We start from the raw sequence: 60,948 nt of genomic DNA, 5'->3' as shown, positions 1-60,948 counted from the left end.
ATTTCCCACTTTGCGTTTATTTTGTGCTGACATGTTGCCCACATTGCGTTTATTTTGTGCTGACATGTTGCCCACATTGCGTTTATTTTGTGCTGACATTATTATTATTTATTATATTTATAAAGCGCCAACATATTACGCAGCGCTGGACAATAAATAGACAAGACAAATAACATTTATATTGCGCTTTTCTCCTTGCGGACTCAAAGCGCCAATATATACAATGATACAAGGATGACAGACATAACAAGGTTATACAACATAGAACAAAGTTATACATGCATGTTGTTCACATTCAGTTTATTTTGTGCTGACATGTTGCTCACATTGTGTTTATTTTGTGCTGACATGTTGCTCACATTGTGTTTATTTTGTGCTGACATGTTGCCCATATTGCGTTTATTTTGTGCTGACATGTTGCCCACATTGCATTTATTTTGTGCTGAAATTATTATTATTATTATTATTTATTGTATTTATAAAGCGCCAACATATTACGCAGCGCTGACATGTTGCACATTGCGTTTATTTTCTGCAGACATGTTGCCCACATTGCTTTATTTTGTGCTGACATGTTGCCCATATTGCGTTTATTTTGTGCTGACATGTTGCCCACATTGCATTTATTTTGTGCTGAAATTATTATTATTATTATTATTTATTGTATTTATAAAGCGCCAACATATTACGCAGCGCTGACATGTTGCACATTGCGTTTATTTTCTGCAGACATGTTGCCCACATTGCTTTATTTTGTGCTGACATGTTGCCCATTGCGTTTACTTTCTGCTGACATGTTGCCCATTGCGGTTACTTTCTGCTGACATGTTGCCCACTGCGTTTACTTTCTGCTGACATGTTGCCCATTGCGTTTACTTTCTGCTGACATGTTGCCCACTGCGTTTACTTTCTGCTGACATGTTGCCCATTGCGTTTATTTCCTGCTGACATGTTGCCCTCATTTCGTTTATTTTGTGGTGTCCGGGGTAACTGTTGCTGCATTTATTATTTAATGGTCATAGTTGGCTAAGTTTGCTGCTTTGGGGTTACAGTATACTATTAAATAGCATCACACAGTTTCTGCACACCCATGATGCGAATCCTCGTTTGACCACATCATGGCGTAAACACTGCTTTCTTATGCCTCGCTGTCACATCATTATGCTACCTGCGCCCATACAATGTCATGGCCACGCCCATTTTTCGGTGCGGCAGCCCCCCACTTTTCAGCGCGCCGCAGTCCACCCTCACCCCATCCCCGTCCCAGGTTGAACCGACAAAAATTTGGTCACTCCAATTTCCTCAGCTTTACCAGCTCCCAGTCTGACACTGGAATTTACCGGAAGCCATAGCGGAGGATCCAGGAGGCGGAGGACAGCGAGCGACCGATCAGCCTGAAGGGGGATTTTACTTCATCTCAGGTACCCTTTCAGGAGGCCAGACCTGTAGGCTGCTGTGTTTTGCTTCAGTACAGGGATTTAGGCTGCCTTCATTTTGCTGCTGATGCAGATAGTTCATGGCTTGTAGTGTAACTGCATGGTGCAGTGCGCTACTCCGGCCACCAGGGGGCAGCAAGCCGTGGATGCGGAGCTGAGCGCCGTGCTAGAACATTGCTAGTACATTGTTTCCCCTGTGTGACTGAGCGTGAGCGGTGCAGTGCGCTCCTCCGGCCGCCAGGGGGCAGCAAGCCGTGATTGCCGAGCTGAGCGCCGTGCGGGGAGATTGGCGGGCGCGCTGGTACCGGATCTTCGCTGGTGGCTGGCTGCGGCTCTCATGCAGCGGGCAGGTATGAAGGGGGGGGGGGGGCTGGATGGAGTAACACAGACCCGGGGGAGCCTCCCCCATCACTGACTGGGGGAACCACATCTCCCAGCATGCCCTGTCTGTAGCCATATGTCTGCTGGGGGACCTCTTTTATCATCCCTGTCCTGGGGAACCACATCTCCCAGCATGCTCTGCCTGTCTGCAGCCATATGTCTGCTCTGCACTGCAGGTGGGCGTATAGGAAATTACACATACCCTTCTCTGTCATTCCCTGACAGGGGTAATCTGTATCTGGGGGAACCACATCTCCCAGCATGCCCTGCCTGTAGCCATATGCCTGTGATGGAGGGGTGTATATGGAATAACAAAGACCCTTCTCTAGCATTCCCTGCCAGGGGTAACCTGTATTTGGAGGAACCACATCTCCCAGCATGCCCTGCCTGTAGCCATATGCCTGTGATGGAGGGGTGTATATGGAATAACAAAGACCCTTCTCTAGCATTCCCTGCCAGGGGTAACCTGTATTTGGAGGAACCACATCTCCCAGCATGCCCTGCCTGTAGCCATATGCCTGTGATGGAGGGGTGTATAGGGAATAACACAGACCCTTCTCTAGCATTCCCTGCCAGGAGTAACCTGTATTTGGAGGAACCACATCTCCCAGCATGCCCTGCCTGTAGCCATATGCCTGCTATGTATAGGGCTGGTATATATGTAATCACACAGATCCTCCTCTATCATTCCCTTTCAGGGGTAAACTGCACCTGGGGGAACCACATCTCCCAGCATGCCCTCACTGCCTGCAGCCATATGTCAGCTCTGTGGGGGGCGAGGGGTATGTGGATATATGGAAACACACAGACTCTTCTCTGACATTCCCTATGCTGGGTAACCTGTAGTCTCACCTGCATCTGGGGGAACCACATCTCCCAGCATGCCCTGCCTGTAGCCATATGCCTGTGATGGAGGGGTGTATAGGGAATAACACAGACCCTTCTCTAGCATTCCCTGCCAGGGGGTAACCTGTATTTGGAGGAACCACATCTCCCAGCATGCCCTGCCTGTAGCCATATGCCTGCGATGGAGGGGTGTATAGGGAATAACACAGACCCTTCTCTAGCATTCCCTGCCAGGGGTAACCTGTATTTGGAGGAACCACATCTCCCAGCATGCCCTGCCTGTATCCATATGCCTGCTCTGTAGGTGGGCAGCCGCACACAGCACACACTTCAGGCACATTCTGTAATAATCACTTTCAGCACGAGTTTCTAGAATTTGGCCACCCCCACACTGCAGATCTGTAAACATTTGATGGATTATCGGCAGTTTTTTAATCGGCGGTGATGGTGCGCTGGTGGGTGGCTGTACACTCCAGGGTCCACTTAGCAAAACATGGCAGCGCTGCCGTTAGATTTCCATTGTTTCTGTGCATATCGCATTGAGAGCAGGGATATCGTGTTGGGATACAATTATATTGTACTTTGCTGTGGTGTAGTGGATGTAGTGTGAAAGGATCCTTGGGCCTTCAACCCACTAGGAGTCGCTGCTGCGCTTTAAAATCGTCACAGCACTGTGTGCAGAGATTCCTAGGGTGCTTCCAATTTGTGATTAGCTTTTTTTTTTTTTTTTTTAAAAACGTAAACTTACCAGGCATCCTCCTTCCATCAGTAGCCCCGCCCCAATGAAGGTCAAAGGTGTTTCTCTATGACCAATCAGAGAAGCACCTGTGACCTCTTCCTTTAGGGGCGGGACTATGAACGGAAGAAGTAAATACAGACACCCAGTAAGTATGAAAGTTTTTTAAAACGCTAACTGCTCGGCTCCCAAAGCGCTGCATAATGAATTTGATAAGCTATTTATGCAGCACATGTATACTTTGCTTTGAGCGCAAATGTGCTCAAGATGCTGCATGTCCTGCAATCGCACTTATGGGTTCCCATCCACGCTCACTTATATTGGCAAACCATTTTTGGATATTGTCAGCGATCCTAAAATGCTGCCAAAAATACCCTAGTGGGTTCCTGTCCTTAGTGACTGTGCTTGGTAGAATTCCATGGCCAATCATGATTGTTATGAATAGTTGGAGATGATCAATGAGATACAATAAATACAAACATATATATTGCTTGCAAATGTTATGAAGCTTGAAATTGGGCCAGTGAAAAATGACAGGATGTATTGTACATTCGATTAGCCCAGTTTCAGGCTCCATACAATTTGCATATATGTTGCATGCAAGGGGAATTTTTGTGCTTGTCATTGGCCATTTCAATGTACAGGCACCAGAAGCTTGCCGCTTGCATACTTGGTAACACTACCCAGTATACTGTGTCTGGAGTACTGTTGTCACAAGGGGGGGGGGGGGGGTGGAATTCCCTCATGCCTGAAGTGTTGCAGGTTTTGCATTGACATCTTGTCTGAGGGACATATGGTAGCTGCTGCTTTGGGTCAAAATCGGGCCTCGGTGGTTGTCAGTGAAAGTGGCCTAGTGCCAGAACATTATATATTTGCAGGGCTATGTAATGAGAACGCTTGTAATAATCGCTGTGCACCAGACATCGCCTAAATGTAACTAGACGACCATCTAGTTCTACTAGTATTGTTGTTGAAAGCTATTCGCTGTTTATAATTGTTTCTTTTCATTTGGCACTTATACAGGCAATCTTGCCGCATGAGGGGGCGAAATGGTGCGGTCGTGCTCCGCTGCTAACTGCGTGAATCGCCAGACAGCGCTGACCAAACGGAAGGGCATTACCTTTCACCGGTGAGTTATTCCGTATTGCTCCAGGACAGATCCTTTTAGTCACACACAAACACACCTTTGGCCTCCTCCAGCCCCCTTCAGGCTAATCTGTCCCTCGCTGTCATCATCTGCCACCTGGATCTTCCGCTATGGGTCCCAGCCGGCTGGCTCAATTACAGGGCTGCCTAGTGGAGGATCCAGGTGACCGAGGAGGACGGTGAGTGAGCGATCAGCCTGAAGGGGGCTGGAGGAAGCCCCAGGTATGTATCATTTTTTTTTTTGTAGTCATCTCAGGTCCACTTTAAAGAGGAGCCGACTGCCATACTATCTCAGAAAAAAAAAACACATATATAAGTAAATAAATACTTGCTCTACTTACATAACATATATGTATTGCACTGTCCACGTTTTGATTTAAGTGATTTTTCTACAGTAAAAAAAAGCCTTCTTAGCATTTTCCATTTTAAGTGTTGCCATTTTGAAGCCAATTCTGATGTCATTTCCTCCCTTACTCTCCTCTGCCTGATTTGCCCGCCCTCCACTATAGAAAGTGCATTGTCTCAGCATGAGAAATATTGGCCAATCAGAGAGGAACGGAGGTGTGGGAGGGGAAAACAGGAGGGAAAGAGGCTTCAGCCAATCAGACTGCATTAGTTTAAGGGCAACTGTGGGGAGAGGTATAAGGAGGCTGCCATATTTATTCCTCCTTAAGCAATACCAGTTTCCTGGCAGCCCTGCTAATGTCTTTGGATGCAATAGTGTCTGAATAACACCAGAAACAAGCATGCAGCTAATCTTGTCAGTTCCGTACCTGATATGCTGCATGCCTGTTCAGGGTCTATGGCTAAAAGTATTAGAGACAGAGGATCAGCAGGACAGCCAGGCAACTGGTATTGCACCAAAGGAAAAAAAACATGGCCGCCTCCCTACAGTTGTCCTTTAAGTCTGAGGGGAAGTAGAGAAGCAAAAAAGGACAACCCAGCATGCCCTGCAACTTCCTTTTTGTGTACCAAATAAGAGTCAGGCAGGAAACACACTTGTCTTTCAGTTTTCCTGCATACTTTTTCTGCACACTAAGTGTGTTTCCATGCAGGAAAACGCGTGCGTTTTTTCATAGCAGCTGATGTAATTGATACAAAAAACTGACAAAATGTGCAGAGTCATGATGCAGAATGTCAGTTTTTTTTCTGCGCGCTAACAAAATATTAAGTGTGTACTAGCCCATTGATTAACATGAGTTCTCAGTTTTTCTGTGCAGAAAACGCGTACGAAAACAGTCAAGTGTGTTCCTTGCCTCAAGTAAACTGGGGAATCATCATTTGTCAACAAGACAAGTAATAGTGATTTTAACTTTTGGACTGCCTGCGTAGCATCCTTATTACTTGTTTACCAGATAAAAATAAAGTATTGATTTTATGCCTGGCAGTTACACTTTAAGGGGTACCTGACGTCTTAAAAGCTTTCCCCTAAGCGTGTTGCTTAGTAGCAAGGAATATAACTCATAAGAAATAAAACTAAATTTTCCGAATTAAATCAGCCTGGAGCACTGGCAAGTCACTAGTTAAAATAGCGGTACAAAGGTTAATGTCAGGACGAAGACCCTTTTCTCTTCTTCATAGGTTTCCTAAAGAAGAGTCTCGGCGGACGCTGTGGGTGAATGCCGTGCTGGACTCTCACGCCGCGATAGGCAGCGAATGGACACCCTCTGTTCACAGCTCGCTGTGCTCACAACACTTCCATGACAAGCAGTTCGACCGGACGGGACAGACAGTGCGGCTGCGGGACTCTGCAGTCCCCATGATATTCTCAACGATCAGCTATTCAAAGGTAACACAAGGCTCTGCATAACGAAGAGGTAGAGAGTCTCTGGGAACAAAAATAGGGAACAATCCAAAAATGTGTATAGTCTGGTGCATCTCAGATGTTAGAAGCGGGATGGGAATACGTGATCAGGCATGGGCTTTCAGGTCCAGATGGACTCAAATTTAAACAAAGTCTAATGACTTCAGCTGTGACCGCGGGATGGGGGGTTTAACTTACCCAGATATCTTCTGGGACGTCTGCGTTCCATTACACGTGATAGGCATAATGAAAGCCGCGTTCCACCACTCCTCCTCCTTCCGCCTTGAAAGAGGAAGGTAGTGAGTCATGCAACGCTGCTTTCATTACGCTTATGAGGAATGCAGACGGCTTGAAGACTTCTGGGTAAGTTAACCCACCCCCTATCCTGCAGTCACACCTGAAGTCATTAAAGAGGAGCTGTTAGGTATAAGGTCTCAGAGAAAATAAACACATATATCAGTAGCTAAAGATTGGCTGTACTTACATTACATATGCATTTCACTGTCCACGTTTGTACTTCACAGAATTTGTATATAGTATATGCAGAGATTGATGCTCCTGACAGCTCATGGCAGGTTCCATGTTTGTCTGTCTCCTATGAAGCCAAATGTGTCGTCATGTCCTGCCTGCTTCCTGATCACAGAAAAGCTCGTACTGAATAACACTAGTGTGCAGTGAATATTAATTAGCCATGTGGCTAGGAACAATAGCGGACTCCTGCAGTGTACTCTGCCGGGAGATTTATCAGTGCTGTGCGCTGGACTGAGTTACAAGCTGCTGAAACTTGATCCTGTAACTTCTCCTTAGCAGCCGAGGGGAGGGCCCCAGAATGCTTTGCAGTATGGTATGCGGCTTGCGTCCTCTTAAGAGCTTGGGTCTAACAGCTTTGCTGATAAGCACACATCAAATGAAAGAGAGATTTTTATCTTCACTATTGCCTTTTTGGCTTCAGTCTATACTGTTTAACACAGGAGAATAGAGGTTTAAATTAGCTTCTGCAGCCTGACAGTTACTCTTTAAACTTCATTTGAATTCCGAATTCGAGCCAGTCTCGACTAAAAAGCCCATGCCTGTATGTGATGCTGAGATGGTCAATGAGGCGCAAATCATTTCAACTTGCATTTGGATTTCACCTAACATTGTTTGCAGCTCAAAGAGTTCAGCTTTTTGGAGCCAGAGCATTCTGTCATGCTGCCCCTATCATTTGGAATTCCTTGCCATACCCAATCAAGACAGCTCCAACCCTAGAGGCATTTCAATCAAAACTGAAAAGCCAACTGTTCCATCTGGCATTTATGATCACATAACTTTTTCCCCTGTAATCCATTTACTATGGCCTGATCTGTGACAAGCTTATGCGCTTTGGGTCCTATGGAAGAAAAGCACTTTACAAATGTGTTGTTGATGTTGTTTTTTGGACCAGTCAAAATTACATAGTTACATAGTTATTTGGGTTGAAAAAAGACATACGACCATCGAGTTCAACCAGAGTTGTTAGCAGGGCTGTGGAGTCGTGGAGTCGGAGTCGGAGTCGTGGAATCGGGCAATTTTGGGTGCCTGGAGTCGGAGTCGGGAAAAAATGCACCGACTCCGACTCCTAATGAATTTGTAACTGTAATTAAAATAGAAAATATGATAAAATGTTCTATTTCTCAGATAATAGTCATTAAAAATAATGTATATATACAGTAATAGCTGTGCTCAGTCCACAAAAATGAAATAAACCAATCAAAATTAGTTACTTGTGCTGCTTCAATAAAGCAGTCCCCGTATTTTTAAGGTCAGATATACATATCTGATTGTGACTGTATATATGATGTGTACACAGGAATCTCTTATATATACTAAATAACATCTATGCTGTAAGAATAAAGCCTGATGTGTAGCTGTGTCACTAATAGAGATGGTCAACGAGATGGAAATAATTCCGCATTGATGCTGATTTATGCAAATGTACGCACTCCCTTTGCTGATGAAATCAAATAATTTGATATGTTATTAAAATTTGGTTTGACTACAAATTAAAGGGTAACTGAGACGGATGAAAAGTAAAGTTTTATACATACCTGGGGCTTCCTCCAGCCCCCTTCAGGCTAATCAGTCCCTCGCTGTCCTCCACCACCCGAATCTTCTGCTATGAGTCCTGATAATTCAGCCAGTCAGCGCAGTCCGGCCGCATGCCGCTCCCACAGCCAGGAACATTCTGCACCTGCGCAATAGTGCTGCACAGGTGTAGTATGCTCCTGGCGGCGGAGTGTGTGCATGCGCACTACGCCTGACTGGCTCAAGTACCTGGACTCATAGCAGAAGATCCAGGTGGTGGAGGAGGACAACGAGGTACTGATTATCCTGAAGGCGGCTGGAGGAAGCCCCAGGTATGTATAAAACTTTAATTTCATCTGTCTCAGGTTTACTTTGTTACACAGTAGTACTATACTCTACATATGCACTCCCCACAGAGCTGCAGGGAATCCACTGAAAATGCTGTCCACATTGAACACAGAGGTGTTGTCTGTTTACAATCCCCTCATTCCCCTGCAGAGTACCTGCACATCATTCTGACATGTACCCTTACTTACATTGCCTAGGGCCTGATAGATGTTCTTTGTTCCGGTTTGTACCTTTTACAAGTACTCTTACCAAGGACTAGTTTTAGTCTAAAGGGAATAAATATAGTAGTCTACATATCCTTCTCACTTCAGTTGTCTTGTAAAATTCCTAAGCGTTGGCAGTTAAGAGACGAATTTCATGTTACATACTTTTAATCAACAAAATTGTAATATGCAAATTAGAGGAGTCGGAGTCGGTGGAATCCTAAACTGAGGAGTCGGAGTCGGTGGATTTTTGGACCGACTCCACAGCCCTGGTTGTTAGGGAAGTTTTGATTGGTTCAGCTTCAAGCTGGATTTACATGAAACGTGAATGCAATTCAGAATTGTTTGCACCTTATTGACCACCTCTGCACAAGGGTAGGACGCCACTAAGGGACAATATTGACTTGACCCTATTTAGGCAGAAGGGAACCGAAGGGACAGTCACACTCTGGGGGTAAAAAAACTAATTTTCAGATTGCTGCGAGCTCAATGTGTGATGCAGGTAAAAGACACCTCAGTCTCATGTTGCTTACAATGTGTTATTATTACTATTATTATTTTATTGTATTTATAGAGCGCCAACATATTGCGCAGCGCTGGAAAATAAATAGGGATACATACAATGTAAACAAGGGATGAGACAGAGATGTAGCACACTGTTATACATGCAAGCAGGAGATAAGATGCATGATCAAGTGATTTTACAGAGACCCAGCAATTCAGGTCCGAGTTAGTCCATGAGAAGGGTGACATTGCTGGGGTTGTAAGATCAAGAAGGATACACTGAGGGAGGGGGGGGGGGCTGCCAAAGCCTTACAATCTAAAGGGTGGGGGAGGGACACATAAGGTAGGGCTGTTACAAAGGTGCTCAGCTGAGAGCGTTAAAGTGTGTGTGTGTGTGTGTGTGTGTGTGTGTGTGTGGGGGGGGGGGGGGGGGGGGGTTAGACCATTTTAAAGAAATGTGTTTTAACCACCCTGGCATTCTATTTAAATTGCCAGAGTGGCGGCGGCAGGGTTTTTTTAACATAATTTTTTTTTCATGCTGCCAACTAAAAGTCGGCAGCATAAAAGACTACTAGAGGGCAGAGTGCGGGATTTCATGTTAGGCTTACCCCGTCGCCATGGCGACGATCGGGATCAAGTCATGGACGTCAGCTAACGTCAGACGCCTCCGATCCAGCCCTTTAGCGCTGCCCGAAAGTGTTTGGTCCAGGCAGCGCAGGGCTCGAGCGGGGGTGGGCATTCTGCTCGTGGCGCAGTTTATTTGGTGTAAAGCGGCCCAGCAGGGCCAGGAAGGTTAAGGGCTTTCTTGAAGGTGTTGAAGGAAGGAGGGAGGGAGTTCCATCGAGTGGGGGCGGCTGTTGAAAAGCCAGTAGGGGTAAATGGGAGTGAATTGTTGAATTTTATATTCAGGAAGTACAAACAATTGTTCAAATGGACCAAATCCCGCTGCGGATGTGTTCAGAACCTTCTGAATCAAGTGCTGTCGAGACCCAACTGAAATACCAGCAGAAGGAAACCCAGTATTAATATTTTTGATTTATATACAGTGGGATGCGAAAGTTTGGGCAACCTTGTTAATCGTCATGATTTTTCAGTGTATAGATCGTTTGTTGTTACGATAAAAAATGTCAGTTAAATATATCATATAGGAGACGCACACAGTGATATTTGAGAAGTGAAATGAAGTTTATTGGCTTAACAGAAAGTGCGCAATAATTGTTTAAACAAAATTAGGCAGGTGCTTAAATTATAAAAAAAAAGTGCATAAAAAAGAAATGAAATCAATATTTAGTAGATCCTCCTTTTGCAGAAATTACAGCCTCTAAATGCTTCCTGGAGGTTCCAATGAGAGTCTGGATTCTGGCTGAAGGTATTTTGGACCATTTCTCTTTACAAAACATCTCTAGTTCATTCAGGTTTGATGGCTTCCGAGCATGGACAGCTCTCTTTAAGGCCTAGTGCACAACAAAACCGATAGCAGATCCACAAAACGCTAGCGGTTTTTGGAGCTGATTTCAGAGCGATTCCAGGCATGTTTAGAGAGGTTTTCTAAACATACCTAGCGGTTTTGGGTGCGTTTTTGTGTAGCAGATTACACATATTGTTACAGTAAAAGCTGTTAGGGCCCTTTTCCACCAGCGCGTTTGCGCTGGCTGAATCGCAAAATCGCAAACCGCTAGCGATTTTACAATCGCTACGGTTTGCTTTTTAACATAGGAATCGCGGTAGGTCATTTCCACTACCGCGATTCGCTTTTGTCGGGAACGCGAACGCGCGGCGGAGCGATAATTGCCATGATTTTGCTATGCAGTGCATAGCATAGCAAAATCGCGGCCGCAAACGTCGGGGGAATCGCCGGTTTTGCGATTCAGCAATCGCTAGCGTTCAGCATGAACGCTAGCGATTGCAGGTGGAAAAGGGCCCTTACTGAACAGCTTCTGTAACAAAAATGCCTGGCAAACCGCTCTGATCTGGCATTTCTCAGAGCGGTTTGCGTTTCTCCTATACTTTACATTGAGGCAGAAACGCTTCTGCAAACCGCAAACGTGCAGCAAGAGGCACGTTTTCGGTTTGCTACAAACCTCAAACCGCCGGTGTGCATCAGCCCTCTGAAATACATTAGCCAAGTGTTTTTACAGGCGGATGCGGCCGGTGGATCACATCCAAAACCGCTCGGTGTGCACTGGGCCTAACTCACAACACAGATTTCCAATTCTATTCAGGTCTGGGGACTGAGATGGCCATTCCAGAACGTTGTACTTGTTCCTCTGCATGAATGCCTTAGTACATTTTGAGCAGTGTTTAGGGTCGTTGTCTTGTTGAAAGATCCATCCGTAGGGCAGCTTCAGCTTTGTCACTGATTTCTGGACATTGGTCTCCAGAATCTGCTGATACTGAGTGGAATCCATGTGGCCCTCAACTTTGACAAGATTCCCAGTCCCTGCACTGGCCACACAGCCCCACAGCTTGTTATTCCCAAATAATTCAATTATAGTTTAATCAGTCCACAGCACCTTATTCCAAAATGAAGCTGGCTTGTCCAAATGTGCTTTAGCATACCTCAAGCGGCTCTGTTTGTGCCGTGGACGGAGAAAAGGCATCCTCTGCATCACTCCCGCATACAGCATCTCCTTGTGTAAAGTACGCCGAATGGTTGAACAATGCACAGTGACTCCATTTGCAGCAAGATGATGTTGTAGGTCTTTGTTGCTGGTCTGTGGTTTGCTTCTGACTGTTCTCACCATTCGTCGATTCTGTCGATCAGAGATTTTTCTTGGTCTGCCACTTCGAGCCTTAACTAGAACTGAGCCTGTAGTCTTCCATTTCCTTAATATGTTCCTAACTGTGGAAACAGACAGCTGAAATCTCTGAGACAGCTTTCTGTATCCTTCCCCTAAACCATGATGGTGAACAATCTTTGTCTTCAGGTCATTTGAGAGTTGTTTTGAGACCCCCATGTTTCTACTCTTCAGAGAAAATGTAAAAGAGGAGGGAAACTTACAATTGACCCCCCTTAAATACTCTTTTACCATGATTGGGTACACCTGTGTATGTAGGTCAGGGGTCACTGAGCTTACCAAGCCAATTTGAGTTCCAATAATTAGTTCTAATGGTTTTGGAATCAATAAAAATGACAACAGTGCCCAAATTTATACACCTGCCTAATTTTATTTAACCACTTGCCGACCAGTGGATTTTACACTGATCGGTGCTGCGTGGGCTCTACAGCCCGCAGCACCGATCAGGAGTCCAGCAGGGCGATCAGACTACCCCCCTTTTTTCCCCACTAGGGGGATGTCCTGCTGGGGGGGTCTGATCGCCGCCGGCCATCTGCGTTTTGCGGGGGGGGGCTTCTCAAAGCCCCCCTCCGCAGCCATTTCTGCCCTCCCGCTCCTTACCTCCCTCCCTCCCTCTCTCCGTAATGCGCAGGACGGAGTTCCGTCCTGCGCATTGAAGGATAGGCTTCAGCCTATCATATGCCGGCGATCCCCGGCCAATCAGAGGCCGGGGATCGCCGATCTGCCTTACGGCGCTGCTGCGCAGCAGCGCCGTATGATGTAAACAGCGGGGATTTCTTCCCCGCCTGTTTACATTTTGCCGGAGAGCTGCGATCGGCGGCTCTCCGGCTGTTCACGGAGACACCCTCCGTGAACTGACATGGAAAGGCCGCTCGATCGAGCGGCCGTTTCCATGGTAACCCGCAGACGACCAGTTTACGCCAATCGGCGTTAGCTGGTCGTCAAGAGGTTAAACAATTATTGCGCACTTTCTGTAAATCCAATAAACTTAATTTCACTTTTTAAATCAGGGCCGGCGTTGGCATAGAGGCAAAGAAGGCATTTGCCCTGGGCCCCCTCCCCCCCCCACCTCTGCTAGGCCCCCCAGCTGGTCTCTGCAACTGTTGCCCTTGTCCCCGCATGTACTACAGCTCAGCTGCAGTGGCAGGGTCCGACCTGCAGATAGGGGTTGCAGCTTGGAGGAGGGGGTGGTGTGTACATAATAAATGGAGAGCGGAGGCTAATTATATTTTACCCTGTCCAGTTATGATACACGGCTTAGCCACTTCCTTAGCAGTTGTATGAGCTGTACAGCCAGCCAATCACCTTGCAGGGAGTGAAGCCGCATGGTGATTGGTTGGCTACACAGCTCATACAACTTATGAGGAAGTGAAGGAGCCGCGTGTGTCATAACTGGGCCAGGTAAAGTATAATTACCCTCCGCTTATTTATTATGTAAAGACTATACATAGATAGATTAAGGTATCACTTTCTGCAGAAGATAGAGCAATCCATGTAGTATCAGCACCAGTTTACTGCCTGTTCTGTCCACGGACGGCACACACACTAGCTGCTTCTCAGCAGCTGCCACACGTTAGAAAGCTTCTGTGCAGCTTGGTGTCTAATGTCAGGCAGAGCAAGCACACCCCCTCCCATAGCCTCCAGGACTGTATGGAGCTTTCATGTGTGTGGTGTGTGTACAGTGTATGTGTGTGTACAGTGTATGTGTGTGTACAGTGTATGTGTGTGTACAGTGTATGTGTGTGTACAGTGTATGTGTGTGTACAGTGTATGTGTGTGTACAGTGTATGTGTGTGTGTGTGTGTACAGTGTGTGTGTGTGTGTACAGTGTGTGTGTGTGTGTACAGTGTGTGTGTGTGTGTGTGTGTACAGTGTGTATGTGTGTGTGTGTGTGTGTGTGTGTGTGTGTGTACAGTGTATGTGTGTGTGTGTGTGTGTGTGTGTGTACAGTGTATGTGTGTGTGTGGGTACAGTGTATGTGTGTGTGTGGTGTGTGTACAGTGTGTGTGTGGTGTGTGTACAGTGTGTGTGTGTGGTGTGTGTACAGTGTATGTGTGGTGTGTGTACAGTGTATCTGTGTGTGTGTGTGTACAGTGTGTGTGTGTGTGTGTGTGTACAGTGTATCTGTGTGTGTGTGTGTACAGTGTATCTGTGTGTGTGGTGTGTGTGTGTGTGTGTGTACAGTGTATCTGTGTGTGTGTGTGTGTGTGTGTGTACACAGTGTATCTGTGTGTGTGTGTACAGTGCATCTGTGTGTGGTGTGTGTGTGTGTGTGTGTGTACAGTGTATCGTTGTGTGTGTGTGTGTGTGTGTGTACAGTGTGTGTGGTTACGTGTGGTGTGTGTGTGGTGTATGTACAGTGTGTGTGTGGTGTGCGTACAGTGTGTGTGGTTGTGTGTGTGTGTGCCTGCATGCTTTTTTGCCTGCATGCTTTTTTGGGTGGGGGGGAGGGGGTGTCCACTGACACATCGCTGGGGCCCCCAAGTTACTTTTGCCCTGGGGCCCCTGTGTGGCTTAAACCGGCCCAGTCTCAAATATCACTGTGTGTGTTTTCTATATGATATATTTAACTGACATTTTTTTATCATAACAACCAACGACAGACCATACAAACTGTAGACAGTTACAAAACTATGGGGTACCGATAATACACAATCCAACAGATCAACTCAGGCGATGTACAGAAAACTTTTCAGTGAAAATCTGTCAAAATAATTGATCTGACCAGACAGAAAATCTCCGTCAATCAGGGGGAGGAGCAGCAAATCTAGATTATAAGTACATAGGTAAATCTGGTAGTGTCAAGGGAAGGGAAATCTATGTGAAAGGAAACTTGGAGCGAGTTGCATGGGAAACCTGGCATTTTAGGCTTATTTAAAAAAAAAAAAAAAAAAAATGCCAGTTACCTGGCTGTCATGCCAGACTTTTGTCCGCAGTCATGTTGGATTCACTCACACAGAACAAGCATGCAGCTAGGGGAGTCCCACCTGATCAGCATATGTGTTCTGGAACAGTGACAGAGAGCTTTAAAGGACACCTGAAATGAGAGTTATATGGAGGCTGCCATACTATTTCCTTTTTAAACAATGCCAATTGCCTGGTTACCCTGCTGATCCTCTGCCTCTAATACTTTTAGCCATAGCCCCTGAACAAGCATACAGCAGATCATGTGTTTCTGACATTATTGTCAGATCTGACAAGAATAGCTGTATGCTTGTTTCTGGTGTGATTCAGACACTACTGCAGCCATATAGATCAGCAGGGCTGCCAGTTTATTTTAAAGGAAGTAAATATGGCAGCCTCCATATCCCTCTCACTACAGTTGTTCTTTAAAGACTAGAGATGATTAATTTTGTTAATCATTCCTTGCCTTGCATAATGCAAATTGTATGCAGCCCGGAGCTGGGTCAATCAAATGCACTTGCTGATTGTACATTTTTAAAGGTGCATACAGTTTGTGTTAAATTTGTCTGTAAGCCATAATTACTAACCTCTAATTGACCATCCCTGTCTTGTAGTGAATTTCTGGCATTGTTCTGAGCGGTGCTTCGGCCATGTTGTGTGATATTCTAGACTTGGGGTAACTGACTGAAGTTCTGTGTGTTTATATTGTAGATGCCAAGACACTGCTCCGCCCCCGGCTGCACCACACGGGACTCCCGGCAAACCCGAGACAGCAACATCTCCTTCCACAGGTCAGCTCTGCTCTCTGCATGGCGGGGTTTTTTTGTTTTTGTTTTTTTTATCCTTAACCACTTTACCCCCGCCCGTACGAATTTCTCCTTCCCTTTTACCACCATGGACAGAGAAATCCGTACTTCCCGCGCTCCCGCCGCTGCCCACGCTCCCGCTCGCTTATGCGCGCACTCCCGCTCGCATGCACGCCGCCCACCCGGATATTAATGAACGGGAAAATCCATTCCCATTCATTGATCTAAGCCCCGCAATGATCCGCTGCTTCTCCGATAAGCAGCACGATCATTGTGTAAAAAAAAAAAAAAAAAGTTCCAGCCTCTTTGTACTTCCTGCAAGCGTCCTTCCGGACGCTTGCAGGTCGCATAAACAAAATGTTACTGTGGCCATCTTGTGGCCAAATGGTAAAACTACACCCTAAAGCATTTTTCACATACAAATACATTACTTATACACAAGAAATTAACTCATTACCTCCCACACTCCCCCTTTTTTTTGTAATTAAAAAAAAAATTAAAAAATGTACAATTTAAAAAAAAATACATAAATAGTTACCTTAGGGACTGAACTTTTTAAATATTTATGTCAAGAGGGTATAACACTGTTACTTTATAAACTACGGGCTTGTAATTAGGGATGGACGCAAAACTGAAAAAAATGCACCTTTATTTCCAAATAAAATATTGGCGCCAAACATTGTGATAGGGACATAATTTAAACGGTTTTATAACCGGGACAAATGGACAAATTTCATGGGTTTTAATTACAGTAGCATGCATTAACTATAATGGCCGAAAACTGAAAAAGAATGAATTTTTTTCCCACATTTTTCCTATTTTCCCATTAAAACATAATTAGAATAAAATAATTCTTGGCATAATGTCCCACCTAAAGAAAGCCTAATTGGTGGCGGAAAAAACAAGATATAGTTCATTTCATTGTGATAAGTAATGATAAAGTTATAGATGAATGAATGGAAGGAGCGCTGAAAGGTGAAAATTGCTCTGGTGCTCCAGGGGTAAAACTCCTCAGTGGTGAAGTGGTTAAAGGCCACCTGAAGTGAGAGGTAGATGGAGGCTACCATATTTACCCGTATTTCATTTTAAGCAATACCAGTTGCCTGGCTGTCCTGCTGAACCTCTGCCTCTAATACTTTTAGCCTAGCCCCTGAACAAGCATGCAGCATATCGGATGTTTCTGACATTATTGTCAGATCTGACAACCAGGCATGGTTTCATGAGTAGTTAAGAGTCCCTGCCAAAGGACTCAAATTTGTGATTTAAATGAGGCTTAATTGCCTCAGGTGTGCAACTGGATCTGAAGGGGTTAGTTACCTATAAGTCTGTCGTCCTCCCTGCGTTCCAAACAGCTTGCATGCCTCTTATTGGACACGTTGCAAGCCTCACCACCGCTCACTTCCTCCTTCCGGTTTGAAGGAGGAAGAGTGCATAGTGAGTCTTGCAACGCATCTAAAAGGACACATGCAAGCTGTTTGGAGCGCAGGGAGGACGACGGACTTATAGGTAACTAACCCCTTCAGATCCAGTTGCACACCTGAGGCAATTAAGCCTCATTTAAATCACAAATTGTTTCTGGTGGGATTCAGACACTACTGCGGCTGCCAGCAGTACATCAGCAAGGCTGCCAGACAACTAGTATTGTTTAACAGGAAATAAATATGGCAGCCCCCATATTATTCTCACTTCAGTTTTCCTTTAAAGAGACTCTGAAGTCTCCCTAAAATGATGTTTTTAGTTTAAAAACCTCATTACCATTTTTGTCCCACCGGCTGAAAACCCCCTCGATCACCCCAAACTCACGGGGGAACACAGAGGCAACTTCCGCCTAGAGGCAGCGCGGCTCTGCCTCTATGCGCATCAATCAGCGCGGATCGCCGCCCCTCTTAGTCTACCTTCACTGAGAGGGGCGGGGGAGAGGCGGAGATGCGCGCTGATTGATGCGCAAACAGGCGGCAGCAAAATCCACGGCCAAGAAACTTGTGGATTTTGCCTGCCCTGTACCCCTGTGAGTTTGAGGTGATCTTCAGCCGCAGTTCTGCTGCATTTTAAGAGAGACTATAATGTTAATGAGGTTTTTAAAACAAAAACCTCGGGGGCGCATGTGCGGCGCAAAAGAGACGTGATGTGATCCCCGCAGCTCCGCACTCAGGCTGCCACTCTTCTCCAAATTGCTCTCGCCAAGCCGCACATCCATGAGCTAAACTCATCACTGGGCATCCCTGTTATGCCGCCGAAGAGAAGAGCCAAGAACAACGGGGGAAAAACTCAGAAATCGGCGGCAACGCCTAAGACAAAAACAGCAGCGCCATGCGCCATACCATCCAGGATGGCTGACGAACCACCAGTCTCTCCGCAGCAGGCCTCTCCCAAAATTGCGAGCCTCACCCAGACCTCCCCAAACCAGTCGGCTACCATGGGCGTCTCTCAAAGCCCCTCATCGGACACCCGGCTCGCTGACATAACGAGGGTTTTCAGAGCGGAGCTAAGAGAAGCTGTACGAGATATCACTATCGAAATCAGAGAACTCGGAGGCCGCATAGAGGATCTTGAGAAACAAGCAGACTCAGTTGCCGACGCGCTTGAAGAAGACAAGATGGCTATAGGTGACCAAGCTTCCAAAATTGACGTGCTTGAACTAAAGCTAGAGGACATGGAAAATAGAAGCAGAAGGGCTAACATAAGAATTCGGGGCCTACCTGAAAATGTGCCTAATGAAGATCTCAAGCCCACAGCTCTGAATCTCTTCAGCACCCTCCTTCCACAGATGGACCCAGCCTCCTTTCGGATGGTAAGAATCCACAGGGCGCTGGCTAAGCCACGCAACACCGATCTCCCGCGCGATGTCATCCTGAAGTTTTAATTTGAGGAGGTACGTGACATTGTGCTAGAAGCTGCCCGTAACCTCACCGCGCTGCCGGGAGTTCCCGACTCGGTCCAACTCTATGCTCACCTGGCCCCTACCACCATACAACGTCGCAGGGCCCTTCGACTGGTCACTTTGGTGCTCCAGAAAGCCTCAATCAAGTATCGCTGGGGGTTCCCCTTCTCACTCACCTTTACCAAGGGGGAGAAAATCGACATCGCTCGCACACTAGAAGAATGCCGCAGACACATGGAGGTCCTGGGAATACCGCTCGAGAAGGTCGCACTAGCCCCCTTACCGCAAAGAGCCACGCGCCCATCTCGGGTGTGGTCGTCACGGCCCACTAGACTCCTATCCTCGCAGCCTCGCACTTCAGAGGCCTAGGCCCTGGAACAACTGCGGATCGCTGACAATGGCGCCATTTGGCGTGAGTATACTGATCTTGGAAAAATCACACTGCATTACCTTGCAATAAATAAGTGAAATGCCCTGTCTAATAACTCTACTTCTGTCTATCCGTACATCTTACCTGCTCCGTTACATACGCCACTGTACCTACCTATTTGCCAGCTACCATGACTTTTGCTATAAACTATACGATATACTGATAACTGAACATACTTTTTGATATCCTACTGATAGTCCTCCCACTTATCATGATCTACCTTCTACAGGATGACAAGTACACAATCCTCATGGTAGGCATACCGCTACCAGCGTGGGAAATCCTTACTGGACTTCACGGTCGGAGTCAGGACATTCGCTATACAAAAGCCCCAATCTTATAGGGGGCTACAGCAATCCAACCAGGAACTGCCTGTCTCACCATTGTAATGATTTAGCAAAACTTTCCTGCTATACTCCCCGGGGATGCACTTGACTGATTATCCACCGAAAACATAAGGAACAATGCATTCACCTTATATTGACAGAAAGCATTTACATTGATTACTTATTCACAGGGTCAACCAGTTGAACTATATATAGTTCTGATATTGCAGAGCCTAATATGCAGTGTGAACCTCCTTTACCCTTCTGTTTTAAGAATTGGTTAACTGCTGTTGCGCCACTATTGCTACATTCTCTTTCTGGTGATTTATACCTAGTGTGTTTCAGGTCTAGAGTGGCAGCCTGTAGCTTTGTAAGTGCTGCCTCACCACAAATGGATTGCCTACTCAGAGTTATATCTCTGTCTATGCTCTCCATTACCAAAGGATATTTGCCTACTAATGAGATCCCTCCGATCTCAAATCCTTGTTTGGTTTTCACTGTTTGGTACAATTACATGCATTTCTTTAATCTTTTTCTTTTAGCAGGTCTGCGGAGGGTTTACAAAACTATTGCTAAATGTGACAATGATAAAAGCATAGGAAGTACAAAAGAAAAACAAAAGTTTGCTTTCCTAAAACACAAAGTATTTTGAGATAATTCAGGTTGGAGTGAGCTTGAGATGTCTCCCAGAGCATCACTGCTGACTATATGCAAATTAACCATTGTGCCCTTAGAAGCCAAACACACCTCCAGAACCGCTGGAATGCAATGATGTGTCACCTTGTTAATTTGTACAGAGCCATAATAATCCAACATGCATACAGACTGTTTCGGACTGTTTGATCCTCATCAGTGCATGGCATGGATTAATTTGGCTCTATGCAGTAGGGCTTGTAACACCGAGAGGTACAGATTAACCAGCAAGCTCATGGTGACCCAGAACTCATTGGAGTGTGTAAGGGACTACAATGGTCCTAAAAGTCCCCTTACTAAGATGTTAAGAAAAACAAAAATTTGCTTTCTTAAAACAGAAAGAATTTGCGATAATTCAGGTTGGAGTGAGCTTGAGATGTCTCCCAGTGCATCACTGCTGAATATATGCAAATTAACCATTGTACAATAGCTACACTATTGATGAAGCGCAATACTGGAAAACTAATGATCCCTACTTAAATGGCCTCCTTTAATATCCTGTCCCATAATGTAAAGGGACTTAATTCCCCTGCAAAACGAAGAAAAGCCTTCATTGATTACCAAAAATGTGCCCCTGACATCATTTGTCTCCAAGAGATGCACTTTTCCACCACATCGGCCCCTCGCTACTTCCATAAAAACTTTCAACGCTATTTTGCTTCCTCTGCTACCAGTAAACATAGGGGTGTTATTACCCTACTCCATAACTCTCTTCCATTGCGAATAGATAAGACGATTGTGGATGATGCAGGGACCTATGTAATCCTTTATGGGTTTATTCAAAATAAGGAAATATGCGTAATCAACTCCCACTGCCCCCCCGAATCCACCATCCCCACTGTTAAAAAGATCCTTAAGGTCCTGGAAGACTACCCGAAGGCACAAGTTATCTGGGCCGGCGACTTTAACATTGCCCCCAACCCCAAACTGGACAGATTTTCTCCCACCCCCACAACTAGGCAAATTCAGCAATCCAAAGCCCTCCAAAATTGCATGTCCACACAACATTTGGTTGATACCTGGAGGGAACACAATCCTCAATTAAGATCATACTCATTTTACTCACACGCCCATAAATCATATTCTAGAATCTATGCTATTTACTTATCCTCTTCCCTTGTCCCTAACTTAATCTACTCTAGAATTCATATAAGCTCATGGTCAGATCATGACATCATCTTAACCTCATGTACTTCTCTTATCACACCCCTGACAAGGCCCCCCCGGAGGCTAAACGAAAGCCTACTCACCAACAATGAAACAGTGCTCGATCTAGAGCAGCGGTGGCAAACCTATGGCACGCGAGCCGGGCCCGGCACGCGTAGCCTAATCTGCTGGCACGCCACCGCTGCTTATGAGCTACTGGCCGCAGCGTCTACTAGACGCCGCCGTGCCAGTTCATAGCCCGCAGCCCCGCAGTCTCCCGGGAGGCAGACCAGGGCTACGGCAAGATAGCCGCCGAAGCCCTGTACTGGAGACTATTTGTCTCCAGTAGAGGGCTTCGTGCGCCATCTTCCCGTAGCCCTGCACTCTGCCTGTCAGCGGCAGCGCGGGAGACTCAGCTGCAGTAGGAACGTCACGGGGAGATGCGCGCCAGAGCCCAGCAGAGAGAGAAGACTTCTGTCAGGTGAGTACATTACTTTTTTTTGCAGGTGAAATGCGGCCCACTGTGTTATTTTCTGCTAAATGCTATGTTCCCCACATTGTGTTTATTTACTGTGAAATGCTGCTCACTGCGTTTGTTTTCTGGTGAATTGTGGCCCACTGCGTTTGTTTTCTGGTGAATTGTGGCCCACTGCGTTTGTTTTCTGGTGAATTGTGGCCCACTGCGTTAGTTTTCTGGGGAATTGTGGCCCACTGCGTTTGTTTTCTGGTGAAATGCTGCCCGCTGTGTTTGTCTTCTGGTGAAATGCTACCCGCTGCGTTTGTTTTCTGGTGAAATGTGGCCCACTGCATCTTTTTTCTGGTGAAATGCTGCCCACTGCGTTTGTTTTCTGGTGAATTGTGGCCCACTGCATTTGTTTTCTGGTGAATTGTGGCCCACTGCATTTGTTTTCTGGTGAATTGTGGCCCACTGCGTTTGTTTTCTGGTGAAATGCTGCCCACTGCGTTTATTTTCTGGTGAATTGTGGCCCACTGCATTTGTTTTCTGGTGAAATGCTGCCCACTGCGTTTATTTTCTGGTGAAATGTGGCCCACTACGTCTGTTTCCTGGTGAAATGCTGCCTGCTGCGTTTTTCTGGTGAAATGTGGCCCACTACGTCTGTTTTCTGGTGAAATGCTGCCCGCTACGTTTGTTTTCTGGTGAAATGCTGCCTGCTGCGTTTGTTTTCTGGTGAAATGCTGCCAGCTGCGTTTGTTTTCTGGTGAAATGCTGCCCGCTGCGTTTGTTTTCTGGTGAAATGCTGGCCGCTGCGTTTGTTTTCTGGTGAAATGTGGCCCACTGAGTTTATTTTCTCTTGAAATGTGGCCCACTGCGTCTATTTTCTGGTGAAATGTGGCCCACTGCGTTTGTTTTCTGGTGAAATGTGGCCCACATTGCAAGGTTTTCTGCTGAAATGTTGCACACATTGCGTTTATTTTCTGGTGTCTGGGGTAACTGTTGCTGCATTTATTATTAAGGGCTCATTCACACTACAGAACGTATGCACGAATGCGATTTCATGCATGCACTGCCAACGCACAGTGATCGCACGGAATGCACGTTGTGGTGCGCTAAAGCGTGGACGTCGGCAGCTGTACCCTTCGGGGAAACGTATGCGTTGTGCGTTAAAATGTTCCCAGATGCGTTACAACGTAACGCATGGGAACGCACACCTGTAGTGTGAATGGTAACATGGAAGTCTATTGACTTTCATGTTACCATATGAATCTTACATTATGTGCGTTGCGTCAAAACTGACAGCGCAGCACATAGTGTGAATGAGTCCTTAATGGTCATAGTTGGCTATATTTGCTGCTTTGGTGGTTACAGCGGGTATAAATAGCATCATACAGTTTCTGCACACCCATGATGCGAATCCTCGTTTCACCACATCATGGCGGAAACACTGCTTTCTTATGCCTCGCTGTTACATCATTACGTTAGCTCCGCTCATACAATATCATGGCCACGCCCATTTTTCGGCACGACCCCACCCCCCATTGGCACTCGGAGATAAATAAGTCGGTGTTAAGTCGCAGTTTGGGCACTCGCCCTCTGAAAGGTTAGCCATCACTGATCTAGAGGAACATTTAACAAATTATTTTAGAATAAACGACTCTCTGACCACTAAGCCCTCTACTCTCTGGTTTGCGCATAAGGCAACAATCAGAGGCCAGTTAATTTGCATAGCCGCGCAACACAAACGGCGCAAGACAAAACAACAATCTAATTTAGAATTTAAACTAAGTAAGCTAAAGATAGCACATGCCCAGAAAGACAAATCGAGACTACATTAGCTCAGCTGAGAATTATTCTGTCCTCACAAACTGAGAAGGCAATGAGATGGACGAGATCTGTGGCCTAGTGCACACCAAAAACCGCTAGCAGATCCGCAAAATGCTAGTAGATTTTGAAACGCTTTTTCTTATTTTTCTGTAGCTTTTCAGCTAGCGTTTTGCGGTTTTGTGTAGCGGTTTTGGTGTAGTAGATTTCATGTATTGTTACAGTAAAGCTGTTACTGAACAGCTACTGTAGCAAAAAACGCCTGGCAAACCGCTCTGAAGTGCCGTTTTTCAGAGCGGTTTGCGGTTTTCCTATACTTAACATTGAGGCAGAAACGCATCCGCAATCCAAAATCTGCAGCAGCCCGGGAATATGCGTTTCTGCAAAACGCCTCCCGCTCTGGTGTGCATCAGCACATTGAAATACATTACCCTAGCGGATCCGCACCCGCAAGCGGATCGCAAACCGCAGTGGAAACGCTCCGGTGTGCACTAGGCCTAAATTATATGCACAATACAACAAGCCAAACACTTGGCTGGCTAAAAAATTAAGAGAAACCCACTATGTAAATAAGGTGCTACAAATTCGCACCAAATCGGGATGTGTTACCTCAGACCCTTTAATAATCCATCAGGAATTTGCCAATTATTATCCTAATTTATATGCACCTAAGCCAACCACGCCCTCTACACCCCATCCATATACCTATTTGAGACGAATCCCATTACCATCACTTAAACCTGAAAAAGCCTCTATTCTGAATCTACCTATCACTAACGAAGAATTAAAAGAAGCTATTAAGCGCCTCAAAAATGGTAAGTACCCAGGGCCTGACGGCTTCTCAGCCATCTATTACAAAAAGTTTAAGACACAACTCATCCCACCCTTGCTAAAATTTTAGAATATGATTCTACAAGGAAACATTCCCCCTGCTGAGTTCCTGCAGTCCATGATCGCAGTGATCCCTAAACCTAGTAGAGGCCCCCTAGATGTTAAAAATGATCGCCCTATGTCATTACTTAATATAGACTATAAACTCTTCACTTCCATCCTTGTCACAAGGCTAAATAAGTTCCTATCCCCACTGGTCCACAGAGACCAGGTTGGTTTTATTCCTATGAGACAAGCACCAGACAATGTCCGGAAAGTTGTGGGCCTTCTCCATGTGGCGAAGAAGAATAAAACCCCACTAGCACTTGTTGGTCTGGACATGGAGAAGGCTTTCGACACCATTGACTGGGAATTTATGGTTAGTGCCCTACAGAGGGTTGGGATCGGAGGCAACTTCCTTCAGGCGATCAATGGCTTATATTCATCGCCCACAGCACAATTAAAATTACCCACTATTTCCCCCACTAATCTACCAATTGGGAGAGGGACAAGACAGGGGTGACCTCTTTCACCTGCGTTGTTTGCTCTGGTAATTGAGCCCTTGGCAGAGGAAATTAGAATATCGCCTGACATACAGGGCATAACCATAGCGGAGAAAACGTATAAAGCTAACCTATTTGCATATGATCTGTTACTAACACTCACCTCTCCACATACCTCCATACCGAATTTAATAACGCTGGTAAAAGCATTTGGCAAAATCTCAGGCCTATGCCTCAATGTCAGTAAAACAGAAGTCCTCTTCACCAATGTCCCTCGACCCCAAGCAGAACACCTGACATCTTCCTTAAATCTCACGCTACAACATAAATATATTACTTACTTAGGAGTAAAAATCCCCTCAGATCCAGCAGAACTATATAGCATAAATTATAGACCTATGATTTCATTGCTGCTAAGTGACCTACAGAAATGGAATCTTCCTATGATCTCTTGGTCAGGCAGAGTACAGGTGGTGCGTATGAATCTCCTCCCCCGACTTTTATATCTGTTCCGAACCCTCCCTATTATAGTAACCCAGAGCAACCTTAACCACTTCAGCCTTCAGTTGTTTTCACTTTATCCATCCAAGCAATGTTCACCTCCCATTAATTAGCCTATAACTTTATCACTACTTATCACAATGAACTGATCTATATCTTGTTTTTTCCGCCGCCAATTGGGCTTTCTTTGGGGGGTACATTTTGCTAAGAGCCACTTTACTGTAAATGCATTTTAACAGGAAGAATAAGAAAAAAACGGAAAAAAATTCATTATTTCTCAGTTTTCAGTCATTGTAGTTTTAAAATAATACATGCCTCCATAATTAAAACTCACGTATTGTATTTGCCCATATGTCCCGTTTATTACACCGTTAAAATTATGTCCCTTACAATATTTTATTTGGAAATAAAGGTGCATTTTTTCCGTTTTGCATCTATCACTATTTACAAGTTTAGAATAAAAAAAATATAGAAATATATCATCTTTACATTGATATTTAAAAAGTTTAGACCCTTAGGTAAATATTTACATGTTTGTTTGTTTTTTATTGTAATGGTTTTTTCTTTTTTATATTAAACATTTTATTTGGGTAGTTTTGGGAGGGTGGGAGGTAAACAATGTGTTTATAATGTAAATGTGTGTTAATTTTTATTTTTTAAAAATTTCAGATGTAGTATTACTTTTTGGCCACAAGATGGCGGCCATGAGTTTGTTTACATGACGTCACTCTAAGCGTAGCATACGCTTAGAGGGACGCATGGGAGACGCAACAGCCAGAAAAAGCGTAGCTCCTGAGAGAAGCTGTCGCTTTTTCTGCGGGGGAGAGGAATCAGTGATCGGGCACCCTAGCCTGATTCACTGATTGCCTGGCTAACGATCCGCGGCCGGGAGCGCTCGTGCACGCGCGCGATCGGCCGCGGGAGCGCGCGGACGCGTACATGGCCTCCTGGGCGTAGCTAGTACGTCCAGGAGGCCAAAGTAGTTAAGGATCTTCAAAACACAATTTTCAGATTTATTAGCAATAACAAAAAAAGCCATATAAACAGCGCAACTATGCACTTAAATAGAAATAGGAGAGGGATGGGGGGCAGCACAAATAGCGCAGTTAGCACAAATTCACTCTAAACTTAATTCACCACTCTGGGCACAAATTGAATCCGATCTATTGCACCCATATTCCCTCCCGGCTCTGCAATGGTCCATGTCTCCCTTACCTCCCTCAATAAAATACCAATTGCCCCTCTCGGCCCACTCACTTTCTATATGGCGACCTCTCAGATTCAGAAAACAACTACAATCAAAAATCTCCCCACTCCTCCCGTTGTATAGTAACCCTATGTTTAAGCCAGGATTGGATCAACGGGCGTTCAGATGGTGGAAGGATAAGGGGATCACCCACATCAAATACTTGTTAATAAATGATAAACTTCCATCCTGGGACCAGTTTAAAGCCAAAATGGAATTTCCCCCCTCGGAATTTTTAGCAACAATGCAAATATATCACTTTCTTAAATCCATGGGCCCAACTAACTCTCCCATTCCACAACGCTCATCCTATGAGGCCTGGTGTGATCTTAGACCACTAGAAGGAGGCCTCATATCACTACTGTACTCCATCCTTTCGCAGCCCCTTGCACTCCAAAAACTCAAACCAATGCTAACATGGGAATCGGAGCTGGGAGTTGAACTTACCCCAGGAAGATGGTCCAAATGTTGCACCACACTCTCTAAGGGTGAGTAATTACTTAAGTAATTACTTCTCCCACATTGAAACCAATGATAAAGTCCTCCATCGAGCATACATTACACCATTTCAGTTACATGGCATGGACTCAACCAAATCAAAGCTATGCTTCAGAAAGTGTGGTAGAGAAGGAGACATTAAACACATATGGTGGTTTTGCTCGGTGGTGCAGAAATATTGGGGGGAAGTTACTTCATTAATAAACACTGCGTTGGTTTTAAAAATAAAACAAAGAGACCGCGAGCCCAATATGGTGTAGTATGTTAGTAATCAAATGGAGATGAAATGAAAGTAAACGGTAGATGTACTCACAAGTCTGGGTCACCGCAAAGGCAACCACTGTAAATGCAGGTGGGGGCGATTAGAACCTGACCCCACTCAGGTATTAAAAAGTCGGTCTCTGTAGACAGAAAAAAGGGGAAGCCCCCCTCCACCCGGGGTGGACTGTTCAGTAGTAAGACAAGAATAACAGAGGCGCCAGCAAGTATAAAATAGTTAAAATCCGCTTAAAAGGAGAGATGTAGGTGGGTACACCTCTCAGGTAAACAATAGACCAGCCGATAAGCCGTTAATTTATAACCATGATATTTATTGGGGATTCTCCAAAAATGCAACGCGTTTCACGGGCAAAACTCCCGCTTCATCAGGCAATCGGATAGCAGAAACACTGGGGGAAAGAAGAAACATAAAGAAAAAATTGTGCCAGGGGACGCTTGATTTACAGAAATGACAATATGCGCGGAACAACAATATAAGCATTCTATATAAACAATTCCTTTTTTGGTGTTTTTACCATAATATCAATCCTAGGCATATATAACATTTTCAAAAACACTGCGTTGGGGACTTCCCTAGCTCCAGATCCTTGCATGCTTCTTTTTGGCGATAAGCCTCCAAAATGGAAGCATCCCTATCACCGGTTAGCACAACATGTAGCAAAGGGTGCTAGGTCACACATAGCCAAACAATGGATGCAGCCAGCACTCTCCATTCATCTAACTGACAACATAATACTTGACATAATGATCTCCGAAAAGATATTAGCTATCATAAATGATACCTTTGATGTATTTATTAAAACCTGGCAACCATGGTTGAGTGCTTCGACTCTTTTAGGATTGCGCTCCTGTGCACTTACATTATAAGCCTATGTAAAAACCCCAAGGCTATACAACCTCATTGTCGCCCTCTTTGCTTAACTATACCACACTCCACACAAAAGCAGAATGCATGTATGATACCTGTTTACCTGTTTTTCTTATTATGTTTATACCTAGCACAGCCCCGATAGGGGCAAGAGAATAATTGCTGTATTGTGTAATTGGTTTTTATTAACCCAATAAAACTATTTGAAACTAAAACAAAAATCTCATTTTAGGGAGACTTCAGAGTCTAAACCTGATGCATGTAGATTTTAATACACTGGCTCTTTTACAGAAGATATGCTATCCCTGCAGGCACTAATCTCAGATTTCTCACGACAACTCAGCTCTGTACCACCTGACCCTGTGAGCCAATCAGTGATCACAAAGGAATAAATAAAAAAGGCTCTGGTCATTAAACGGAACCTAAAGTGACACCACGGTCAACAGTATTACTGGTGCTTATTCCAGCCCCCTGTAGTTGTCCTGAAGCCTCGCTGTCATTCTGCTCTTCTCCCTTTAGCCGCTGTGCCCTTCCAGTCGGTCGCAGGCTACTGCTCATACGCGGCCGCGGTTACACGCCTCCTCGATGACACTCCCTTCACCGGGAGCATTCGAGTGAACTCCCCGTGATCCTGTCCACTTGCTCTCTCTTCACCGGGAGCATTCGAGTGAACTCCCCGTGACCCTGTCCACTTGCTCTCCCTTCACCGGGAGCATTCGAGTGAACTCCCCGTGACCCTGTCCACTTGCTCTCCCTTCACCGGGAGCATTCGAGTGAACTCCCCGTGACCCTGTCCACTTGCTCTCCCTTCACCGGGAGCATTCGAGTGAACTCCCCGTGACCCTGTCCACTTGCTCTCCCTTCACCGGGAGCATTCGAGTGAACTCCCCGTGACCCTGTCCACTTGCTCGGGTGCTGAATTGTGGTGTTCAGGATAATTCAGGTTTCCAAATTCAATATCCCGTATTGAACACCAATACTAGTCCTTAATACAGTATAATCTTGTTCTAGTAATCCTCAGGCTATAGTAAACTCTGTCCCCAGGTCCTGACCGTGCGCCTGTATGAATAGACCATGTATGATGAATCCTGATATAGTAAACTACTTAGCCAGCTCCCTTGGAGTTTATTCTATGGGGATTCTACTGTATTCAGACACCACCACTAGTCCTTTATGCTGCTTATTTTTTGTAATGAGATTTATCTGCATTTTGAGCCTATTTGTTATCCGTCCATTTCTTTATGGTTTCTTTTCCCAGGTTGCCAAGGAGAGGCGATCCTCGCCGGAACTTCTGGATTGCAAACTGTAGGAGGACCGACCCGAAGGGCACCGGCTTATGGGAGCCCGCCTCGGACTACGTGTATTTCTGCTCCAAACACTTTGAGAAGAGCTGCTTCGAAGTATCTGGAATCTGGTACACGTCTATTTGATAAAAAATAATAATTTCAACATCAGAAACACTTCCTGTGTATATATGTAGAACCCCCCCCCCCCCCCCCCCCGTGATGTCACAGCTTAGGCTGATTAGTTATGCAGAATTCTCCTCCCCATCTCCCGAGTATTTTGGGACCAGGCATTATTGTCACTGCAGTGTTCTCCTCACATATTTTTTTTCCTACCGGGTGGCATGAAAAAGTAGCTGTGTGGGGTGAGATGAGAGAATGCAGGGGCAGCGCTTCTCTGCACAACTTTGCTTACAGCATAGGAGGAGGTGAGCTGATACCAGCCGGGTGCTCACCAAAACTAGCCGGGTGGAGCACCCAGCTAAAAGAGCCTGGGGAGAACACTGTCACTGGCTTCCGAATTCTCAGTAAAACATTCCGCAGTGATGCACCTGACAAGACTAAAAATGTCACCAACTGAGGTAAATTTCAGAATGTAAATAGGAGGAGAGAGATTTTACAATGGACAATCACTAAATGTATAAAATATTGTTAATTTTTATGCATTATGTCAATCTTTAGTACAGCTCCCCTTTACTGTTCACCAATGCAGCTGCTGAATGTGGCGACACATCACAGCTAATGATAGCCAATGCAATGTAAATCCAGCGAATTGCATGCAGCCTCTAAATACCTCATTCACTTGCATTTTCTGCCCATTTTGGTTGGCCCAGTTCCAAGCTATAGACTTTGCAGTGCAACGCTGCGGGCCGTCAATCTCTACCGCCACTCATGCCCCACCCACGATCAGGTTGAATTAATCGACCGGGAAAATCTGTGTATGGCTACCTTTAGAGTATTTTTAATTGAAACTTCTATTCACAATTTGCTCTCGTTTTATGCAGCAGAGCGAGATTACAAACATTGTAAACCATCACAAGTTGACTCAATTTAACCACTTACTGCACCAGGTGCAGTATAATCACAGCCTGGGAAAACTTGAAGCCCCAGGGCCATAAATGTTTGTCTTCAGCAGCGATCGGCCACTGTTCGCTCCCGCACGGGTACTTGTCGCCGCCCGTTAGCGGGGAGATGAATGAATGGGAATCTAAGTCCCCGTGTCAATGAACCCTGGCCTCAAGGAGATGCCTGCGTCATTGGATCTTCCGGAGTTATAGTGCCATGCATTACTTCCTATTTACGTAGGCAAATAGGAAATAATGCACGAGGACATCTTGTGGCCAAATAGTAAAAGTACACCTAAATACATCTTATTTAATAAAAACACCCACAGTTACATTTAAAATTAACTCCTTCCCTCCCACACTCTCCCATAGTACCAAAACTTTTTTTGGCATAATACATTTTTTTCTTAAAAAGGACCTAAAAAATACATAGTTACTTTTTTAATCTGTATGTCTAGAGGGTATATTACTGTTTTTCTTTATTTTATTTTATGGGCTTGTAATTAGCGATGGATGCAAAACTGAAAAAATGCACCTTTATTTCCAAATAAAATATTGGCGCCATACATTGTACTAGAGGAATATTTTAAACATTGCAATAACCGGGACAAATGGGCAAATAAAATGTGTGGGTTTTATCCATAGTAGAATGTATTTGACATTCCTGGACGTGAAACTCACGTCCAGGAAGCCATGTGCGCTCCTGCGCGTCCACGCGGCCGATCGCGCGCGTGCACGCGCGCTCCCGGCCGGCGGTTTGTTAGCCAGTGAATCAGTGAATCGGGCAACGGTGCCCGATCACTGATTCCTCTCCCCCACAGAAAAAGCGACAGCTTCTCTCGGAAGCTACGCTTTTTCTGCTTCCTATGTCGCTCTAAGCGTACGTGGTACGCTTAGAGTGACGTCACAGTAAACAACTCATGGCTGCCATCTTGTGGCCAAAAAGTAAACTACATCTAAATGTTAAATAAAAATAAAAATACACATATATTTCCAAAAAATAATACAATTTCAATCCCACCCTCCCAAAAATGCCCACATAAAATGTTTAATTAAAAAAAACAAAAAAACATTACAATAAAAAAAACAAAACACAAATATTTACCTAAGGGTCTAAACTTTTTAAATATCTATGTAAAGATGAAATATTTCTTCTTCTTTTTTTTTATTATAAGCTTGTAAATAGTGATGAATGCAAAACGGAAAAATGCACTTTTATTTCCAAATAAAATATTGTCGCCATACATTGTGATAGGGACATAATTTAAATGGTGTAATAACCGGGACAAATGGGCATATACAATACGTGGGTTTTAATTATGGAGGCATGTATTATTTTAAAACTATAACTGCCGAAAAGTGAGAAATAATGATTTGTTTCCGTTTTTTTCTTATTCTTCCTTTTAAAATGCATTTACAGTAAAGTGGCTCTTAGTAAAATGTACCCCCCAAAGAAAGCCTAATTGGTGGCGGAAAAAACAAGATATAGATCAGTTCATTGTGATAAGTAGTAATAAAGTTATAGGCTAATGAATGGGAGGTGAACATTGTTCGGATGCATGAAGCGAAAAACGACTGAATGCGAACTGGTTAAAACGGCCGAAAACTGAGAAATATTGAATTTTTTTCTTATTATTCCAATTAAAACGCATTTAGAACAAAATACATCTTAGCATAATGTAGCTCCCAAAGAAAGCCTAATTGGTGGTGAAAAAAACAAGGTATAGATCATTTCGTTGAGATTACCAGTGATGAAGTTATTGGTGGAAGAAAGGGAGGAACGCTGACGGGTGAAAATTGCTTTGGTCCTAAAGGGGAAAAACAAACCTCACTGATCAAGTGGTTAAAGGACCTGTCAGCCATACTATTTCAGAAAAAAAAAGCACATAAGTAGATAAATACTTGCTCTACTCACATAACATATGTATAGCACTGTCCTCGTTTTGATTTTAGTGATTTTTCTAAAGTAAAAAAAAGAGAATTCTTCTTAGGATTCTGCATTTTAACTGTGTATCTTGAGGCCAATCCTGATGCCATTTCCTCCCTTACTGTCCTCTGCCTAATTGTGTCTGCATTGCCGGCCCTCCTCCCAGTCCTCAGGCACTCCCACCCTGCTCTGCAATAGAATGTGCATTGTCTCAGCATGAGAAATATTGGCCAATCAGAGAGGAACAGGGTGTGGGAGGGGAAAACAGGAGAGAAAGAGGCTTCAACCAATCAGGCTGCATTAGTTAAGTCCGAGGGGAAAGTAAAGCAAAAAAAAAGACAACCCAGCATGCCCTGCAACTTCCTTTGTGCGGCAGATGTAACAAATAAGTCAGGTGACTCCTCCCACACACACACACACACACACACACACACACACACACACACACACACACACTCTCACACACACACACACACACTCTCACACACACACACACTCTCACACACACACACACTCTCACACACACACACACTCTCACACACACACACTCTCACACACACACACTCTCACACACACACACACTCTCACACACACACACACACACACACACTCTCACACACACACACACACACACACACTCTCACTCTCACTCTCACACACACACACACACACACACACACACACACACACACACACACACTCTCACACACACACACACTCTCACACACACACACACTCTCACACACACACACACTCTCACACACACACACTCTCACACACACACACACTCTCACACACACACACTCTCACACACACACACTCTCACACACACACACTCTCACACACACACTCTCACACACACACACTCTCACACACACACACTCTCACACACACACACTCTCACACACACACACTCTCACACACACACACACACACACACACACTCTCACACACACACACACACACACACACACACACACACACACACACACACACACTCTCACTCTCACTCTCACACACACACACACCACAAAAAAAAGGCTAAATAACTAATGGAGAGGGAAGGCTTCGGGCCCTATAGAGCCTTCCTGTTCCTCTCCGGATAGAATCACAGTGGGACGTTGCGTTTTGATGCAACGTTAAAGTCGCATCGCAAACTTGCAACGCACCAAAAAAGTTGCAACGCAGCGTTACCATCACATACAGCAGATACAGTAGAGAATACAGGCAATGAAAAGTATGCTTCCAAAGTCATTACTGAGCATGTGCAAACAGTCTAACGCAGCTGATAACGTGTATAACACACTGCATGCAGTTCTTTCACTTAAAGGGAACCTAAACTGAGAGGGATATGGATGTTTCCTTTTAAACAATACCAGTTGCCTGGCAATCCTGCTGATCTTTTTGGCTGCAGTAGTGTCTGAATCACACACCTGAAACAAGCATGTATCTAATCCAGTCTGACTTCAGTCAGAGCACCTGATCTGCATGCTTGTTCAGGGGCTGTGGCTGAAAGCAATAGAGACACAGGATCATCAGGAGAGTCAGGCAACTGGTATTATTTTAAAAGGAAAAATCCATATCCTTCTCAGTTTAGGTTCCCTTTAAAGTGCAGCGTTAGATACCAACGTAACGTGTGCACTGTGAACGGGCATTGATTCATTGCAGCGCGTTATTCTGCCTTAAATGTGGATTTAACGTGCGACTTCAACGTCCCACTGTGAACTTAGCCTCACTGGCCCCACTTTCTAGTCACTCTCGTTTAATTTGCCACCGTGGGCGGCTTTGGAAGCACTTCTGTCCCTGAGTGCCTCCAAAGACGGGGGCCACTCTGCACTGCGCAAGTGCACTCTGACAGGGGTGACATTGCTGGAATGAGGGGAGCAAGAGAAGACGGAAAAGCTCTGTAGGATTCAGAGCCTTTCCTGGCCTTAAAGGGTAGGTTCACGCAGGAGCTAAAAAAAAAAATCCAAATACACTTACCTGGGGCTTCCTCCAGCCCGGGGCAGGCAGATCTTATTTTTGCCTTTTTACCTAATCTTTTTTTTTTTTTTTTTTTTTTTTTTTTTTTTCCCCTCAGCGGCTATCACCGTTTAAAGGAAGATGCGATTCCCACCATATTTACAGCTGCAGCAAAACCTCCCAGGATAACCCGTCTGAAGAGACAGAAGAAGCATGTGAAAGCCACAAAACTAAAAGCAAAGAGGAAATTGTAAGTGTGCTGTCAGCATAGCGGCTGCTCCGATCTGTTCTATCAAATCCTGCAAAGTCAGTTTTTGTTTAATTAATCACTTCCCATCCGCAAGACAGTAAATCTGCATCCCCTGATACTTTTTCTGAGCTTTAGTGATGTAAGTATACGCATGCTGCAATTAATAAGCACAGTGTCTGTGCTAGCATTAATCACCTGTACCCCGTTCCACCAATAATCGTGGCTCTCCTATCTCCCGTCCTGCAGCCATCCTCTTCCAGCTGCGTGTATTGGGTCTGGCTTACTGACATCATCAAGCTGCGACCCAGTACACACAGCCAGAGGAGGCTTGCTGGAGTGCAGACTGGGCATTACCCTCGATGCTGGCATGGGGAGAAGTGAGAGATTACCTTTACATGGGAGGAGTATTGGGTCTGGCTTAATGACATCATCAAGCTGCGACCCAGTACACGCAGCTAGAGAACGCTTGCTGGAGTGCAGGATGGTGAATACCCTTAATGCTGGCATGGGGAGAGGTGAGAGATTACTTGGCATGGGAGGCGTGAGGGGAACCCCAAGATAAGGGAGAGGATTCCTAGAAAACAAGGAAAGACTATGTAATGAGTAGAGGGAACCCCTAGACCTTTTCCGGCCCGGGGACCGCTTTCTGACCAAATTTTTCTCTGGGGCCCACGGGGGAAAGGGGGGGGGGGGTATAGTGGACAGTGTCGTACACGGCGGGTTATGGGAGGGGTGGAGGCTGGGGTGCGGCGGCATAGCTAGCATAGTTGCCCCAGTATGGCTAGTATAGTGCCCCGGTATGGCTAGTATAGTGCCCAGTATAGCTGGTATAGTGCCCCAGTATAGCTAGTATAGTGCCCCAGTATAGCTGGTATAGTGCCCCAGTATAGCTGGTATAGTGCCCCAGTATGGCTAGTATAGTGCCCAGTATGGCTAGTATAGTGCCCAGTATGGCTAGTATAGTGCCCAGTATGGCTAGTATAGTGCTCAGTATGGCTAGTATAGTGCTCAGTATGGCTAGTATAGTGCTCAGTATGGCTAGTATAGTGCCCAGTATAGCTAGTATAGTGCCTAGTATGGGTAGGTAAGTGCCTCAGTATAGCGCCCAGTATGGGTAGGTAGTGCCCAGTATAGCTAGTATAGTGCCCAGTATGGCTAGTATAGTGCCCAGTATGGCTAGTATAGTGCCCAGTATAGCTAGTACAGTGGTACATAAAAGAAAATGCTGTGCACCTTCCCTTTAAACTGCTTTTATTCTGACCTTCAAACAGCAGCCAGCGTATGCATCATACAAAATGAACAACAGTGGTCAAACCTGAATGTCACGGTGGTGCGGAGGTGGATGGAGAAGAGGTGACCAGGGGTTGTAAGGACGGCACTACAGCCGTTTCACGCCGTCTGGCGCTTGCTCACGTGCGTATGTCCTAAAACGGGGCAGCGCTGTACGGCTTCCTTCTTAAGATCTTGAAGCCGCGCCCTCAGCGCTGCCCCATTGGTGTAGAGTGCTCGGGAGTGGAGGTCGGAGGTGAGGGGGCGGGGACTCGCCGCGTAGCGGCGAGAAGCTGACAGCTTGCTTATATTGTAGCAACTGACTTGCGTAGTGACGTTGTGACAGGCTGTACAGCCAGATATGCGTGAATAGTGCTTACAAAGTTCTGTGTGCATTAACCATTAAACATTGAACATTTATAAAACGTGTGTGCATTTGATCCTTCACTTATAAAAACATTTATAACATTTATATGTTTTTATAAGTGAAGGATCAAATGCACACACGTTTTATAAATGTTCAATGTTTAATGGTTAATGCACACAGAACTTTGTAAGCACTATTCACGCATATCTGGCTGTACAGCCTGTCACAACGTCACTACGCAAGTCAGTTGCTACAATATAAGCAAGCTGTCAGCTTCTCGAGTCCCCGCCCCCTCACCTCCGACCTCCACTCCCGAGCACTCTACACCAATGGGGCAGCGCTGAGGGCGCGGCTTCAAGATCTTAAGAAGGAAGCCGTACAGCGCTGCCCCGTTTTAGGACATACGCACGTGAGCAAGCGCCAGACGGCGTGAAACGGCTGTAGTGCCGTCCTTACAACCCCTGGTCACCTCTTCTCCATCCACCTCCGCACCACCGTGACATTCAGGTTTGACCACTGTTGTTCATTTTGTATGATGCATACGCTGACTGCTGTTTGAAGGTCAGAATAAAAGCAGTTTAAAGGGAAGGTGCACAGCATTTTCTTTTATGTACCAGTGTGTTCCAGTTGTGCCCTGCACCAACGTCTGATGCACTTCCCTTTGCTTGGACTGAAGCCTAACTACACGAGGCGTGCTAATTGACTGGGTGAAGCTATTGCAGACTGGAGCCAGCCCTACCCCTTGATCAAGCAGTTGAGTGCCGAGCTATCTTTTCCTCTCCAAGTGTACTGCATAGCTAGTACAGTGCCCAGTATGGGTAGTTAGTGCCCCAGTATAGCTAGCATAGTGCCCAGTATGGGTAGGTAGTGTGCTAGTATAGTGCCCAGTATGGGTAGGTAGTGCCCCAGTATGAGTAGGTTTAGGTTGTGCCCCAGTATAGCTGATCAACTTGATCAGATGAGGGGGAATTAGAAACGCTAAACTCTCTAAATACATACAGGGTGTATTTCTCTGTTTCCTTCTGTCTTGTGCAAGAGTTCAGCTCCACTTTAAAAAGCTGCACCTTTATTTTGGGAGTTTGATGACGTGGCCTGTGGGCTGATTGAATTAGCTGAGGCTCCTCCCTCATTTATAAATCAATATTAATAATTTAGACATGACACGTTTGTGAACTTGCCACAGTTTTGTTGAAGACTTCTAATTAGTTGTACTCTTGTGTATTTTTTGCAGAGATTTTTTTACGAGTGACCGATCGGTCCCACCAGAAGACGCCAATCCTTCGGACAGCCAATGTTTCGATGCCAGGAGGTACGACGGCATACCCTCACCAGATCTGGTGAATTTCCACGGACTGTGCCCCGAAAACATTGACATCCCAGCTGACGCGGCCCCTGCCGAGGGAGCCCTGGCCGGCACCGTGGACCACCAGATGCACCCCGAGGCCATGTTGGAAGAAATTTCAGTAGGGACTGTGGTGAGCGGACCCCTGACGGGCTTAGAACTTTATGCGGGACAGGGCGAGATGTCCTCAGAGATATGTGTGAGCGTAGAGCACACGGAAGAGGACAATGAACAGCCCCGCCCCGTCTCGCCCTCGACGTACATGATGCGTATCCCGCAGCCTCCCGGGGCCTACATCCAGAATGAGCACAGCTACCACGTGGGGAACGCTCTGCTGTGGAAAAAGAGAGCAGAGTCTGCGCTAGAGGCTCTGACCAAAGTCCAGAGACAGCTGGAGGCCTGCAGGAGGCGGGAACAGAGGCTCCGCCTTCGCATCTCCGCCCTACAGCAGGAGCACATGAGGGAGAGGCGGACCCAGCCGGACGTCAGAGAGAAGCTGAAGGAGCATCTGCAGGTGTTTGAACTGCAGCTCATCAATGACTTTGTGTAGAAGTTCGACTTTGTATAAATAAAAGTTTGTCTGTGGAGGATGCTGGCATAAGGGCCTTTGTGTTCCATCATAAGATGGGGAATAAAACCAGAGCTGTGGAGTCAGAGCCATTTTTGGTGCATGGAGACAGAGTTGGTGATTTCATAAACCAAGGAGTCGGATGATTTTTGCCCAAAATCCACAGCCCTGGTATAAAGGTGGACACACACAATACAATAAAATTATCCGATTTTACGGCAATTCAATAAATATGATTGGATCTCCCGAAAAAATTGACAGGGATTTTTTTTTTTTTCTCCCATTCAACTGAGAAATCCGATCTGATTTTGCGTTGGTTTTTTTTTTTTTTCATCCGAAATGCCGGAAATTTTTCTAAAGATTGTATGATGTGTGTTAGATTGTCAGTTTATTAATATACACACACCCTAGCAATTTTCTTAGTTTCCAATCATTTTTTATCATAATTGGGGAAAAATTTTACGTGTGTGGTAAATTGGTCAGATTTTTGAAATGTTACAATCAGTCATAAAAATTGATTGCAAATCTTGAACAGATATTAAAAAAAATTGTATGGTGTGTGGCCACCTTTAGACCAAGGAGTCGAGGAGCTGGCGCCATTTTAGGTACCAGGAGTTTGAGTCGGATGATTTTTGTACCGACTTCACAGCCCTGCTTGTCACTAATATTAACAAGCATAAAAACACACCTGGAAGTGCCTACATTGTATGGTCATGCTGCATCTACCTTGTGGAACTCCTTACCACACGTAATCAGGACAGCTCCATCCTTGGAAGTGTTTGAGTATAGGTTGAAAGGCCACCCGCAAGGAGGTTTACATTAGAGAAAAAAAAGCTCCCCCCCCCCGAATAAAACATACCAGCTGCTACACTGCAGGTTTACAAGCGTACCTGAGATGTGAGGCGTCTCTGGATAGTTCCGAGGCTTCCCTGATCCTCCTGCAGCCCGTTATTCCAGTCCTGGGTCCCTATAAACCCCTCCCACAAGAGCTTGTGCAATATGCGTCTTGTGGCCACGCTACTGCCATGTATGAGCGCATCACTACTGAGTGTACTGTACTGTCTGCACGGGCCTTACTGCACATGCCCAGTGCGGAGGCTCTGCTACATGGCCAGAAGCTGCAGCGGGCTCGAGGCGGACCTGCCAAGTCTGGACCATCCAATGGCTTCTCATGCCTGAGGCAGGGAACACACTTGACTGTTTTCGTGCGCGTTTTCTGCACAGAAAAACTGAGAACTCATGTTAATCAATGGGCTAGTACACACTTAATATGTTTTTCGCGCGCAGAAAAAAACCTGACATTCTGTATCCTGATTCTGCACATTTTGTCAGTTTTCTGTATCAACTACATCAGCTGCTGTGAAAAAACGCGCGCGTTTTCCTGCATGGAAACACACTTAGTGTGCAGAAAAAGTATGCAGGAAAACGCGCGCAGAAAACTGAAAGACAAGTGTGTTCCCTGCCTGAACGTTGAGGCCCCTTGAATGTGAGCTCGGGGGTAGGGATGATCAATGCGATGCAAATATTTCTGAGTAAATGCAGCTTGAAAATGGACCAATCAGTTTAAATCGATTGGTCCATTTTCAAAATGCATATATTTGCATCAACTCAGAAAAATCTGCATATCATTGATCATCACTACTCGGTAGTGGAAGGTAAACAATTAGGTTGGACAAAAAAAAAAATATTGAAATGAGCTTTAAACTGTAACCTATGTGGTATTTATCCTGCCAGAGTTTATCACTTTTTTCAGAAGTCTTAACAGAACAGAAATTAACACATTTTTTTGATTTACTTCCCATATGCAATGACCTATTGATGTCGCAGAGATAATGCATGGGATGTGTGTGCGCCGCCCATGTATATGTTACGGCCAGAACTCCAAGTCTGGCCACTTCGGGTTCTGGCCGGTCAAAACTAGAAGTGGCTGTCTCACTGCGGCCAATGTCAGAAATGGATGGAATCCGTTCTTCTACGGCTCTGGCCCCTGCCCCTCCTATTGGCTTCTGGTAGCCGGGGACACATGCAGTCAGTCGATAGTTGCAGCAGGGATTTGTGTTGTTCGTTGCTGTAGAGCGGGTGCTGGCAGAAGCAATGTCTGCAGCGTTTCTGCTCTGTTTCCCTGCCGTGACGAGCGACTGCATTGCATGTGTCCCCGACTGCCAGAAGTCAATGGGGGGGGGGGGGGGGGAGGTGCCAGGGGAGAGGAACAGAGCCGCCAGGATTTACTATTCCCCCTCCAGGGACTTGGGGAAGATGCAATTTGGCTGGCGGCTGAATTGCAGCATTTAATTATTTTTTTTTATTTGGGCTTCTACTTTTGCTGGCATCCAAATTACTCTGAGCGCCACTATAGCAGTAATTACCGCCTATGGCGGTGCAAGGTGTGCTCAAATTTCCTGGGCCATTTTTGGCTGTCCTGCGTCCATCCACCAGGATTCTGTTCAGCGAGTAGGTAGGCAACCTCCCATCTTTATAAGGCTTTTGCCAGGCAATGCTGCTAGGAAAGAATTGAAATATCAGGTTGGTCCAGAGATAAACATACAAATATATGTACCCCCCTCCCCCCAAAACAAGGGGGGTCTTCTAGACTGAATACCAGGTGTCCCTTACCAAACACCTCCCGACCGCCGCTATCTTTCCCTCCATTCCAGCTAACGGGCAGGAGATGCAGCGTGAGGTGGTTATACTCTGCAGGGATTGCTGTTTGCTAAAGGGCCCCATACACTGGTCAATTTCAGCCATCAATCGATTCAAATTGATTTGTGGCTAATTTCGATGGATTTGATCAGACAGGATGGATGGCCCATAGAGTTTCATTGGGTCTAACGGTCCAATAATGCATTTAAATAAATTTCATTCTGAAATCTGTTCCTAGTGTGTGGCACACATCAGATAGATTCCTGTCGACAGGCATCTGATGGTCGAATCTGCTGCAAATCTATAAGTGTATGGCCACCTTCAGATTCTCCAGAGTAGGACCGCATTCACTTGCTTGAACAATTTTTTTTGTCTCCGGACTAGCTTTTGTTTGTGCTTGGCTCCGCCCCCCCTTCCTGCCAGGACATAGATGCTCTGCCCCCTCCATCCAAAAAAATGCAGTGCTAGACACACCCCTTGCTTGTGAAGTTGGACAGCACTGGTCCAGAGAATCTCCACATCCTCCTGCAATCCACTATTCCAGCACAGGGTCTATGTGTACCTATTCCATTCAGCACGAGTCATGTAGTGGTGTTTCCGCTGCGCTCCCAGCTGTGGACAGGGACAGACCTGCAGACATACAGCTGTTGACTATTAGCACTTCAGGGTGGCAGATGCGCTCCCCCACAGATACACCAAATCTTATAATACAAGTACACCAGATTTTTCACCAAAAAATGATTGAGCCTAGGGCGCTATATATGGAAGAGGTTGATCTTCCTAGATATATATGTATCACTCAACGAATATAAACGTTCACTGTAATAAATAACCACTGATGTACCATTTTTACTGTATGCCAGATGTGATTTCAAATCTGTACAAAAAAAGTTCCAGCTTCAGAACTTTTTTTTGTACAAAGCTGAAATCGCCGCAGCCTCCCTGCACAGCTTCGGTCTTCTCTATGGGGATTGTACATGACATCATGTGCAGTCCCGATCCTCCCCATACAGAGACCGGAGCTGTGCAGGGAGGCTGCGCTGATCGCTGGATAGAAGCTTGGTATGTATAAGTGGCTGTATCGGGGAGCGGAGGGCACCTATATAGCTAGCCTAGTGCTAGCTAACATCTTGTGCAGTCATATAACCTAATAGATGTATGCTGGGAGGACTCGTGAGGCCAGCAAAACCTCTTGAGCGGCATGCAGTATCTGGCATACCGCTCAGGAGGTTAAAGGGATACTGTAGGGGGTCGGGGGGAAATGAGTTGAACTTACCCGGGGCTTCTAATGGTCCCCCGCAGACATCCTGTGTTGGCGCAGCCACTCACCGATGCTCCGGCCCCGCCTTTGGTTCACTTCTGGAATTTCAGACTTTAACCACTTCCCAACTGAGGGGTTTTACCCCCTGACCACCAGACATTTTCACCTTTCAGCGCTCCTTCCATTCATTCGTCTATAATTTTATCATTACTTATCGCAATGAAATGAACTATATCTTGTTTTTTTCGCCACCAATTAGGCTTTCTTTAGGTGGGACATTATGCCAAGAATAATTTTTTTTCTAAATGTGTTTTAATGGGAAAATAGGAAAAAATGTGGGAAAAAAATTTATTTTTCAGTTTTCGGCCTTTATAGTTTTTAAATAATGCATGCTACTTTAATTAAAACCCATTAAATGTATATGCCTATTTATCCCGGTTATAAAACCGTTTAAATTATGTCCCTATCACAATGTTTGCCGCCAATATTTTAGTTGGAAATAAAGGTGCATTTTTTTCAGTTTTGCGTCCATCCCTAATTACAAGCCCATAGTTTATAAAGTAACAGTGTTATACCCTCTTGACATAAATATTTAAAAAGTTCAGGCCCTAAGGTAACTATTTATGTATTTTTTTTAAATTGTAATTTATTTATTTTTTTTAATTACAAAAAAAAAAATTTGGGGAGTGTGGGAGGTAAGGAGTTAAGTTTTTGTGTAAAACAAGTTTATTTGTGTGTAAAAAATGGTTAGGGTGTAGTTTTACTATTTGGCCACAAGATGGCAACATTACAAATTAGTTTCAGGCGACCTGCAAGCGTCCTTCCGGAAGTGAACCAGAGGCGGTGCCAGAGCATCGGCAAGTTGCTGCGTGGGCACAGGATGTCTGCGGGGGGGGGTGTCGGAGGGCAGAGCATTGGCGAGTCACTGCGCGGGCACAGGATGTCTCTGGAGGACCATTAGAAGCCCCGGGTAACTTCAACTCATTTTCCCCTGACCCCCCCCCCCCCCCCTACAGTGTCCCTTTAATTATTACTCCCTACTTAGTACAGCGTCAGGTTTTACCAGAGCCTTTCATTCAGCCTGCACGCAATCATCTTTACAACTGGCAAGACATGAAAAAAAAAAAAAGCACCAACTACCATTATCTGTAACCCCACCCCCTAACCATGCAATAGGCTTAAAAGTTGTTGTTTTTTTGTAGATAGACATACGCACAGAGGGAGATACCGGTAGCTTGGCAGTTGAAAAAAGCTGTTATTTCCCACAATGCAATGAGGTTCACAGAGAGAAAACTGTCAAAACCATGGTCCTGACATCACACTGTGGGAGGGGTTTCACCACAATATCAGCCATAAAGAGCCCCCTGTTGTTCCGTTTGTGAAAAGGAATAGATTTCTCATGGGAAAGGGGGTATCAGCTACTGATTGGGATGAATTTCAATCCTTGGTTACAGTTCTCCTTTAAAGGGAACTTAACGACCAGCTAACGCTCATAGGCGTCAGCAGGTCTTAAGTGGGTTACCATGGAAACGGCCGCTCGATCGAGCGGCCTTTCCATGTCAGTTCACGGAGGGTGTCTCCGTGAACAGCCGGAGAGCCGCCGATCGCGGCTTGCACGCGAAATGTAAACTCGCAGGGAAGAAATCCCCGCTGTTTACATCATACGGCGCTGCTGCGCAGCAGCGCTGTAAGGCAGATCGGCGATCCCCGGCCTCTGATTGGCCTGGGATCGCCGGCATCTGATAGGCGGAAGCCTATCCTTCAAAGCGCAGGACAGCATTCCATCCTGCGCATTACGTAGGAAGAGGGAGGTAAGGCGCGTGAGGGCGGAAATGGCTGCGGAGGGGGGCTTTGAGGAGCCCTGCAAATCGCAGATGGCCGGCGGCGATCAGACCCCCCCGGCAGGACATCCCCCTAGTGGGGAAAAAGGGGGGGGGGGGAAGTCTGGTCGCCCTGGCTTCAAAGTGATCTGTGCTGTGGGCTAGAGAGCACACGCAGCACAGATCGGATCAGCATAGACTGGTCCTTAAAGAGAACCCGAGGTGGGTTTGAAGAATGTTATCTGCATACAGAGGCTGGATCTGCCTATACAGCCCAGCCTCTGTTGCTATCCCAAACCCACCTAAGGTCCCCCTGCACTCTGCAATCCCTCATAAATCACAGCCACGCTGCTGACAAACAGCTTGTCAGAGCTGGCTGTGTTTATCTCTATAGTGTCAGTCTGCTGCTCTCCCCGCCTCCTGCAGAACTCCAGTCCCAGCCTGCATCCCTTCCCTCCCTGCTGGTTGGAGGGAAGGGACGGGGGCAGGGACCGGAGCTATGCAGGAGGCGGGGGAGCAGCTGAGACTGACACTACAGATGTAAACACAGCCTCACAGCACGGCTGTGATTTATGAGGGATTGCAGAGTGCAGGGGGACCTTAGTGGGGTTTGGGATAGCAACAGAGGCTGGGCTGTCTAGGCAGATCCAGCCTCTGTATGCAGATAACATTCTTTAAACACACCTCGGGTTCTCTTTAAGTGGTTAAGCTGATAGGGATATGGAGGCTGATGTTGATTTGTTCCTTTGTAATAATGCACATTGCCTGTCTGTCCTGCTGATCTTCTGCCTCTAAGGGCTCGTTTCCACCATAGCGAATCCGCATGCAGCGACGAGATGCGGATTCGCTTGGTACACTGAAGTGGCCGGGGCTGTTTCCACATGTGCGGCGTGCGGGAGCGATTTGGCGGCGGGCCAAATCTGCACGACGGGACCCACCGAATTCGCCTGCATCGGGAATCCGTGCGAATCGCCGCTAATGTATTTAATAGTAAAAACGCATGCGTTTTTTACATGTGTTTTTACCCGCGATTCGCGTGCGATTTCACACCTTTTTCAATGTTATTTTGCCCTGGCAGTGTCATGGTTAATTTCGCATGGTCGCACGCAAAATCGCGGGTAAAACCGCATGCTGAAACGCATCCGCATGCGTTTTTACAAGCGTCGGAATGCCGGCGAAATCGCGTCGCAACAGTGGAAATGAGCCCTAATACTTTTAGCCATAGACCCTGTACAAGCATGCAGATCAGATGTCGATGATAAATCTGACAAGATTAGCTGCATGCTTGTTTCAGGTTTGTGGTTTAGATCCTACTGACCAGAAAGATCAGCAGGACAGCCAGGCAACTAGCATCATTTAAAAGGGAATAAATATGGCAACCTCCATCAGTCTTACACCTCAGGCTCCTTGGAAACCGTGACCAAGAATTGAACTTTATCCCAATCAGTAGCTGATACCCCCTTTTACATGTGAATTATTTTCCTTTTCAAAAACAAATCATCGGGGGGCTCTGTATGGCTGATATTGTGGTGAAACCCCTCCCACAGGAAACCGTGAGGACCATGGTCCTGGCAGTTTCCTGTCTGTGAACCTCGTTGCATTGTGGGTAATAGCAGTTTACAGCTGTATCCAACTGCCAAAAAAAATCAAACATCATATCCTTCCAGTGACAGTGGTGTAAAGTGGCTATATAGTATAATGGTTAAGGGCTCTGCCTCTGACACAGGAGACCAGGGTTCGAATCTCGGCTCTGCCTGTTCAGTAAGCCAGCATTTATTCAGTGAGGAGACCTTAGGCAAGTCTCCCTAACACTGTTACTACCTATAGAGTGCGCCCTGGTGGCTGCAGCTCTGGCACTTTGAGTCCACCAGGAGAAAAGCGCGATATAAATGCTATTTGTCTTGTCTTGAAACACCTGCCAGCAGTAAAAATGTCACCATGTGATAAATGTCAGAATGTAGATCTGGAAGAGGAAAGATTTTACTGACTAAATTATTTATACATAATAATTGTAAAAATTAAGCACTTTATTACATTATTTTCACTGGAGTTCCTCTTTAAGGTCTACTTTCAGTGAGAAGCACCGTGGGATTGCGGTGCTTTTATATGCCCATAAAAACAAAGCAATCAGGCTGAAAACAGGGATGCTCTTCCGAGTAGTTCCGAACACTTCCGGCCGGAAGGAGGAGGTGCGGTGAAGAGTGGTGGAACGCATCACATAAGTCGCGTCTGTGGAAATATTACGCATAGGATCCTGCGGAATTCTGGGTAAATGAACCCCTCAATTGCAGTGTTCACACATCAAGCTTGATTACCATATCGATGGGCGGGGCTACACCCCGTGGAAGTTTGGTGGAGCGCTCCTCTTACTGCATACAGCTTATCTGCTGCCGTTCTGGTCGTGTGCACACGGATGGACCTGAGGATCTCCATTATAGAGACTGTTTGGTAAACGCCATCGCTCTGGTGTCATATCCAGCAGGGTTAACTGAGCGCAGGAGTGAAGTCCTGGCTCTTCCAGGCGAAGATACATGCGGCTACAGTTCCTCGAAAGCTAGTGAGATTGTTCCTGTATTGGCTCAACAGTTATTAGTCACATATGTGCAGCCAGTTCATAGCAGATGTGCCCATCTCTTCCTTTCGCTACAAAGAATCCGATTGTGTGTGAATGCCAGTGGGGACACTGATTCTACTAAAAAGGGGTATATCACTTTAAATGTATGCTGTTTTGTCAATGTATGCTAGTTAGTTGGAACTCCAGTACCGGCGTGGGGAGTGAGTGTATGGTATGTGCTGTAATACAGGTGGAGCGCTCTACCTTTCATTTTAAATGGTTTTATTGAGGGCTCGTTTCCACTGTTGTGGTGCGGAATCGCCTGGATTCCACCGCTGATGAAATCGCATGCGGATGCGATTCCCCATGCGTTTTTTGCCGCGAATTCGCATAGGTGAGGGTATATGCGATTTTAACCATGTCGCTGCCTGTGTAATTTTATATCGGTACCTATGCAAACTCGCATGCGAATTCGCGGCAAAAACCGCATAGGGAAACCGCATGCGATTTCCCTATTAAATACATTGCATGCGATTCGCATGCATTCCACTCTCAGGCGAATTAGTTGGCTCTTTTGTGCGTTTTTTCACCGCTCAAAAAAAAGCACATCACCAACGCAACAGTGGAAACAGGCCCATTCACTTGTATACCATGTGCGAATCTGCATGCGTTGGACGCATGCAGGTTTCACGATAGTGGAAACGAGCCCTCAGTGTATGTAGGACGTTTTTCACTGATTTCCCAATAAAGATCGCTTTTGTACTTTTGCATATCCCTGAGTGATGGCATCTTGTTTGTATTTATACATAAAAACGTTTTGTCACCCATCCTTGCAGTACTTATACACACCAAACACAATCTTCTAATTATTCCTTTTAAAACATTTGTTTATTGCTTTAGTGAAGAGCCCCAATAGGCAGCCGTATATCTCGGCTCACAGCAGCAGAGGTCCAGCATAATGATTGTAACAGTACAATGCAGCAACGCACCCCACAAACAGGGGGCGCTATCTGTATAACGAGCTGAAGTCACACACACACACACACCTAAACACATCTCACAGTGTCATTTACAGGAAAATGCCAAAGTGTTACTGCACTTAGTGTTAAATACAAAAAAACATTTGTAACTAACGGGTAATCATTATTTCTCCTTAAAAAAGAAATCAAATGCAAACATTATGAATAATAATCAGACTCTGTGACGGATGCTTGGGAATAAGATATCCAGAGGCAGATGGCTGGACTGACAGATCCAGAGAGAACAGGTCACCTTGAAGAACAATAGATTCTGTCTTGGAGAAATTGCTTGTCTTTACTGCAGCGTAAGCTCTAGAGCAGGAGTGTTGAACTCAAATACAAAGTGGGACAATATTCAGCTTTAGGGCCAAGTCGCGGTCCTACCTCAATGTATAGTGGCCAACTCTTTCCCTTATAAAGTTCCCTGGTGTCTAATAGCGCCCCCCTCCTATACAGTTCCCTGATGTTTAGTGGTCCTCCCTCCCCATAGTTTCCTGGTGTTTGGTGGATCCCTCCCTATGGGCAGCACGGTGGCATAGTGGTTAGCTCTCTCGCCTTGCAGCGCTGGGTCCCTGGGTTCTAATCCCAGACAGGGCACTATCTGCAAAGAGTTTGTATGTGCTCTCTGTGTCTGCGATGGTTTCCTCCGGGCACTCCGGTTTCCTCCCACATTCCAAAAACATACGGATAAGTTAATTGGCTCCCTCTAAAATCGTAAAATCGGCCCTAGACTACAGTACTTACCCTACATAATATAGACATATGGCAATGGTAGGGATTAGATTGTGAGCTCCTTTGAGGGACAGTTAGTGACAAGACATATATATATATATATACATATATATACACATATATATATATACATATACATATATATACACATATATATATACACATATATACACACACACACACACATATATATATATATATATATATATAGATATATACACACACACACACACACACACACACACACACACACACACACACACACACACACACACACACACACACACACACACACACACACACACACACACACACACACTGTACAGCGCTGCGTGCGCTATATAAATACTAAATAATAATAATCCCTCCCTCTCCTATACAGTTCCCTGGTGTCTAGTGGCCCTTTCCCTCTCCTATACAGTTCTCTGGTGTCTAGTGCTGTTTCCCACCCCATACGACTTCCCAGATGATCTAATTCTGTAGCTTATCCTCCAAAATAGCTTCCATGGTGGTCTAGAGTGGGCCAAACATAACGCAAAGTGGAGAAACCACGTGAGGGCCAAATCTTTTGGCTTCAAGGGCCAGAGTTTGACATGTATGCTCTAGAGTTACTTCTGGGAGTGCATTTAAACTTAGGTTGTGATGTGTTAACTTTTCGGAGGTGGAAAATGATTAATTAGAGTAATCTAGCAAAGCAAAGAAAGGGTGTTTAAATTTGATTTTGAAACCCTTTACGGCCAGTTCCCACTTGTTAAAAAAACGTACCCGTTTGGGCAGGAAGCAGATCCTAATGTCAAAAATAGGATCGGCTTCCACTTGTTAAAAAAAACCGGATCAGTTTGCAACGTTGCAGTAAACGTAAACGGAACACAGAGTCCAGTCTTGCTGAAGTTTTCCGTATTGGCTGGGAAAATGTACGCAATGAAAGCCGCTCTCACGAGGCTAGTCGCTGCGTCCGCTTCAATCGACACCGTGATGTACATAAACATGTCTCCCCAGTGCTAATGCCACAAACTCCTCCCCTCGGTCCCAGGACTTACCTGTCACGCTGGTGCAACTCCTCGCATCGTCCTGTGTGACAGGTGAGCATACAACACTCACCACGAGCCAGGGAGAAACACATTACCGGGGCGGGGAACCAGCAGGGGGGAGGGACTAAGACGAGGTCCAATAGATTTCATGCTAAAATCTGTCTGCAGTGTAGGAATAATCAATGAGATGCAAATTTTTCTGAAATTTTGCAATTTTTTATGCAAATTTATGCAGTTTGAAAACTGACCAAGCAATTTAACCACCCTGGCGTTCTATTGAGATCGCCAGGGTGGCTGCGGGTGGGGTTTTTTTAAATTAAAAAAAAACTATTTCATGCAGCCAACTGAAAGTTGGCTGCATGAAAGCCCACTAGAGGGCGCTCCTGAAGCATAATTCCGATCGCCTCCGGCGATCAGAATTAACAAGGAAGGCTGCAATGAACAGCCTTCCTTGTTTGGCTTTCCTCGTCGCCATAGCGACGAGCAGAGTGACGTCATGGACGTCAGCCGCCTCCGATCCAGCCTTTAGCGCTGGCCGGCACTATTTGTTCCGGCTGCGCAGGGCTTGGGCGGCTGGGGGGACCCTCTTTCGCCACTGCGGCGGCGATCAGGTAGCACACGCGGCTGGCAAAGTGCCGGCTGCGTGTGCTGCTTTTTATTTGGAGAGAATCGGCCCAGCAGGGCCTGAGTGGCACCCTCTGGCGGTATTGCCGCTAAGGTGGTTAAACCCAGGTTTAAATTAATTGGTTCATTTTCAAGCTGCATATATTTGCATAAAAATTTGCATAAATTTGCATCAGCTCTGAAAATGTTACACCTGTGATCATCCGTTTCATCCGATTCATCAGTTGAACTGTGTGCTCAGCAAGCAGTTACCAGGCAGCAGTGAGCAGTTACCAGGCAGCAGTGAGCATTTACCAGGCAGCAGCGAGCATTTTCCAGGCAGCAGCGAGCATTTTCCAGGCAGCAGCGAGCAGTTACCAGGCAGCAGCGAGCAGTTACCAGGCAGCAGCGAGCAGTTACCAGGCAGCAGCGAGCCGTTACCAGGCAGCAGCGAGCCGTTACCAGGCAGCAGCGAGCCGTTACCAGGCAGCAGCGAGCCGTTACCAGGCAGCAGCGAGCCGTTACCAGGCAGCAGCGAGCCGTTACCAGGCAGCAGCGAGCCGTTACCAGGCAGCAGCGAGCCGTTACCAGGCAGCAGCGAGCCGTTACCAGGCAGCAGCGAGCCGTTACCAGGCAGCAGCGAGCCGTTACCAGGCAGCAGCGAACCGTTACCAGGCAGCAGCGAACCGTTACCAGGCAGCAGCGAGCAGTTACCAGGCAGCAGCGAGCAGTTACCAGGCAGCAGTGAGCAGTTACCAGGCAGCAGTGAGCAGTTACCAGGCAGCAGCAGTGAGCAGTTACCAGGCAGCAGCAGTGAGCAGTTACCAGGCAGCAGCAGTGAGCAGTTACCAGGCAGCAGTGAACAGTTACCAGGCAGCAGTGAACAGTTACCAGGCAGCAGTGAACAGTTACCAGGCAGCAACAAGCAGCTTTGAGAGTTTGAGAGGCATTTCACTGCCTATCAACCTCCCATGGAAAAGAGGTCTTACAATTTGCCACCTCCCATGAACTTCAATCTCAGTGATTTACAAAATTACTGTGGCTGGATAGTGTACTAGGTAAGGGCTGCACCTTTGACATGAGAGACCAGGGTGTGAATCCTGGCCAGGGTGGGTACCTATTCAGTAAGGAGTTCAAGGCAAGACTCCCTAACACTGGAGAGTGGCCTCTTGAGCGCTTTGAGTCCAAATGTTTGGATTATTATTATTATAAGTTCCTGCCCTTCTCCTGTGCATATAGATGTAGTGGGCGGTGCATATAGATGAAGTGGGCGGTGAGCTGTGCAGCTAAAGAAACAAATGTGGAGTATATTTCCATACTCTGTATTAGGCCTTGTTCACATTGCGTTCGGCTCGCGTGTCCGTCCGCGTTGAGAGTAGAGGAAGCAAGACGTACCTCGATGCTCACGATGTTCATGTCTAGGAGAATTCATGGTGAAGCATGTGATCAGTTTGGTCAGGTGATATATATGCAAGTCTCTGATTTGCTAGTCATGATCGTGAGCTAAAACAGGAGGTGATCACAGGAAATCGGAGATTTGCAAATCTGTCTGCTGACAAATCACATGCTCCTCCATGAGCTCTCCTAGACACGACAATCACTACTCAGTACTAGCTTAGCTTCTATGCACCGTTTATATTCACTTATCCTGTTTGCTGTCACAGCCTCGGAAGAAGCGCCGAGCGGCGCGAAACGGCTGTCAGGCTTCTTGTGCCAGCACCCATTGAAGAGAGACTTGCTCTGGAGCCCCGGTATGTGCCTCCATTTTTGAATTCACATGATGGTGTATCTATGAAGCTTGGATGACAACTAGAATATATGGAATAAAACCTCTTCAGCAGCAGTGCCAGTTGCGCACTCTCTCATCATTTTACATAGGTTCTCCTATTTCTCTTTGCATCGAGAGCACGCTGTAACACTTACTGGGGAGCAAGATTTGCTTCACACCAACCAGTACATTTTGTAGTGCCGACAGCTTTTTTTTTTTTTTTTCTCTTTTTTTCCATGTTAGATTTTATTTTGATCTGTTTTGGTTTAAAGAGAGCCCGAGGTGGGCTCAAAAAAGGAAAAAAAAAGAAAGTAGGCTACCTGAGCCACAGGGCTGAGCTCCTGTGGGCTGCAATGGCCCACTTTCACGTTCATGACCTAAAGGTCACAACGCTGCACTGTGTGCAGGGAGGAGGGGGAGCGGCAGGGGGCGTGGCCAGGGAGAGCTGCCCAATGCCAGCTCAGGAAACCCTACAGAATGCCCCTGGCGGGCGTTTTGAACAGGGAATTCCTCTCCCCGTGTGTTTACCTCCGAGTTAGCAAGAAATCTTGTTGCTAAACTACGGGGGCTATAGCGCGGAGTGGGAGGGGCAGAGAGCGGCGGTTCACGGACACAGAGCCATGTCATTAGGCAGAGAATATGGCTCTGTGTCCCATCTGCCCCCCGAAGATCCACTTCAGGTTCTCTTTAGGTTGGACTTCGAAAAAATCTCTTATTTAGTAGAAATGTTCTCACTAGAGAGGTTAGCAAGCTTCTGCAACTGCTAACCGACTAACCGATAAGCAAACTTCCGTACGGTTCTGCGTGGACACACATGAAGGTTGCACAATCTGAGACGAGTTTTCGATAAGTCCAGGCCAGGATAACGTTTGTTCTTCGATGTTCACATCTCGGAGAACCTCAGTAAATCAGATGAAAGGTGCGAAACGAGGACGCAAGTCATGAAGTCATCACTGTTGGAGGTTTTTGATGTTCCTCACAAACGGTTCCAGGATGAGACCAGAATTCTTCTGCTCGCTCTCCTCGCTGTACAAGTCGTGCTTTCTGATATACTCCAATACGGAGTCGAAGACGAGATAGCGAACGCTCATCCCTCTACGCAGGGCTCGGCGGACCTTGGTGGAGGAGATGTCATTAGTGATCCACTCTTCCACCACATGAATATTGTTCCTGTACCTCCAGAGTATGTCCGACTCGTAGATGAACTTGCGTGCGTCGCAGTCTATTCTGGTGATGCACACCAGACCAAAGGACGATGCAATCTCTGTCACATGTTCGGGCTTCCAGAGGTTGGGGGTGCCAAGTGATTCCAGAAGGTCTGCTCCACATAGAAGCTTCACCTGAGGGACAGCTGGAAGACAACAGGGAACACATCAAACATGTGGACTATGAGTCCATAAACACCTGCACACAATTATGCCCACCCCTTCCTGCATTACTAAGCTGCTCCCATTGGCCAACCGTCATCAGATTAAATGCCTACTAATCCTGTCACCAATATCGATTGTGGCAGCTTGCCAGTGGGAGTGGCCTGTTGAGGGAGGAAGAGGCGGGCATAATTTAGGATTCATACCTATTCTCACTTTTATGGAAATGAAAGTGACTGTAAGAAGTTTAGTTTAACTTAACTGGGGCCTCTTTCAGCCCACTGTAGTCCTTCAGGTTCCTCGCTGTCCTCCCGTTCCTCTCCAATGTGCTGCTCTCAGCCCCTGTAAAAATCCTGCATCTGGCTCAGGCACAGACTACTGCGAATGGCCCTGGTCACGCACCTCCTCAATTGCAGTCCCACTGCGCACAAGTAGAATGCTTCTGGCCAGAGAAACGCGATGATGTGGACCAAGAGGACAGCAAGGAACCTGAAGGAATACAGGGAGATGGAAGAATCCCCAAGTAAGGTAAACCAAACTCTTGACTGTCACTGAAGATTTCCTTTAAAGTGGACCTGAATTCAGAACTCCTCTCTGCTCTAAAAGATACACAACAGCATAATAAACTTTAAAGACCACCTCCAGCCCAAAAAAAACGGTCTAAATGGCAATACATATATGTAGTCTAGGCACTGTGTGCAGTTAGATGAACATATAAAGTTTACATCTGGTACATCATAGTGTATAGAACAGACTCACATCTATATATGTAGCAGCACTTCCTTATTTCTCCTGAATCTGAAAGCATTGTGCCCTCCTCTTCAGCCTGGGTAACTCCCCTGCCCCTCCTTCCCCTGCTCTCTGCCTGCCTGGATCAAATTACTTCTCTTTTCACAGTGTGTTGGAGAGAGAAGAGACAAGAGAACTGCTGTAGCCAGTATTATCATGTCTGTCTGCTATAATTCTTGTTTCAGATGTCTGTCTGTCTGTCTGCCTAGATTAGATCACATGGACATGAGTGGTGGAGTTATGACGCAATTAGACATAAATGAAGGGGAGTTATGTTTTACTTGTGTCTGTGCAAGAGTTCAGCTCCACTTTAAAAGAAAATCTGAAACGAGGGGAAGGGGTCAGATTTACTCATCTATATACCATACAATCTGGATATTACAATCTCTACCCCTTAGTAGTATAGGATCTGAAGCCTTGTAGACATGCTGGGTGGTCCTCAGCTATGGGGGGGCCAGGTGGGGCTGTCCCTACTGAGAATCTAGCTCATGAACGGTGCCCCCCAATTAGAGATGGCCCGAACTGTTTGCAGCGAACAGGCCATGGGGAATACCTCAGGGTCATTTCCGCATTCATCATACTACGCATTACTGCGCAGACACTTTCCTGGTGGCTGCGCGTCCTTGACCGCGCGCCTGCAGCCGGGAGTGTTCTGCGTGACGTCATGCGCATGCGCAGAGCGCTCCCGGCTGCAGGCGCGCAATTAAGGACGTGTGGCCGTCGGGAAAGCTTTTGCGCAGTAATGTGTAGTATGATGAATTTGGAAATAACCCCCGAAGTCATTCCCCATGGCCTGTTCGCTGTGAACAGTTCGGCGAACTGTTCACCATATCACTACCCCCAATGCATCGGCAAGAGATACAGCTTGTAAGATCATCTTGTCTATGTACAGGTCAACACTACCGTTCTGCCCCTAACCCCTCCCACACCATTGTGCTTTATCACTCCATGCCCCTCTGTAGGAACAGAAGCCCGCAGGCTAGCAATGCATCTGTACAGAACTCAGCCTCACAGTGTTGCCAGAGGGATCAAGTCCCGAACCCGGCAGTCAACAGAAATTATGCATGTGTGAGCACCTATACTTTATCAAAGCAAACCTGAGACTTTAATGGCCCCAAAAAATTAGATACAGTAGAGTCTCAGTTATCTGGCACTGGTGGGGGTTGCCTGATATGTGTAATCTTCAGTTCCTTGAGAGTCCTAACAACCGGAGGCCTCAGTATAACACTTAGAGCCCTTTTCCACTAGCAATCGCTAGCGTTCACGCTAAACGCTAGCGATTGCTGAATCGCAATTACCGGCGATTCCCCGGCGTTCGCGGCCACGATTTTGCTATGCTATGCACTGCATAGCAAAATAGCGGCAAATATCGCTCCGCCGCGCGTTCGCATTTCCGGCAAAAACTAATCGCAGTAGTGGAAATGACCTACCGCGATTCCTATGTTAAAAAGCAAACCGTAGCGATTGTAAAATCGCTAGCGGTTTGCGTTTTGCGCTGGTGGAAAAGGGCCCTGAGGCTGTAGACACACTATGAACGCTTTGAGTGCTTTTCTGACCTTCAGAACTTTCTGAGCGTTTTTTAAAATATGCTCCCATTGACTTAAAATCGCAGTAAAAATCGTGATCACAGCACAGCGATTTTATTGCAAGTCGACGGGAGCATTTTTTTTAAAAAATGCTCAGAGAGCTGTGATAGTCAGAAAAGCATTCAGAAAGTGCTCATGGTGTGTCTACAGCCTAAAGGCCCATTCACACTTGTGCGCTTTACAAGCGATTTCTGCATTGCTGAAAAGCGCTTGTACAATGCAAAGTATATGGAAGTGTTCTCGTCTAAGCAATTTGCTGAACCGCGTTGCGTTCCCTGTAGCATTTTCTGAGCGTTTTTCATTAGCGGTTCAATGTTCAGTATAGGAGGGATGGTAAAATCGCTGAAAAATCTCTAGGAAAAAAACGCTGGAAAATGGCAGAAAATCACTCAGCGTTTGCGTTTAGTAGTGTGAATGGGCCCTAACAGAGCAGAAGGGGGCAGTCTGGAACCTGGGAGACCAGGGCATGGAAGCGGCCTGTGTGCAGAGGGTGGAGAGGGAGAGCAGGGCATGGAGAGTAGACTGTGTGCAGGGGGGGGGGGGGGGGGGAGCAGGGCATGGAGAGCGGACTGTGTGCAGAGGGGGGGGGGGGGGGGGAGAGCAGGGCATGGAGAGCGGACTGTGTGCAGAGGGTGGAGAGGGAGAGCAGATGGGGGTTAATGCTGCTGCCTTCAGGTTGGGTAAGCAGAGCTGTTGCGGATCCTAAGGTCTAGCAATAGTGATAAAAGGTTAAATTAGTGGCTTCCCATTGCCTGCAGCCGCACCTCTGCTCAGCGGACAGCTGAAGTCCAGGACATCCTGGCCGCTGTTATCCATCTTCCTCTTCTTATTATTCCTCCTGCACCCCGACTTCTTGTCCCGGCTCCCCTCGTTGTGCGAGTCTGCGAGCTGCTGCTGGTGGTGTCTACAGAGAACAGGAAGATAGAGGTACAATAATTATAGATAACTAGCTGATCACATTAGTCATCTGGCCACAAGCATACATGCCATCCAATCAGCACTGTGGCAAATCACAGCAGGGCGGGACAGAAAGGGGTGTGTGCGAGGTGGACGGACACAGCGCCGTGGCCAAAGAGGGGTGGGGACAGGAGGGGGCGTGTGTGAGTTGGACAAACACAATGCTGTGGCAAATTGGGCGGGATAGGAGGGTGTGTGTGTGTGTGTGAGGAGGATGGACACAGCGCCACAGCCAATCAAAGCAGGGTGGGAGAAGAGGGAGCATGTATGAGATGTAAGGACACAGTGTTGTGGCCAATCAAAGCAGGGCAGAACAGGATGGGGCGTGTGTGAGGTGTACAGATCCAGAGCCATGGGCAATCACGGAGGGGCGGGACAGGAGTGGGACGTTTGCAAGGTGGTGGACAGACACAGCGCCGTGGCCAATCAAAGTGGGGCAGCACAGTAAGGGGGCGTGTGCGAGTTGGATGGACACATTGCCACTGCCAATCACAGCTGGGACAGGAAAGGGCGTGTGCGAGGTGGACAGACACAGCCAATCAAAGCAGAGTGTAGCAGGAGTGGGCGTGTGTGGAAGGACATACAGACACACAGCGGCTAGCTTGGAAAATATTATAAATAATACTCCAACAACCCCAACCGCGCACATTGCTTGGCAGGAATAGTGGATTCCACACTCATTCAAACCTCACATTAAAGCACACATGAGGTCAAAATGATATGGAGGCTGCCATGTTTATCTCAATAAATGTACAACACACATTGCCTGGCTGTCCTGCTGATCCTCTGCCTCTAATACATTTAGTCACATGCTAGGTACACACCATGAGATTTTCTGGCAGATTTACTGTCAGATCGATTATTTCCAACATGTCCAATCTGATTTCCGATAGAAGTGAACGGAAAACAGTCAATGAGATATCAGATCGGACATGTTGTAAATAATCGATCTGACAGTGAATCTCAAAGTGTGTACCTAGCAATAGACCATGAACAAGCATGCAGATCAGGTGCTCTGACTGAAGTGTAACTGGATTAGCTGAATGCTTGTTTCAGGTGTGTTTCAGACACTACTGCAGCCAAACTGGTATGGCTTAATAGGAAATAAATATGGCAGCCTCCATATCCCTCTCACTTTAGGGGTCCTTTGAATCATGGAACACTGAATCCAGGGATAGGTTTAATCAGATCTCTAGCTCTCCCCCTCATCACTAAGGGCTGTTTCCTCTATCAGCATTTTGGAATCTGATTGTTTATGGACTGCAAACACTAGAGAGAACAACACTGCTGGAAATCGCGCAGGACTGGTTTCATTCCTGTGATGCAATTGCGGCACGATTTCACCCAATCACACAGGTCTGCCCTGCTGCTTTTTACCTGCGATTGTGATCGATCCCACAGGAGCTGCAGTGCGACACCCGTCAGAGCCATAATCAGGTACGGCAGGTGCACTAGTTGTTATGATTGCAGTCACATCATGATCGCAAATCCTGGTGGAAAACTGGCCTTTGGTCTGATCCAAGAGCATCAGCACACATTCACACGGTCTTCCTCCTCTCCGTGAAAAAGCGGGGCGACACCCGCGGAACTAGTGGGGCTCATCCTGAGGGGATCCTCAGTCTTCTCCTTGCCATACTACCCTGCCTGTGACCACTCCTGGGCTAAGTATTCTATTACACTCTTATGCGCTCTGCACTACACACTTTGGGCTGCTCCTAACCACTATTCGACATTAGACTGGCTGTCAGTTATTAGCACACATTTTGTTTACATATATATGGTTTATCGATGGAATTTCTTGGCATATTATTCATGTGATTTTGCAGTTATTGTATGTGATATTCTGATACAGGTGGTGATATATTATATACGTACAACTGTTTGCAGTGGCGTAGCTAAGGAGCTGTGGGCCCTGATGCAAGTTTTGGGCCCCCCAAGCACTCTATACATAACAATTGATACGGCGCACCAAAACCTGCCAATGGCAACTACAGTGTCAGAGGAGCAAGAAGGGGATGGGGAACAGCTTGTTACTGATTACCCCCAAGCACTCTATACATAGCAATCCCTGCCAATGGCAACTACAGTGTCAGAGGTGCAAGAAGGGGATGGGGAGCAGCTTGTTACTGATTACCCCCAAGCACTCTATACATAGCAATCCCTGCCAATGGCAACTACAGTGTCAGAGGTGCAAGAAGGGGATGGGGAGCAGCTTGTTACTGATTACCCCCAAGCACTCTATACATAGCAATCCCTGCCAATGGCAACTACAGTGTCAGAGGTGCAAGAAGGGGATGGGGAACAGCTTGTTACTGATTACCCCCAAGCACTCTATACATAACAATTGATACGGCGCACCAAAACCTGCCAATGGCAACTACAGTGTCAGAGGTGCAAGAAGGGGATGGGGAGCAGCTTGTTACTGATTACCCCCAAGCACTCTATACATAGCAATCCCTGCCAATGGCAACTACAGTGTCAGAGGTGCAGGAAGGGGATGGGGAACAGTTTGTTACTGATTACCACTATTCAAATTATCTATAGAAGTGATTATAATGAGCACAGGACTGATAGGAAGCTAACAGTGCAGTTGAGGGAGGGCCCTTCGGGGGCCCCTCTGTCCCAAGGGCCCCAATGCGGTCAAAACCTCTGTACCCCTATTGCTACACCCCTGATTGTTTGCACCTTTATATACTGAAACCGGGATTCATCCATGTGTGGGCTCTATTTAGAGCTTGCAGTGGAGATATGTGTATATGTTTATAAATATAAAAATATATATATATATATATATATATATTATATTTTTAGAATTATTAGATTACTTAGTTACAGTTATTTAGGTTGGGCAGCACGGTGGCGTAGTGGTTAGCTCTCTCGCCTTGCAGCGCTGGGTCCCTGGTTCGAATCCCAGCCAGGGCACTATCTGCAAAGAGTTTGTATGTTCTCTCCGTGTCTGCGTGGGTTTCCTCCGGGCACTCCGGTTTCCTCCCACATTCCAAAAACATACGGATAAGTTAATTGGCTCCCCCTAAAATTGGCCCTAGACTACAGTACTTACACTACATAATATAGACATATGGCAATGGTAGGGATTAGATTGTGAGCTCCTTTGAGGGACAGTTAGCGACGAGATATATATATATATATACACTGTACAGCGCTGCGTAATATGTCGGCGCTATATAAATACTAAATAATAATAATAAATAATAATAATGTCGATTTTAATTGATCTGAATCTGTTGGGTTATGATAAATGTCCGATTTACATATAATTGTGATTGTATAAAACAAAGCTTTTTGTATTTTGCTATAATACAGTGAGTGGTGGTGGTCTCAGAGGCCTCTTTATCCCCAATTTTATAATATTTATCTTGACCCCAGCACACTTCACTTACAGTTGTGTTCAAAATTATTCACCCCCCACTGAAATTGAGTGTTTTGGTTAGTTTGACATTGATTTTGATCAATTCAGTCATCTTGTTTACAATTAAATTAAAGGGGCACTTGTAAGTCAGACAGATGTAACATAATTATAATGAAATAACTACAAATGTCTTTTTTGTGCTCACATCATTATCAGTTTTATTCAACCCCCAAGTGACATTCATTCTTAGTACTTAGTACAACATCCTTTTCCAGTTATAACAGCTTTTAAACGTGAAGCATAGCTTGATACAAGTGTCTTGCAGCGATCTACAATATACCAAATGTTTTGGCATAGTGTTCTGTGGACTGATGAAACAAAATTAGAACTGTTTGGGCCCATGGATCAACGCTATGTTTGGAGGAGGAAGAACAAGGCCTATGAAGAAAAGAACACCTTGCCTACTGTGAAACATGGCGGAGGGTCTATCATGCTTTTGGGCCGTTTTGCTTCTGCAGGTACAGGGAAGCTTCAGCGTGTGCAAGGTACCATGATTTCTCTTCAGTACCAGGAGATATTGGATGAAAATATGATGCAATCCGTCACAAACCTGAGGCTTGGGAGACGTTGGACCTTTCAACAGGACAATGATCCCAAGCATACCTCCAAGTCCACTAGAGCATGGTTGCAGATTAAAGGCTGGAACATTTTGGAGTGGCCATCACAGTCACCAGACTTAAATCCAATTGAGAACCTCTGGTGGGACTTAAAGAGACACTGAAGCGAAAAAAAATTATGATATGGATATGATTTGTATGTGTAGTACAGCTAAGAAATAAAACATTAAGATCAGATACATCAGTCTAATTGTTTTCAGTACAGGAAGAGTTAAGAAATTTCAGTTGTTATCTCTATGCAAAAAAAGCCATTAAGCTCTACGAC

General features: G+C 46.0%; 2 protein-coding genes across 5 annotated transcripts in view; one reads left to right on the top strand and one right to left on the bottom strand.

Moving 5' to 3' along the window:
• The first annotated feature begins 1,678 nt into the window (after nt 1-1,678).
• On the top strand, nt 1,679-38,528 carry THAP7 (THAP domain containing 7). Of its 2 annotated transcripts, none has more exons than XM_068242391.1 (7): nt 1,679-1,786; nt 4,423-4,528; nt 6,127-6,334; nt 15,861-15,940; nt 29,736-29,891; nt 34,832-34,963; nt 37,831-38,528. In XM_068242391.1, exons 2-7 carry the CDS (start codon nt 4,449-4,451, stop codon nt 38,489-38,491), a joined length of 1,317 nt encoding a protein of 438 aa, XP_068098492.1. In that variant the 5' UTR covers nt 1,679-1,786; nt 4,423-4,448; the 3' UTR covers nt 38,492-38,528. The 2 variants fall into 2 exon arrangements, with proteins under 2 accessions (XP_068098492.1, XP_068098493.1); XM_068242392.1 differs by lacking the exon at nt 1,679-1,786 and adding an exon at nt 1,926-1,993.
• A 12,218-nt stretch (nt 38,529-50,746) lies between these two features.
• The window catches only part of NMNAT1 (nicotinamide nucleotide adenylyltransferase 1), a 65,285-nt gene continuing 55,083 nt past the window's right edge, over nt 50,747-60,948 (bottom strand). For all 3 annotated transcript variants that reach the window (XM_068238842.1, XM_068238843.1, XM_068238844.1), the window contains 2 exons: nt 56,444-56,583; nt 50,747-53,288 (listed from right to left, as the gene is read on the bottom strand). In XM_068238842.1, the coding sequence (XP_068094943.1) occupies nt 52,888-53,288; nt 56,444-56,583 (541 nt within the window). In that variant the 3' untranslated portion in view covers nt 50,747-52,887. The remainder of the gene's footprint in view (nt 53,289-56,443; nt 56,584-60,948) is intronic.

Source organism: Hyperolius riggenbachi, chromosome 6 (assembly GCF_040937935.1).
Source record: "Hyperolius riggenbachi isolate aHypRig1 chromosome 6, aHypRig1.pri, whole genome shotgun sequence".
NCBI lineage: Eukaryota > Metazoa > Chordata > Amphibia > Anura > Hyperoliidae > Hyperolius > Hyperolius riggenbachi.
The sequence above is the reverse complement of the archived record's forward strand: the minus strand, read 5'-3'. Positions and strand labels throughout refer to the sequence as shown.

What these genes read in the sequence shown, in the direction of transcription:
- THAP7 (XM_068242391.1), top strand. Translation starts at nt 4,449, where the DNA reads ATGGTGCGGTCGTGCTCCGCTGCTAACTGCGTGAATCGCCAGACAGCG. An exon ending in TTCGAAGTATCTGGAATCTG is followed by an intron (nt 29,892 to 34,831) that starts GTACACGTCTAT and finishes TTTTCCCCTCAG; the next exon opens with CGGCTATCACCGTTTAAAGG. An exon ending in CTAAAAGCAAAGAGGAAATT is followed by an intron (nt 34,964 to 37,830) that starts GTAAGTGTGCTG and finishes TATTTTTTGCAG; the next exon opens with AGATTTTTTTACGAGTGACC.